Genomic DNA, 62,949 nt, shown 5'->3' on the forward strand with positions numbered 1-62,949 from the left:
GAGATTCGTAAAGGACAACTTGAGGATGAGAAGATTATGGAAATCATGCAGCGTATTAAGGAGTGTAAAGCCCTAGGTTTTACCGAGGATGAGAATGGAACGGTATGGTTTGAGAAACGAATATGTGTTCCGGATATCGAATCTATCAAGGAAACTATACTTTGAGAAGCGCATGAGTCTGCGTATTCTATTCATCCCAGGAGCACCAAGATGTATCAAGATCTGAAGGATCGATATTGGTGGTATGGAATGAAGAGAGAAATTGCACAATATGTAGCTAGATGTGATATATGCCAGAGAGTCAAAGCTGAACATCAGAGACCCGCATGATTGCTTCAACCCTTACTAGAGTGAAAATGGGAAGAAATCAGTATGGATTTTATTGTTGGATTGCCCCGAACTCAATCTGGATATGATTCTATTTGGGTGATAGTGGATCATTTGACAAAGGTTGCTCATTTCATCCCAGTCAAGACCACCTACACAGGACCTAGACTTGCTGAGCTGTATATTGCCAGAATTGTGTGTTTGCATGGAGTACCCAAGAGGATAGTGTCTGATAGAGGAAGCCAGTTCACCTCCAGGTTTTGGCAAAAACTACATGAGTCATTAGATACCCGGTTAAACTTCAGTTCAACATATCACCCACAGACCCATAGTCAAACTGAGAGAGTAAATCAAATTTTGGAAGATATGTTAAGAGCTTGTGCCTTGAAAAATAAGACTAGTTGGGACAAAAATCTTTCCTATGCATAGTTCTCCTACAACAATAGTTATCAGACTAGTTTGAAGATGTCACCGTTTGAAGCGTTGTACGAAAGAAAATGTAGGACACCATTACACTGGAATTAGACCGGCGAAAGTCAAATATTTGGCCCAGAAATTTTGAGAGAGGCAGAAAGGCAAGTTCAGTAGATCAGGGAATATTTTAGAACAGCCCAGACATGACAGAAAAGTTATGTTGATCATCGACGTCGTGAGTTGACTTTTGAAGTAGGTAATTTCGTATACCTTCGGGTTTCACCGATCAGAGGTTTTCACAGATTTAAAGTCAAAGGAAAACTTGCACCTAGATTTATCGGACCTTTTAAGGTGTTGGAAAGACGGGGAGAAGTAGTGTATCAATTGGAGCTACCACCTTAGTTGGCAGATGTTCACGATGTTTTTCACATATCTCAGCTAAAGAAATGCCTACGAGTGCCTGAAGAGCAAATGCCCCTACAGGAAGTAGAAGTTGGAGAAAATCTCACCTACATGGAGTATCCCAACAAGATTCTAGAGACGTCAAAGAGAATCACCAGGAATCGAAGGATCCGCATGTGCAAAGTGGAGTGGAGGCATCATTCCGAAGAAAAAGCAACCTGGGAAAGAGAATCAGATCTGGAAGTTGAGTTTCCACAGCTCTTCTCCGATCCTTCCGAATCTCAAGGGCGTGATTCATTTTAAGGGGGTAGGTTTGTAACACCCTGATTTTTAATTTATCAAAATTTTGCTATAATTTTTTTAGTAGGGTTTAAATCTTCAAATTAGGGTAAAACCTATCTTCTAAAAAAATTGAATTTTGTCGTAGGTTGTATTTTTGGTGTTGCATTCATGCTGGAGTAGATGCACTAAAGATTTATGTGTGGAAATGAATTTTTGAAAACCTCGAGACACGTCGTTAAATGTAGAAAAAAAGATTTGAAAAGGGATTCTTTAAAAGAAAATTCCATTTTCTTTCCTGGGCCGAATCTCTCCTCCTTTCTCTTTTTTTTCTCTCTTTTTTCGGCGGCCCAACCCTCCTTTCTCTCCTGGGTTGAGCCCGCTTCGTTTCCCCCTTCCGCCTCCCCCCCAAATGTGGGCCGCAGTCACGCTCGGCCTAGCGGCGCACCGCTTGCCGCTCGCCCTCCTTCCCCGCGCCTGTTGCCTGTCAGCGTCGCTGACGTGTGGAGCCCTCCAGTCAGTCGTCGTCTCCAGCCCGAGCTAAAATCATCCCCGACCCGAGCTCGGGCTTCGATCGAGTCCGCATCCCGCCCAATGCGCCGCCACCTCTCGACCGAATCCAAACAAACCCCAAGAATTTGTTCGCCCGCGTGTACCTCCGCCTATATAAGTACAAGCCCCCTCCTCTCTTTTCCAACTATTTTGCCCACGCCAATCCGCCGCCGCCGCCATTGTTGTCTCGGTCGAGCTCGCTGACCGCTGCGTCCGCCACCTCTCCGCCTCATCCGAGCGCAAATTCGGGACCACGTGCTCTCCAGGAGCCGACTCTGCCGCTCCTCGTCCCGTCCCGGCCACCAGAGCTCCGTCCCCGACGTGCAACCGTGCGCTGCCATCGCCCCTCTCGTCGTCGACCACTTTCCCGGACCGCGCCGCGCTCGGTAAGCCCTCAAAAGAGAAGCCCTCACTCTCCCTAGTATTTTGCGCCGCTCGCTGTCATCATCCATGCTCGTTGATGAGGTTTCCACCTCTCTCCGGCGAGCTCGCCGCCGCGGGTTCCCTCCCACCGCTGAGTTCGCTCCACCGCGGCCAGTTAAACTCTCCCCAGACTCTCAGCCATCAGATCCGAGCTAGATGGTCATGATTAGATCCAAAATACCCCTTCGCCCGAGCCAATCAAGTGTTGCCACATGGCCTCCTTAATCCAGTCAGCTGCCCAGATCCATGTCACTGTCCACATCAGCCGGCCACGTCATCCAAACCGCTGACGAGTCTGCCACGTCAGCAAGCCCTTTATCCAGTCATTATTCCTAATTGTTCTAATTTGAGGAAAAGGTCAATTTTGCAATAAAGCCCATGGACCTTTCTAAATTTACCAAAAGCCCTATATTTTTACAGTTTAGACCCTAAAATTCTCTATAATTACAAAAGAGCCCTATCTTCTTACACTTAGGTCCGTAAACTTTTATAAAATTACTTTTTAGGTCCCTCTATTTTTGCAAAAAGGCCCATAACCTTTTTGTTTTATCCAAAATAGGTCCTTTTCTTTTTCAGAATAACCCTAAAACTTGTTTTTAGCATATCTTTCTCGTTTTAGCTCCGATTTAGGCGATTTTCGCGCTCCCGCATTCGTAGCAGTGTGTACTATTGTTTAGTACCTTTTTCTCATATGTTAGCTACCGTTGGTGTACTGTTCTTAGTTAGTTTTGTTGTGTATTTTTCTGGTTTGTTTCGAGAGCAAACGAGGAGCAGTTCAAGAATCTCCAGGATTAAGTATTTGAAGAGTCTGAGTAGCAAGTTGGAAGAGGCAAGTATCCTTGAATATTTTTATCCCAGTTTTTAAATGTGTTCTTTACTTCAAATATGCATGCTATTAATTCTGAATCCTATATACTTATAGTATCCTGTTCCATATAATTCTTTGTCGCCTAGTTATTAGCAATGGATATGATGGGTAGTTATGCTTATCTTTGCACAAGGGGATGGAAGGGTTAATGGTTAAACATGACTAATGAACTATGCAACTATGAGTTGGAATACTAGTGATGGTATAGCAATATGGAACCTTAGGCCTTGAGTAAAGTAGTGTTGTTGATGTTGATGGTTATGTTGTTGGCTTAGTGTTTGCTCAAGCAACCTAAGTAAGGACCGGCTCGTGGAGTGACAACTCAAGAAATATCATACCAACCACGAGACCTGGTATGGGATAGTCATGGCCTATTAATTAGTGGATCCCAGTTTTGTGCGTGCCGAACAGAAGAGTGGATGTGTGGGGACGGCAAAGACCTGAACCATTTGGTTAGTGGTATGCGATGGGTAGTGGAAGGGAAGGGAAGGGTGAAAACTTCTTGGAGACTACAAGACGCAAAATGGGGCTTCTGGGTGGTGTGAATGCCACTTTGATGGCAGTGAAACCTAGCAAGCATGCACATACTGGATGAAACTTTGTAACAGCTTTGTAGTGACTTTCCGGACGACACACCACTAGCGTGTGTTAAGTGTTTCGTGGACACGGCAACAAGGAAATTTACGACTCGTGGGGAAAGCTAGGCAACCTCTGCAGAGTGTAAAATCTGATATATCAGACGTGCTCACGGATATGAGAGACTTGGATCCTCACATGATTAGTTGGATGGGTTTGGTTTGGTTCGATTGGTTTAGGAGCCTGATGTGGGATTCAGATTATTAGAAAACATGTGGAGATATTTCTAGGAATTGGAAGTCTACAGATGATTCACCTAGTCAAATAAGATGCTTTTATAATTCTTCATTAGCATAGTTGGCTTTTATGCAAATTTAAAACTGTTACAGCTTGTTCCTTTGTTTAAGCTTGTATGACATTTTATTTTCCCACACTTGCGGAGTACGATATGTACTCATACTTGTTGTTTCCTTCCAATGTCCTCCAAATGCTGCTCAGACATTGAAGCAGAACCAGACTTCTTCGTCGATGAAGATGAAGATTGCTAGGCTGGTGGTTTCCCTAGTCAATTGCTTGTGGAAGTTGGAGCTTCGCGGTGTTTAGTTTGTGTGCTTTTGTTTAAGACTTTGAGGTCTTTCTATTTCTATTCAAGTTAAACATTGTAATAATGACACTGTGTGTGATACACTGATAAAGTTATTGCATATATGAAACTTGATCTTGACATACATGTGGTTTACATCTAGTTTTGTCCCTTTCTAAAACCGTGTGTGACACAGACTGCTGGTCGAGTTGGGTAGCATCCATTAGCCAAACTATCAAGGCAGAGGGTTTGAGGAGTTTCTCAACGAAGATTCTTATCGGTACTAGAGCTTGGGAAGAAGTGAGTCTAGCAAGTTCATCTGCACCGAAGTTTTCACTCCTCTTGACGTGCGTTACTTCTAACCCTTCGAACTTGTGCTTGAGCTTTTGCACCTCGATCAGGTAAGATGCCATGTTGTTATCCAAGCACTAGTACTCCTTTTGTACTTGGTTTACGACTAGCTATTAGTCCCCTTTCATGAGAAGTCATCTGATTCCAAGTGATTTAGCTATGCGGAGCCTGTTTACCAGTCTCTCGTACTCTGCTACGTTGTTGAGAAGCCTTGAAGCATGAGCGATCTATCGAAGAAGAGCGTCCAGTGGTCTTCAACCATACTTGGCCTTGTTTCTTCAATGCTTGTCCATTCGATAATGAATTCCACTAGTACTCCTAACATCACACTTGTGTGTGGCACATATCTGATGTCAAACTTATTGAGCTCTATTTCCCATTGCACGATTCGTCTAGTAGCCTCCCTATTGCATATGACATCGTTTAGCGAATACATTATCACGATGATGATCTTGTGTGCTTGAAAATAGTGCCGTAGCTTCCGAGAAGACATCAAGATTGCATATAGCAACTTCTACACTTATGGGTATCGTAGCTCAGCATCGTGTAGGACTTCGCTCTTGTAGTAAACATATTTTTGGACCTTGGCCTTCCTCTCAGGCCTTTCTCATTCGACCACCAGGACCATGTTTATAACTTGTGAGGTAGCTGCAATGTACAAAAGGAGCTCTTCTTTTTTGTTATGCAGTGTAAAAATTAATAGAGACGATAAATACCTTTTAAAATCCTGGAATGTGCACTCTGCTTCTTCCGTCCACTGGTCATGTTTTTTCAGCTGCTTGAAGAAAGACATCCCTTGCTCGCCCATCTTAGAGATGAATCAACTAAGAGCTGTAATGTATCCTGTTAATTGTTGAACTTCTTTTAGTGTTCGAGACAACCGCGTCTGGTCAAGAGCTTTGATTTTGCCCGTATTGTCCTCAATCCTCGACTTGACACCAGGTAACCCGAGAAGCTTACCGGACGGAACGCCGAAAGTGTATTTTTCAGGATTAAGCATTATACGCCTGAGGCTGTCGAATGTTTCCTTGAGATCGACGATCAATCCATCTTCGGTTCTGGACTTGACTACAATATCATTAACATACGCTTGTAAATTGCACCCAATTTGGGGTTGTAAACAATTCTGAATGCACCATTGATAAGTAGCACCCACATTTCTTAAACCGAAAGTCACCTTTACATAGCAGAATACACTGAAAGGAGTGGTAAAAGTAGTTTTCTCCTCATCCTCTATTCCCATGCTAATTTTGTGACACCTCAAATAGGTATCTAGAAAACATAGTAATGCATAACCTGTCGTGGAGTCAACAATTTGGTCGATGCGAGGAAGAGGAAAAGGATCATTAGGACAAGCTTTGTTAAGGTCGGTGAAGTCGATGCACATTCTCCATCTGTCATTGGCTTTCTTTACAAGGACGAGATTCGCTAGCCATAGGGTGACAAACCTCTCGAATAAAGCCTACATTCAGAATTTTGCCGACCTTCTCCTAGATGTCTTGCTTCCTATACCTGCAAATCTTCACTGCTTCTGCACTACGGGTTTGGAGTCAGGCTTAACAGCTAGTCGATGCCCGATCACCTACCTAGGGACTCCGAGTATATCAGACGGTTGCCACGCAAACATGTCTTGATTTGCACAGAGAAAAGTGATGAGCTCAAGTTCCTATTTAAAGTTAAGGTTAGCCCCAACCTTAACCATTTTGGCTAGTTCAGACAGTCGAAGGGTATTGCCTTGATGCCACCATCAGTCCTTTTGTCGTCGATGTCATCACCGGTCTCACCCTTAGCGGCTTGGAAGTATCAGCAAGACTTACAAACTTAGAGTCCTTGATCTCAATGGTGGCTTGATGCTTCTGCTGCTTGGAATCCGTGCCCTTAGAAGTGGTTGCCACTCGAATAAGATGTTCAACCATATCTAGGCTCTGCTTGTCACATTTGACTATTGCACACTGATCTATCATGATAGTTGTGATCCCTTTGGGACCCGCGATCTTGAGAGTCTGGTATGCATAGTGCACAGTTGCTATAAACTTACCAAGCATTGGGCGGCCTAGGATCACGATGTACGCCATCTTGAAGTCAATGACATCGAAGGTAAGCTTATCTATACGGAAGTTGTCGGGCATGCCAAATGTAACCGACAACCTAATCTGGCCTAGGGGCATGGTTGATGAGTTGGGGGTTATACCATGGAAAGGCTCAACTCCTGCCTTAAGCTCCGGCCTCTGAACTCCCATCTTGTTTAGGGTCTTAGAGAAGATGAGGTTAAGCAAACTACCCCCGTCGACCAAGGTTTGGGAAACTCTGATGTTGAGGATAGTTAGTTGGACCATGACTCGGTATCAACCAAAGCGTGGAACTACAGCCAGATGATCAACTTGATTGAAGGTGATCGGAACCGCCAGAACCGCCGACCACTTTAGGTATCGAGTATGCCCAGTCAGAGCCAAATTGATCTCCTATTCGACCGTCTTGTACTGTCTATTAGATTCATACGCAACGGATCCTCCGAAGATGTGTGCTAGACTTTAGTTGGGATCGTGAAATTTAGGCTCTTCACCATTAACACTCAGCTTGGTCTGTTTTCTGTTATGCTCAGCAACAACAGCCTTGAGTTTTTCATCGACCTTCTTTTTTATGACATGGCATTCATCGAAGTCATGTTGGCTGGTCTGATGGACGGGACACCACTTCCCTCCACCTCGACTCAGGCATTTATTGTCCCCAGTGTTGCACGACTTGCTCCTATTGACCACAGCTATGCTCGTATCTTGATCCTTGCGCTTGTTGCCAGGTTTGTTCTTCTTCCCCCTGTTCTTCGAGGACTCGGGCTTCTCCCTACCAGGTTAAGGGTTCTTGGTGTGTACCTAGGCTTCCATGCGCTTTACACACTTGTCGGCCAACTCGAAGAGCTCTTTGACCGTGTGGATCTTCCGAGTAGCCATCTTCCTAAGCAGATTCGTGTCCCGAATGCCTCTCTTGAAGGCGATCATGACCGACTCAACGGAAATGCCCGTGATCATATTATGCCTGTCGTTGAACCGATGAATGAAACCTCAGAGTGATTCATCCTCACATTGGTTCAACTGATGGAGATCCTTCTCTGTTCCTCAGCACACGAATGTGCCTTGGAAGTTGGCTATAAACTGAGCCTTCAACTCGGCCCACGATCGGATCGAGTTAGGTGGCAGGTTCAATAACCAGGACCTAACATGTCTATCGAGTGGGATCAGCAGATAATTAGCCATTACCTTGTTGTCACTGCTCGCTACTTGAATAACCATGGTATAGATCTATAACCACTCGTTGGGGTTGATCTTCCCATCATACTTCTGGATCGGACCCGTCTTGAACTTCTTTGGCCATCGTATCGACCGAATCTCGTGTATGAAAGCTTCGTAGCCTCCATCAAATTATTTAGGAGGTGGCGGGGGGACTATCACGTATGTTCCTTCGAGTAGGGGAGTTACGTCAACCATCTCATCTTGGAGATCTGCAATCGTAATAATGGTGGTCGTTCTCGCGGTGTTTCTCACGACGGTTACCTATCACTGTATGTAGATCATGCGGATAGTGAGGAATACAATTTCTCAGGTCTTCCTGGTTGCTGCGTCTATAGGTAGGGCAATTAAAGTTTGGCCCGCAAAGCGGTGCTCGGGCTCGATCACCCGAGCTTCCCGCCTGGGATCCCTCGACTTGGGGATGCTTGTGTCTGTGGCTCCTCGAGCTGACGCCTTTTCGGCTAGGGTGCCTAGAGTTGGTAGGATTATTCGCTCGAGCACCTTGGATCTAGGTTGCATCGAGTAGGGTTCTGACCTGATTAACCATAGGAGTTAAGGGATTTGTTGGATCCAACTCCGAAAGAGATCTTAGAATTAGATGGGCTCCCTGGATATTAACTGTGGTCGAGATGATGCTGCTCCACGGCTGCTACTCTGAGGGAGCTCATTCCTTAATGCTTGAGCCGCTGGCAGTGGAGGTGTGCCCACCAAAAGTCATCTTAGAAGACCAGGAGGTACATGACCTCCCACAGTCCATCGATGGAGAGTTGTGTTAGGGACACATAAGGCTCCAGCTGCAGATGTCTCTAGTGGTATTTCACCGGCAACGTTGGTACCATGAGCGGCAGTTACTGCTGCTGAATCCTCAGGAATTTCTGTGACATTGTTTACCGCAATTGGGTCAGCAAGTGGGATATTGGCTCCTCTGGCGATGAACACAAATCGATCAGTCCGGCTGCTCTGGCTAGCGGTAGAATCGTCGTCACCACCCTTGTCGTTGTCGGTTCCCATGCACTGGAGAACATTACACTCCATGGGATCCTACTTGAGATGTCCCATCTCGTGGTTTGCGTCCAATGACCTGGACTCGATAATATCGGTACGGATCAGTTCACCTTGATGGTCCCAGCGGAAGATCATAGTTCCGAATGCGATCTTCGATCTGGCTAGAGGTGATTCAAGGGTGATCATTGTTGACCCAAAGTGGGCATAAAAGCCAACAACGGAGAATCCAGGGGCCGATGTGCACTCGAGACATAGTAGATACTGAAAAGCAGATCTCTATCTGGCTCGGCAACTGTCGAGGATTTATTCTTGACAATGTGTCCAAAAATAACGGGGTTATCTTCGTGGATCAAAGATCGAGCATGAAGCGAGGCACACATGATGTATACAGGTACGGTCCTTCAGTTGGAGTAATACCCTGCATCTTGTGTGGATGATTGTGTGCATGTATTCACTCGGGTGCTGGCAATGTGGCTAACCTATTACAAGGAGTAGATCAGATCTAGTCTAACCTAGGGCTAAAATCGCTGAGTTTCTCCTATGATGCCTGCCTCCATAGCTAAGAGAAAGAGAGAGTCTCCCCCGAGGGGTTTGGATCCCCATCTTACATAGGAGTGATGTACCGCCTCCTATCCAGTCATAATCAATATGGAGTCCTTTTGTTTATCGTCCAAATAGATAGATCTATCATGGATACTACTCTTCTTGAGTTAGGTAAGCAATCGAGGCTTTCCTTTATACACTTTCTGAATTCTAGGCATAATATCTGGAGTAGTTAAGTATACACACGACATACATATCCATATATGATATACTCTTTATGTGTATATGCTTCATAGTTAGATATTCGACACGAGACACTATACGTCGTGGAGCAGAAGGCGAGGGAGGCCAGATGCGCAACGTGGTGAGCAGAGAGCTCAAGGTGAAGGAGACAGAGCAGCAGGGGCGAGAGGTGCACGAGCTCGCGAAGAAGGTGCGCACAGAGATGACCTGATGCTGCCCCAACGTCGCCAGTGAACACGGATCACGCAAGAAACAGGTGACCCAGCAACAAGAGAGGATGGAGCGCGACATGATACGGAAGGAGAGAGAGGAGGGGAGGACGGGGGATGATGATTTATAGGTAGCAGAGACAGAGATGAGAAGAACAGAGGTTGCGTGCTGGATTTGGCTTACGCAGCAAGTTGATGAGGAGCATCGACGGCAAGGCCACATATTTTAATTTCTTTTTATATTTTTTTCACTAACGATTCATTAGTGAAGCCATGGTAGCTGCACTACTCGAATGCGAGCCGACTTGGATGACCCCATTCCAAGCCTATCTCGAAGGTCGAGAGGTCCCTGACGATGATGTGTCTACCGAGAAAATTGCTCGTAAGTCCAAGTTATACACTTTGGTAGACGACAAGCTCTACCCAAAGGGGAGTAAAAAGATCTTAATGAAGTGCATTACTAAGGAAGAGGGCAATAAAATATTGCTCGATATCCATGGAGGCATGTGTGTTAGTCATGCGTCTTACCGCACATTGGTCAAAAAAAGCTTTCCGCTAAGGGTTCTATTGGCCAACTGCCCTCCAAGATACTTTCAAGCTGGTTAAAAAGTGTGAAAGCTGTCATTTTTTTGGAAAGCAGACCACTCGACCAGCCCAAGCTCTGCAAACAATTCCTCTTTCTTGACCCTTCTCCGTCTGTGGCTTGAATATCATGGGATCGTTCCCCAAAGCCCAATGTGGTTATAAGTTCCTATTTGTGGCTATCGACACGTTCACTAAGTGGATCGAGGTCGAACATGTGGGAAGATAAGCGCATAAGTGGCTAAGAAGTTTGTGAGGAGCATAATTATTCGATTCAAAATTCCGCATTAGATAATTACAAATAATGGTAGCCAGTTCAAAAGTGGGACCTTTATTGCATTCTATGAAGAATTTGGCATGAAAACTCACTTTGTTTCAGTAGCTCACCCTCAAAGTAAAAGTTAGGTGGAACGCGCCAATGGTATAGTCTTGCAGGGTATTAAGACTCAGGTCTTTGACAGGTTTAAAGCCTACTCGAAACGCTGGGCAAAAGAACTTCTCTCGGTACTATGGGTCATTCACACCTCGACAAACAGGGCCACCGGTTAAACTCCTTTCTTCTTAGTCTACGGAGCAAAATCAATGCTCCCGACAGAGTTGAAGTATGGATCACCTCGAGTGGAAAGTTACTTGGAAGAAGGGCAAGAGCAATTATGGGCAGATGATATTAATTTACTTGAGGAATATTGTGATTGAACATCCATTCGAGCGACTAAGTATCAATAAGCATTGTGTAGATATCATATTGAGAAAGTCCAACCCAAAAAACTCACTGGTGAGGACCTTATTTTATGGAAAGTGCAGAAACAGGATTAGCAGCATAAGTTATCACCTAAGTGAGAAAGACCCTATATAGTAGTCGAAGTAACTCAACCTGGATCAGTACAGCTATCTACTCCAAATGGTGAGATACTCGAAAACTCATGGCACATCTACCAACTCTGGCAGTTCCATTCATAGATAAGGTAAGTCGATTACATTTTGATCAGACTAACTATCCTGTTACATATTGTTAATAGAAAGGATTTGTCTAGTTCTTGTAAATAGTGAAGATCCATCACCTCCAAGAGTTCAGAAGTATGTGGATACCCTACTTACCCTCAAACGATTCGAGGAATCTCTTCCGTTCCTCCGCAAAGTAGTAGTTGATCGCCCCGGGGACCGACCGTCAACCAACGTAAGGGTCAAGGAAGGTGGCCGAGGTGAAGACCCTACTGGAACTGTCAACCGGTGCTGACGATGTTGTGTGGCCCTCCACAGGATGCAAAGGTGATCTAGCGGTTGTCGATGGAGAAAACAACCGCACTTTCTTCAACACTGGAGGCTCTGGGGCTCCATCACTGAAGACCTTGTTGGCAATCTGGTCGATGATCTCATCAAGATCACTACCATCCTCATCACCCTCCTGCACCGCTCATGTCATTGACTCTTGTGCTGCTCATTCCGTGACATCAGTATCGAGGAAATGCTAGAGGTGGCGGGTGAAGAGTTGACGACCTCCGATGGATATTCTATTCCTTCTCTTGGGCCTCTCAATTGATTCCTCCTCATCGTAGGAAACAATGATGACACCGAGTGGAACCATGGTGAGAGGCCTTGGGGCTGGAGGTCCCACTCCTATTTCTAAACATTGCTTGGGAGACGATGATGGAGTGGAAGCCATAGCTTCAAGCTCTACGAGTTTCTATTGGGCAATGGGTAGGGAGAAAAGGAGGGATGCAGGATGAAAATATATAGCTCTAAATTTACTTATTTATAGCTGTGTAAAAGGGTCATACTGCCAAAATGGCACCGTAAAGATCTTATAGTACTGGGCGTGATGACTAGGCCACCTCGGTCATGTGGCACTTTGGGCAAAAGTCGAGGAATCGATGAGGCGTTATGATTTGTGTAATCTCTGCGACGAGGGGTGCACGATCATTATGACACGTCAAATCAAGTGTTGTGGTGAAAACGAGCACGAGCGAGAGTGTGAGTGGGGTTTTAATGCTCACCTGCCTGAATGTTCATTTTTTACTCAATGACCATAACATAATTGTGGTAAAAAAAAGAATGAGTCGATGCTTATGCTTTACTCTCTGCTCAATTCGGTCATCGAGTAGAGAGTTGGGGCTACATCATGTGTTTTTATCCTTATGCTTCAGTCTTTTTTAACTATCATGTTAAACCCAGAGAGCACGGAGTTACATTGTTTGATGACAGTGCTTACGCTTCACTTTCTGCTTGAACTTAGTTATTGAGCAAAGAGTCAGGGGTCACGTCAGGTATAAGATGCTACATCTCTATTCCATGTCTTGATTATCACATCAAACAGAGAGTCGGGAGCTACATCACATACTTTTGATGCTACAGTTTTACTCTCCTCTCGATCCAATCATCAACTAGAGAGTCGAAGGCTACACCATATACTTTAGGTGGTATAGGTTTGTTCTTTCTTACTCTCTGATCGAGTTTGTTTTCCTCCTTGGTCAGAGAGTCGAGGGGCTACATAGTAATACCATATTTATTCAATAACGACACATTTTTTTCCAAAAGTATATCAGGCTTTCTGTCGACTGCTTTGGATAGAACTAACAGAGGCATGTGTTGGGTTGATCATGGACAATTACACCTAATAAGACATAACGGCACAAGAGATTGTCAGACATCTCATGCCTTATTACTAATAGGGTTATGAAGTTCTAGTCGATTCTATATGTGTTCTCTATCGAGTTCATGTTTACGTGCTAGTCAAAGCGCAAGCCGTGAAAATTTGCAAAAGATTATCATGCTATTATTGTTTCTAGTTTTATACTGGTCTTTTCCTTATTGTTATGGTTGCTTCGAGTGGTTACTCGAAGGTCAAAGAATATAATTATTTATCTAATTGAGTTTTCAGGCATTGATGGACAACTAATCAAGTCTTGAGGATGGGCTTGACATGTGCTAATCATTATTTGCATCTGCTTGTGCTAACTCTATTTCATCGACAAAGGAATTGCAGGCAATAGCATTCTAGTCAAGCAAAATAATGGCAGTATTGTTACAAACATCCCCAGACCACGAATTAAGTTTCGATTATTCAGAGGTCAAACGGGCCATTAGCTCGAGGGACTACCCTCACTGTCATTATCAGGCAGGCTCAGGCCCAAGGACTCAAAAAAGTCAAGAACTAGAGGCCTAATGTTTTCAATAATGCTTGTTGCCTCCTCTGCTGACAATCAAACCCATGTGTCACTACTGATGTTTTCATGTTAGGGTTATAGCTTTTGAGGAGGCCGAGCATTGTCTCGGCGCTTACGGAGGCTGATTGGTTCATATAGTCGAGTGTTTGCTCCTTCAGCGTTTGGAGTGCTAAAACTGCAACATTTTGCTTGGCAATAACGTTGTCTCATTCAGAAACCATATTGTCCTGTTCTGTAGCCATGCCCTTTCATTCAGCTCTCATTGTCTTCACATCATTTCTGAGATTCTCTTGGTATTTGGAATTACCATCGGTGGCCTTCATCGCATCGTTGATCAGGGTCTCTTTTCTATTCAAGGAGGAATCTAGAACTGGAAAGGAAGACAGAAATTGATGATCGTTAGCTGCCTAATGATCGAATTACATACTTGTGATATGGGAGTGGACTTACACTCCATTTTTTCTTGGCTAGCATTAAGCTCCTTCTGGTAGTTAGAGTGGTTAATCTCCGATTATCAGGCCTTGGCAGTAGCTGCTTGAGCACATGTGGCTTTGAGGAGAACCTCTATCACCACCCAAGGATCATCGGTTGGAATCGATGTCAAGGTCTTGACTTTCTTAGGTAGCGGGTCTGCTCCATGTGCGTCTGAGGCAGGATCTTCCACTCGAGGAGCTAAAGATGACATAACAGGACAAGTCAGAGTCAATTGGATGACCAACCCGCTTGCGGCCTGTTCTTTTGCTTTCTTCAGAAGCGATGGCTTGAAATCGACAGGATGAGGAAGTCAAAGGAAAGTTGCTAGTCAAGGTAAAGATTTAAGTAATACCTTTTGGTAATTGGTAGACACGAAATGATGCTTGATTTCTGTTTCTTAATGGTTATTTTCCTCCAATTTACACCCTCAAATGGGGTTAGTTGAGTCAAAGGGATAGCCTGGGAATCAGAAGGAATTAGCTAATTGTGATTCGTCATCTTGAATCTATCAAGTGAATCCTTAAAAAGAGTGACCAAGGAAAGAATGATGACTCGATACGAGCTACCTCTTTGGCCGAATCATCAGGCGCGATGGTTGTTCGAGCAGGCGATTGAGAGGGTACACCAGCTGTTCCCAGGAAGAAGGTCACCCATACATACCATACGTTAATAGGCATATGCTCGATAATCAAGAAGGCAGATGAACAAGTAGTTATTGAAAAACTCGATGTTGGTATTAGTTGGCTTCTTTATAGTGAGTGTTTGGGGGCACCAGATCATATAGCAGAGATGATCTCTTGGATTGAAGAGATCCTTTGGCCTCTCAATCAACTGGCATTTTCCCCTTGTCGTTGGTGCTAAAAGAGGAAGTGTCATCAAGGTCAAGGACCTTAGTCGTGAGGATGTGCTCTTGATGAAAGACTGAGACCTGAAATCAAAAGGATGAATCTGGTTGAATAAGTAGTAATCAACATTGATCTCTTACTTGAGAAATCCCCACATCTGGAAGAGGATTCTTGAGAGAGTAAGGCTAAATAGTGCATTGTATCCCTTCTTTAGAAAACAATTTGCCCAGTTGAGCATTGGTTTCCGGTAGAGACAAGGCTAAAAAGAGGAAGAGTCACTCAAAAGAGTTCAAATGCAGTGACAGAGGCAATAAGATGCTAACTAAATCTTACACCTGGTCATATCCCAGGAGCTATTGTTATCTCCAGCATAATCCCAATCGAAGTGATCATGTGCTTTCAAGGAGCTTAGCCTTCGACTGATGAAGTCTTTCATCACATGCCACCTTGTTAAGGCGCTCTGTCTAAGTTCACCAATCTTCTTGATGAAGTAGGTAGTATGGATGAGCTCGCGGTGCTTCTTCGATCAGGACGGGTTTGATGGGGCACGAGGCCTCTAGAGACCAAGGGAGAGGTGACGTGGCTGGGGTTAGAGACATAAAACCAAAGTTTTTTTCCAATATTTCTACTAGGAAGAGGTTAACATGATCAAGATATAGGAATTCTTCATTCCAATACGTAGTTGAAAACCACAACCTACAACACACTTATTCTCTTTATTCCTCTTTAGATGATAAAAATACTAAAACAGATTCAGACTCAGCTCGATGTCGAGGAAAGCTTTGCACATGTGGAAAAAAACACTCAACATTGTGATTGAGTTTGGATTCAAATGATGGAGCTCAATTTGGTAGAAATCAAGTACAACAAGAAAGAACTTAGAAGGGGGAACATTAAATCCGCAGCGGAAGAACGATTCAAAAACCACAATCTCATGATCAAATTTGATGGAAGGGAACTCCTCACTTGACGCTAGCCTCCAATCCGCCAGTTCGTGAGGAGGAATGATGCCTTCATCTTTAAGTTCTTTGATCTCCATTTCTTGCATTGATGAAATCACCCAGGCTTCAATCAGGAGCCTAATCTCATCTGTCTGCACAAGTGAGGTGTCGACGGTCTTCGTGTCTGACTTCTTCTTCAGCGAGGAAGGAGTGGAGGTCTTCGTAGGGGAGCCTAAATCCATGGGTCCAAGTCTTCTGGCGGCGGTGCGTGTTTGAGTGGAGAAAGATGGAGGCTTGTGCACGAAGGTTGGTGGCGAGAGTGAGGAAGAATTGCTACAGTCCAAGTTTGTACAGATAAATAACCCCAAAATTTATGGCCTTTTTGGTAACTACTCTTGTCTCTATGGTGTCTCGATCAGTGTGAAATGTGAGATGATGGCATCATGCAAATATCTGCACACTTATTCGAGTGCATTAAATGTGCTTATACCCAACGTTTCAAATTTCAAAGGTTTTTTTTTAACTCTACTCGGAGTCAGGTGTTGATCACTCGAGTTTTTAGTCCTTTTCGAGTCTCAAGTACGGTTAAACAACAGGGCGCTTGACCCAATTGCATTTTCACTCGATACCCCGAACTTCATCCATTTCTGCTCGATTCTTTCGACTGCAAGCCTAATCCACCTTGCTCGACCAAACTTAAACTTGGCAGTACTCGAGTGGGCACTTGTGGAAATCTTTCCTTCTAAGCAGAGTTAAGGAGCTACTATCGAATATCTAACTATGGGGTATATACGCATAATGAGTACACCATATATGAATAGGGTATGTCGTACGCATGTTTAACAACTCTGCATACTATGGAACCAAATCTGCGATACCCGGTGCACCTGAAAATCTAGAAGGCGTATACTAGGAAGGTCTCGATTGGTTGCACAACTCGAGAATGACTAGTATTCAAGTCAGATTCATCTGCTTTGTCTTTGAAGATAAGATGAAGGACTCCCTATCGACTATGGCTAGATAGGAGGTATCATATTAGCCCTATATAAAGCAGGGACCTAGACCTCTGGAAGGAGGGAGAGAGAGAGAGAGAGAGAGAGAGAGAGAGAGAGAGAGAGAGAGAGAGAGAGAGGGAGAGAGAGAGAGAGAGAGAGAGAGAGAGAGAGAGGAAACTCACACATTTGCAACTCGATGCAAGCACCAAGATCATATAAGATACTTGGTGACATCATACTTAGTTTAGCTTAGATCTGAACTGCTCCCTGTAACAGGTCTAGACACATTGCTTGTACTCGAGAGAATACATATACATCACCATCCATACAGCATGCAGGGTATTACTCCAACTAGGGGCTCGAAGCTATCTACATCGTGTGTCTCGCTTCGTGTTCAATCCCTAATCTCAAAGGTACCTTGGTCAATTACAGACATATTACCAGGAACTAATCTTCGACATAGCTGGATACAAGTGTTGAGTAAAGATATGACAATGCTATTTTTTCATGAAATACCCATACAGATGCCGCATGCACTATCTATGCTCAGCTTTAGGAAACACAACTTCAACAACCTTTTCCTATCCTTTATAATCATTACTAGAAATAACTAAACTTGTAGGAGAACCTACAACTCTTGAAACTGCTACATGAACCAAGACCAGTTCTCATATGTCTATGAGTCAAGAATAGCATATGCAACATAGAACAACCAATTGTGTCAATATATAGATGTGGCTAATGCTAATTAGCCAGTATATTTACCATGAAATATTGTTGAATCTACTCCTATGTATGGTCTATAACCAGCTAAAAATCCATCTACACATGATTTAAGAGCAACAAATATCATCTTGAAACACATCTTCTTACCTAACTTCTGCAATTCAATCTCCACTATTGTACCAAAGGGACCTCTTTTCAATCTCATATTTCTAGTTCAACAACAATTGAAAGCTCTCTTCATACTTTCCATGAATCTAATCAAGTGTTAGGCTCATCCCTATGCATGCCTTATAATACTTCAACTTGATGTCATATTGTTCTTCCTATTTCTCCTTTGCTTCCTTTGCGCCTTTAATTGGGTTCTTCTTTATCCAGACTCCAAACCTATCTACAACACACCCTTAAGTAGCCACCTTCCCCCCTTCAACTTGGTAGTAGGACAATCGTGTTCAAAGAGAAGAACTTTTATCTGCACATGAAAACAATTGAAGATTACATCACATCTATAAATGAGCATTCAAAGGTTATCAAATAATCTATAATTACCTTTATTGTGCGCTCATCCGGAATCCTAGAATAATGAATGTGACATGTGCAACCATTATGTGCACATCTGGCAATGAATCTTGTGGGATCTGTCTTCAAATTAGCAAACTCAACTTCTTCTAATGGCATAGTGTCTTATTGCTTTTCTGAATATTAAGATGTCAGGAAACAAAGCATATTTTTCCATGATTGGGTTCTCTGGATCATGCAAGATATTTATTTTCGCTGGATCTACATCATTTATCTCTGCCTCAGGTGGTTGTGCACTACCAGTTGGTTCATCAGACTATACATGTTCATCAGGTTGAACTGGTTCAGATGGTTCTACAGTTGGTTCAGAAATATATAAGTGCTCATCATTCACACCTGCATACTTATCAACAATGTCAAATATATAAAGCTTTGGAACATCTGCTTCTATGGCTGCAAGTTCTTCAAAATCTGCTGCTTTGGATGCAGATGCTCCATGACATGTCTGAGGTTGTGAACTACCATACTGAGAAGGTTGATCCATAGGTGTAAAAGAAGGAGCATGCTGGCTAGGTGTTGGAGGGCATGCCTCACTGAAGAGTTTTTCAGGCGGTAGGACTTGCTAACTAGGTGTTGGTGGCATAACAGGCAAAGGTACTAAGGAATTAAACTCACATTCAATAGACTTATCAGTACTAAACAAGCCTACAACAAGCTCCACACACATCTAAACCATGTACATTTCAAACAATTGTACTAGCCTCACATCCTCACCCAATTTATTGTTAAAGAACCAAACTACTGCAGTCTTGTCCTTGCCCCATTTCAACTCAGTTTGTAAGCTTTCCATGAGTAAATCCTATTATATCTCCATGATCAACACAAATGATTCAACCTTAAGGACTACCGTGAAGAATGGCCTACCAACAAATCAAAAAATTAAACCAATTCACTCCTAGGACAACTACAAGTGTATTCCATCCTTATCTACTGAGATGTGAAAGGATATGCAACCACCACGAGTAGCTCCGTGCGGGCCTCAGGCTCCCATCACCAATTGCGTCGATGCTGAGCGGTCACCTCCCTTGCTGGTGCCAAGTGGTCGCCTCTGCAGCCAACCTAAGCTAGGGTTAGGGTTCGTCAGCTATGAGCAAAGAGCTATGGTGAGCAACACTTGATCGAGTCAGACTCGAAGCTAACAAAACACTTCAGGCTAGGGGCATTTTGGACCATACAAAAATACGTGGGTGTTGGAACGTGTCCCAGCCGTACAAAATAGCATTGGTGTGGTATAACCAAATTTGTAATGACATGGTTACAAATAGTCAATTTGTAATAACATTTTTAAATTCCTGCAACTTTGTAATGGCACAAATCTAATTAACCCCATATTTTTATAGGGAGAGGGAAATGCAACGATGAAGGGGTTGGTAACGCCGAATCCACAAAAGGGTAAAAGCGGAGAGACAACGTGTGAGGAACCATCCAAATTATATTCGATTTCATCATTAAGACAATCATTAAATAAGATGAGAGCTAACACACACCCATATTTTGACATGCCACGTGCTAACCCGCATCTCACCACAACAATCGCAACCCACAATGATTAATCCGAATCTAATTCCAGTAGTCACAGCATGTGTTTTATGCTCAAGATCGGAACATACGTCTTTATAATAAGCTTCCTCACATCAATGCATAATAAAGAGCAAGTAATGTAAATATATTACAAATCCTTAAGTTATTATAGTTTCAACAATTTTCAGAACAACGAACGCTAGGAGAACAAAATACACAGTTCATCTCCTATCCGATTAGAATTACTATGAAACAGAATTAATATTCATAACAACAAAAGATAGGTGGCGCCATTTGCCTTGAGGCACCATCCCAAAATAACACAAGTAGCTTGCACTACTCTTGTCCGTTGCCAACATTGGTGGGCATGAAGTAATTGTACTCAACAAAAGCAAAGTGAATACGAATGTACTCGCAAGATTTAATCTATATTGGGTACATATAATAATACAACTCTAAGGATTATGCATTCGAGGATGCGTAGCAAGGAATCAACCACAAGGTTAAATGAATTTATATACAAAAGCATATTATCGACTCAAGTGTGATAGCATCTACAACTTAGCAACTTGTACCTTCAACATGAGACAATAACCATAAACATATCCGTCACTTGATCATATTCTCTCCAACATAACCAACACTAGCTACTTCCCAACATCCCAACATCAGAACTGTATGATTGATGTGGATGGATATAAACATACTCATAACTGAGAGCGCGATAACTTGAATTGATCTTACACCCTGCAGGGGTACATCTTTACCCACACAACTCAGGTCCATCCACTTGGCCCCAAGATAACTTTTCTTATACCCAGAACTACCCACTTGCACATATCCCTATAGCACCAAGGTTACCACAAGTGTGTCTCAGACATCTCCAGTACCCCGCCACCTTGCTTCTCCTCATCCTTTTTCTCTTACATGTCATAGGGTCGCAAGTCAATCGTTAGCACGGCGTATGATAATCGGCACATTCATACATTTATTGAATATGTGAAAGTACAAAAAGTGCTTAAGCCAATGGCAAACAACAGTCGGTGCTTAATCGATGCAAACAATCTATGGTATTCGAGTTCCCCTCCTGAACTACCACTGACACTGCTCACATCTTGTCTCATTCTCACAACTTATATATATCCCAATATCATTTTCATTGTGAAGCAATAATTAAGCCCTATAGCTCATGAACGATGATCAAACTACCGCTCAACTTCTACCGATGACCAATACATTGCGAAGCATCTTGGATAACTTTTAAGTTAGACAATAATATTGTTATACCCAGGTTACAAGGATAGGTATCATCAATAGTTCAAGGTGGAAACGATGCATCAACATAGGTTCCACCCATAAATCCCGACAACGACTCACTAACATGCATAAAATACATAAAGTGATAATTTATCAAGTTAGACACCAAAACATCCAAAGTAAAATGTGAAATATGATTAGATTCTTGTCTTGTTGCTTTGGTGCTTCGCTCACATATAGTTATGGTTCAGTGTCGGCCTCAACCGCTTGAACCATCAACGCGTCACTCTCTAAACAATAAGAGCACATCGAATAAACAAACAAATGAACGGAAATGTATGTTTATGATGCACGATCGTGAACGAGATGAAATGTGCCATGTTTCAAAAGCATTTGCAAAAGGACGCCTAAGCGATTGGGTTAAAATAGGTTTGAACCTCGTATAAGACAACCTAAGGTTATAGTGTACTAAGTAGCTGACAGTCAAACCGGCCTAGACAACAGTCAGACCGTAGGGGTCAAATAGAGAAGAAAATAGTACTGAATAGACCTGGCGGTCAGACCGGCTCTAGTCGTGGTCTAACTCTTAACTATGGAGTTTGACTGGAAATTTGACCGATGGTCAAACCGCTGGGTCTGGTCGATGACAATTCGGCAAGGTCGCCAACTAAGGCTCTAGCAATGCCTTCAATCGTGAATGATACGAAAACACTATGCAAGGCTAGGGAAGTATTTCTTGGGTGATTTGGGCAACATGCACGGGGCCAAACTCGAGGACCCTATAGATAAAATATATGGCTAGGGTGCAGCTTGGGTCTAAACGAAATAGGGACCGGTTAGAGCTTGGGAACGATAGAAAAATAGTAAGGGAAGTCTCACCTCGGTGTGGGAAAGCTTTCTAGGCGGTTGGCCAACTCTGGGGAAGTTCTCAATTTGAAGATCGGGCTTCGGGGTGGGGTTTCGCCTTGAAGTGGAAGAAGTCACGTGGAAGCATCTCTGGTGAAGAAGACAGTGGGAAGGAGCTCGGGGAAACCTTCGGGGAGCTTAGGGGAAGTCCTCTCGGTCGACCTTCGGTCGTCGAGGTAGTCGAGGTGATCCTCTCTCTCTTTTCTCAGTTTGGTGAAGGAGAGTGAGGGAATGAATGATCGAGAGAGAGAGATCGAGTGAGAGTTGGTTGATAGCTTTAAGTGGATCCTCTACGCTCTAGGGGTCAAATAGTAGGAAGGCCCAGTCAGACCGCGGGCAAGACCCATCTGCTGAAAGCCTTCATTCTTTTCCTAGTTTCTTTCTTTTCTTTTTCTTCTCTTTAAATAACTTTGGAGTCTTCCTAACTATCTCTAAACATTTTCAACTCATAACATATATTTATGCATAGTGAAAACACGAATTGATCAGTAATGTAACATTTTCAAAATGTATTTGATTACTTAAATTAAAACCAAGTACATGAAGCATGATGTCACGATGATTATGCATGCTTAATGACTATATTAGGGTTTTGAGATGTGATACAGGGTTGGGCATATATTCTCTCCAGTCATTAATACATATCGTTTTGAAAAAAGGGTTTTAAATTTTTTAAAACTCTGGCTAACAATAGTTTTTAAAATATTTATTTTTAAACTTTAAAATCATATTGTGTGGATTTGTCTTGAAAAATATTTTAATAATATCACAAATTTATTGAATTTTATAAATATATTTTAATAAAAATAGTAATCAAAACTATATATTGAAAACTATACATTATTCAAAACAGTATATATGTACGATTCGAGAGTACAACCATTTGGAGCTAAGAATTTCCTTATGTCTTCTCCCTCCACCCCTCCAAAGCCAACAATCTCTTTTCCTTTTCTGAATGGAGTCCAACAAGTTCTTCCACCCAGATGTCAAACGGATGAGCCGATTAAAACAATCAGGCCAACCTACCGATCAGGGCCATTTTATCAGAATAAATTAATTATTTACTATTGAAAAAATTAATTATTTTTACAATGTCACTTATATCAATAAAATATGAAATTATCTGAATTAATAAGTATGACTCAGAATGACAAATTTACGAAGCACCTGTTGGGGGTGGAAAATAAAATCATTTGCCTCCATTTTTATCGCGGCGCTGCAACTGCAACGGGCAAGTGCGATCCCGCGCCAGCTCGATTCGGCTTCCAACGGAAGGTGGGGTTCCAAAGCGGACGGAGCTCGTCTGGACCGGACTGCGACTTTCCTACAAGAGAGAAGAAACTGAAACGGTTTGACCCCACACGAACTGCGACGCGCAACCCATTTCCTCTCCTCCTTTTCCTCGGGCCCCACCGCACCACCAGATGCAGCAGTCGCCCGTCGAGATGCATCCGACCGTCGACGCCCCCGCCCCCGCCTCAGCCGCCGAGCAGGCCGCCCCCGCCCCCTCTCCCGACCCCTCCCCGCCCCCGCCACCCGCCGCGGCGCCGACGCCGGCTCCCGAGGCGGCCGATCCGCTGCCTGCGCCGGCGCAGAAGACCGTCAAGTGGAGCGAGAAGCTGACGTCGGACTCGCCGACCCACGTGCAGGCCGCCGCCGCCGCGGAGTCCAGCCAGTATGTGTCCCGCGGGCCCGCCTCCTCCTCGTCCAAGGGTAACCCCCCGCCCCTGATTCGACGCGCAGGGCTTCGTTGGTGCCGTGTTGGGAGCATTTTTTTTTTCTGATTTTGTTCTGGCGTTGGGAGAGCCGCAGGCGCGGTGGAGGCGATGAAGGAGACGCTGTCGAGGTGGGGGAAGTCGATGGGGGAAACGACCAAGATGGTCGAAAGCCTCAGCCGCGACACGTGGCAGCACTGTGAGATCTCAGCATCCACTTAAAACATCCCAATCTCCTTTCTATGTTTGTGTGATTCATTTCTTGAAGCGCGCGGACTGGTATAATGGATTAGCTTTCTAAGGACCAAAGAAAAGCATCAGCAGTACGCCAGTACTGAATAAAGTTGCAAAGTAAAAGCTTTGGTAGACCCCTCCAAGAATTATGGTTGGGATTGGAGGGCTTGGGCAGCAGGATCAGTGTCTTTTGCCTGAGACAAGAAGTAAAGTTGAATATTTAGTGTACCTTTCCATGCTTGATGCCTTATACATTATAGGATGGCTATCATTATAAGTTTACTAGTGTTTTCAAACTTTTACCTGGTTCCTAGTTACACAAGAACTTGCAAGTCTACTGATGATCTTCTTGATCTTTCTTTGACATTCATTATTCATAGTATATAACGTGGTATGTAGTATGCTTAATCATTAATGGAGAAGGGGCTATTTCTCCATATCTTTAGCTCATCTAATTCACACGATTGTCTTCTAACTTAATTGGATGATGTTTATGATCCAATTCTCCTATACAAATGCAGGTGTAAACTGAAGTTTACTTGCAGTTTGAACAAATTCCTTAGGAATAATTGGAAGTATCTTGGGGGAGATCTTACGACATTAAATTCGCTATTATCTTTTAGGTACAAGTTGATTAGGGAGTTAGGCTAAGCACCTAGTTTGATGGAAGCAATTTTGTCACAGAACTAGCAGACCTTTTAAGAACCAACTATACTTCTAACAGAGGAGGGTTCAAAGTCAGTAAGTCATAGAGTTTGGTACACATTGTCACATGACCAATAAATCTTCTAAACAATTGATTATTCGTCCAAGAGAAGATCCTGATCGGTGGCATGTGAATAACCTTCCACCGTAGTTACCCATAGGTCAGTAAGATTGATCTTTTGAAATGATGAGGCGAGGAACTCTGCATGTAATTGTTTTTTGTTACAATTCAAAATGGCAGACCAGAACAAATGAATATGTGGGAAATAATCTTATATCTTCTACTCGCCGTTACTATTATTTCCTCTGAGCCTGACAATACGCCATTTTTCATTAACAGTCAAGACAGGACCTAGTTTTACCGAAGCTGCTATGGGACGACTTGCTCAAGGAACCAAAGTTCTAGCAGAAGGTGGATATGAAAAAATATTTAGGCAGACCTTCGAAGTTCTTCCAGATGAGCAGCTGAAAATATGCTATGCATGCTATCTATCAACATCAGCTGGTCCTGTCATGGGAGTCCTGTACATTTCTACAGATAAGATTGCATTTTGCAGTGACAATCCTCTCTCTTACAAAGCTGGGAACAAAACTGAATGGAGCTACTACAAGGTAAGGGTTATTCCCTATTCCATTTCCCTTGTAGCATCTAGTTACTGCTGTGAAATCAAATCTTCTTTTTGCGCTTCACTTTATCATCTTTGACTTGTTTGAGCACTATAAGCGAAGTATCATCACTGTCTTATTGTATTTTATGGGTGTAACTTACTACAAGATTTGGCTCTTTTATTAGTCAGTGGTGAAAATGACATTGGTTTTCAGGATGAGAATAGTGTGACTTTGATTTTATATTAAATAAAGATAAAGCAAAAGGAGAGAATTGAAATCTGATTAGTTTACGAGCCTGGCTCATTTGAGAATTTTTTCTGAATCATGTAAGATTGCACAGATAAAACAAAAGGAGAATTGAAATCTGATTAGTTTACAAGCCTGGCTTATTTGAGATTTTTTGTCTGAATCATAAAAGATTGCACAGATAACTACAGGTTGAAACTTAAATGTTTGAATGCTCATGTTACCATCCCTATATTTAGGACATGTTTTTAATATTTGAACAAGGGTGTATTTTCCCTCATTGCCCGACCCAGGTTGAATCTGGGTGAACATTCCGGTGCTCTGTTTGGTAGAACTTTAATGAGTACATGTGTTCACCAAAAAGAAAAGAAAAAAGAAGTTGTTTCCAGAGAACTTCTGTCACGTTAATATGCTTTGTATACTTGCCAAAAACAGGTGGTCATTCCTCTTCATCAGCTAAGAACGGCTAATCCTTCAGTGAGCAAAGTGAATCCCGCTGAAAAATACATTCAAGTTGTTTCAGTTGAAGGTCACGAGTTCTGGTTCATGGGTTTTCTTATGTATGACAAAGCTGTAACCAGTCTTCAAGAAGCATTGGCTAGTGCTCGTGAGTTGCAACCGTAGATATCAAATGGAGGCTTCAGTTACTTCAGTCTCGGTAGAATCATTGGAGTTCTGAACCTGATTCCTTAGCTTCTGAGTGTCTCCTGTTTCAAATCCTTCGCGCTGAAGCTTTGATACGGTACACTCACTAGCTCGCATACGTGTCAGAAGTGTTTGTGTTTCCTGCTTGTGTTGTAATGATGAGATATATGGGAAGATTTATACTGCAGCTGCCCATTTTGAATGCCTTAATTGCCAACATTGAAATGTGACAGTTATTACCCGAGGCCTTGCAAACTTTGGATTGAACCTGTGGTGAAAGGTAATCATTAATACATCTGCGACTATTAGCATGTTTCAGAATGTGTTTACCGTACCTTGAAGTATAACATGAATTGTGGAAATCCATACGGCAACCAGTTCAAATTACTGAACCATGCATCTCACGCTAATTTGGTCAAGCCACGAGTACTATCGGTTTCCCAGATTTGCTTCCGAGTCGCAGGCACTCGATCTGGGCTCCATTGTGGGCGTGCGGATTGAAGAGCGCCGGCACACGAGCAACGGATTCCATGCATCGCGACTGGCTCTCGGTCTCGCCCCGCTGCCTACGGGTGGATCCGCCGAGTTTCTGAGGCGCACCGTTGCACCACCCGGTGGACGAGTGCGGGGTACGGCCCTGGCGAATTGCCAACGCACCGCCGCGGATCAAGCGAGAACGTGGTTATAGCATGTACAACGGTGCTTAGATAGAGGATAAGATACTTACTTAAATACAACTATTTGTATTAGTGTTAATAAGATAATTAACTATATTTAAACATATGTAGTTTTTATTTATATTAAAAATTATAATTTTTTATAAGTGCTTAACACTTTTTTTAGCACCTAGCTATAAAGACCTTTGTGCCCTTAGCCACGTGGGTGGCCACTCGTCACGTCGAAAACAGCAAGTTGCACGAGTGAGCGCGGCGCGTGCAACCGTGCGGGCGTCAGCGGGCTCGGCAGGTTGGCGGTGGGCGATGGCCAGCGGGTGGCCTGGCGCGGTGGGGACAGCGGGGAAGCGACTATCGACTGATCGAGGGCTCGGCCGGCAAGCCTGGTGCAGGTTGGGTTCCTGCGCAACGATGGGATGGGAGCGGAGAGGTTGGGCCGCTGGGAAAAGTGGGTGCCGGTTCACGAGTTTTTTTATTTTTATATTTTTTTAGTTTAAATTTAAATAAATAGATCCCCAACGAAAATATTTGCAAAATTAGGCGCCCATCGCCCTGGGCGGGTACGGGTGCTAACCGCCCCCTGAGAGGGCGGTAGGCCTTCCCGCCCGGGCCCCACAGGCTACCCACCCCCAGCTCCTTACCGCCCTCTCAGGGGGCGGTAAGGGCTCCTCCCGCCCGCTGCCCCGCGCCCTGGAGTCTATAAAAACCCCGAAAAATAGAGAGAGAACCATAAAATTCGGAAAAAAAAGAAAAGTTGAGAAGAGAGAGAAGAGAGGAGAGGGGAGGGGAGGAAGAGAGATCGGCGAAGCCCTGCTGTATTTGGGCTGCGGATTTGGAAAAAAAATTCAGGTAAATCTTTTTATCCTTTTTATTGTTGTTAATTAGTGCAGTAGTAGTATATGACATAGATTTTAGATATTTATGATCTAGGGTTTAGAAAATTGTCAAATTTAGTTAGAAAATTGTACGATAATAGTTGAATATAGAATATTATTTTTAGTATATTATTTTCAATTTGTTACCTGTAGTATATTATTTTTAGTATATTATTTTCAGTATGTTATTTGTAGTATATAGTTTATAGTATATTACTTGTACATGCGGACGTATGAGTCAACAGTAGATGATAATTTACGAACCTAGGGTAGCATTTAAAAACTATTTTATCCGATAATCAGAAATATAGTTTGTTGTCTTAACATGTGTTATGTTTGCGGGTGTTTCCAGGAATAGCAGATAAATTAATTTTTCAGATATATTATGGTGAGGGTGAAATTATGTATGGTCCCAACGGTGTAGATCTCTCTGGATTTCGCCATGTTATGAAGGGGCTTAGTAAGGCTAATGAGAGGACTATCGTGGGGGTGTGCAAATGGCTCATGCAGTTTTTCCAACTGGATCCGCAGCAATATGAGCTGAAGTTGAAAGGTATTCTGAGACGTGCTAGTCATGGATACTTTGGTAAGCTTGTTCCCATCGAAGCCACATCAACTTGGAGGCAGTATGTAGATATATGCTGTGAACGTGGCATGCCGCTTGTTTTATTAGCTGAGGCGTACCTGAAAGATCAAAATGAGGTGAACTCTGCAGAAGCAGTAGCAGGACCAAGTGAGGCAGTAGAAGATGAGTCAGAGGCGGCTAATGTAGGATCCAGAGAGGAGGTTGGTGATGTTCCAGAGCTACAGCCGATGGGTGTAGCTGATGAAGGGGAGCACATCCCTAGCATCATTGAAGATATGGATTTGAAGGATGAAGAGTTGGAGGAAGGCCTTGCCGATGGGGATTCTTCTGATGAGGAGGGTAATACTGCAGTTCATGCAGAGTGGCGTGATCAAGAATTTTCGAAGTTGGTGGTTAGCGAGGCTGACCAGACACCGTGGCAATACCATGAGAATGAGGTGTCACAGGGTGCTATGTACCCTACAAAAGAGGCAGTTATTGATGCAGTGAAATTCTGGTCGTTGTCTCTTCGTAGGCAATTCAAGGTTGTTAAATCAAGTAAAAGAGAGTACGATGTGAAGTGCTTGGTTCCTTAGTGCCCTTGGCGGGTGCACGCATTCAGAGGGAAATGGGAAGACTACTGGCAATGCTCAATAGTTAAGGAACATAATTGTCATATTGAGGAAATAGAGTTCGTCCACCGGAACCTGTCTTCTGCTTTCATTGCAAATGTTATGTACGGAGATATTGTGGACAACATAAGGTATGAGCTACGATCAATAATCCATGCTATTGAGCAAAGGTTCCAGTACACAATAAATTATGCGAAGGTATGGAGGGCGAAACAAAAGGCTATTGAGATGAGGTTTGGTACATATGAAGATTCGTATCACAATCTACCTCGTCAATTAGCCACAATTTGTGCAAGAAATCCAGGCAGATACTATGATATCAAGCATTACCCCTCTACTGATGTGGAGTACAGCGGAAAAAGAGTGTTGCAGCGTGCTTTCTTTGCATTCGGTGCAACTATCAAAGCATTTAGATATTGCCGACCCATCATATGCCTAGATGGAACATTCCTAACTGGGAAGTACAAAGGGCAGATATTGTCTGCAATAGGGGTCGACGGTAACAACCAAGTCCTGCCACTAGGGTTTGCATTCGTGGAGAGTGAGAATGGGGACAGCTGGTATTGGTTCCTAGAGCGGGTGAAGCATGCAATTGTTCTTGACCGACCAGATGTGTGTCTCATTCATGATAGACATGCAGGATTGTTGCAGGCTTTGCTGGATATGCAACACGGTAGCGTGCGACGGGGTGTACCAGTACAGTGGCCAGATCTCAAAAGCAGGTGGTGCATGCGCCATATGGGTGTGAACTTCTACAGACAGTTTAAAAACAAAGAGTTAATGAAGCTCTTCAAGAAGTTGTGCAGTCAGAACCAGCAACGTAAGTTCAATGCATTATGGGCAAGACTTGATGAACTGACTCTTAAACAAACTGCGGAGGCCGCACCTAATCGTGAGGAACCAATAGCTCTCGGTCGGCTCCCAACCGATACTCCGCAGATTGTAAAGAGATCGGGCTCATCTATTAGGAGCTTTTCACAGTGGATACGCAATGAGCCGAATGAAAAATAGGCTCTTCTTTACGACAGTGGTGGTGCCAGGTATGGAGTAATGACTACAAACCTTGCAGAGGTTTATAACTGGGTCATGCGAGGAATGAGGTCCCTACCACTAGTTGGAATTGTAGAAGGCATTTTGCATGGCACCTGCAAGTACTTCATTGATCGGTATGCAGCTGCTAAGGTTATAATGGAGGACAATCGTATGCTTTATGGCCGGATGCTATGTGAGTACATGGAGAAGGCAAATAGGAAGGCCCACATGCATCGCGCAAATCAAGAGGGCACAGCAGAGCACAGGTTCAGTGTCCTGTGTCGTGATAAGGGTCGGAGGGGGGTAGACGTGAGCGGCATGTTCAAGAGTGTGTGCTAAGGAGTGGGACATGCATATGTAGTTGTCAGAAGCCACAATTACTCTACAAACCTTGTACACATGTCATAGCTGCGTGCGCGGAGCACCATATGCTTCCAAGGCAATGTGTCACAATATTTCATGAAAGATCAAGTACTGAACACCTGGAACCAGGAGCTGTATGGTTACGGCATTGTTGACACTTTTACAAGTAACCCAGGGCCTTCAAGAATATATGTGCCTGATTTGGGAAAGATGAAGAACGCACCGGGCCGAAAACAATCTCGGCGGATTCGTAACGATATGGATGAATTCAAGGCTGGCCCTAGGATTAAGCGATGCAGTAAGTGCAATGAAGTAGGTCACACTTACAAATATTGTCCCAAAAGTGCAGGCGGTGATACACCTGTTGTCTAGGTCAGCTAGTTTTGTACCATTTTAATATGTGTTAATTTCGCATATGGTTAATTTGCATTCGAAGTATATTGTTCTTGTATTTATTTATCAATGTATTAATGTACATGTCTTTCAAATGCAGAGATGGCTCAACCTTCGACCCCGGAGCTTTTGGACCCTGCCGTGAACAAGAAGCATCGCAGCTTCTTATCCGCCGAGCACCAGACGGAGCTAGGAGTGTTTCGCCCACGAGGCCCCGGAGACCTGCTGACGGTAGACGAGCGCTGGACCCACAGGTACTTAGAAAAGCTGATGGTGTTACATATCATTTCGCTGCTATTGTTACATATTATTGATGTACTGCAATACTTATAGGTTGGGAGTGGCCGGACTCCTACCGCTTTGCCGGTTGGTCGAGGCCCGAGCGACGAAGAACCCCGAGGTTGCGGCCCGTCGTTTCTACTTCGATCGGTCGCTGATAGCAGCACTGGTCGACCGTTGGAGGCCGGAGACACATACGTTCCACCTACCGTGCGGAGAGATGACCCCGACCCTGCAGGACGTCTCCTACCTCTTAGGCCTTCCTTGCGCGGGAGCTGCGGTTGGGGTGATCGATATGCAGGCTGACTGGATGAACGACATGCATCAGCGATTTGGGCCGGTGGAGCGAAAGACGGATGCACCCCTCTACGTGCCTGAGTTCTAAGCCGATGCACGAGGGCCAACGAAGAAGTGGATCCTACAGTTCCAGGTACGGTAACATGCAACCTATCGATTACTAACAAATTATGTCATAATGATTCTTTCTGACACCAGTCATATATGCAGCCGGCGTACATCCACCCACAAGCCAACGCATACGCAGTCTCGAGACATTTGGAGGCCTACCTCCTTTGGTTGTTTGGGTGGGTGATGTTCACTAGTGGCCAAGGCCACCTGGTTACGAGGACCCTTGTGCCGTACCCCCGGTCGATAGCGAACGCTCATACAGAGGACGTACCGTAGTTCAGCTGGGCATCAGCTGTTCTTGCTGCGACGTATCGGGCACTCTGCGACGCATGCACGAAGAAGGAGGCGCTAGCCACTTTTACCGGGTGTCCACTTCTTCTTCAGCTATGGTCTTACGAGCATTTCGCCATAGGTAGGCCGGTGGTGGATCGCTCCCCGTACCCAGAGGAGTGGTACGGCGAGATGGACGAGGACGCGCCGACAATGGTCTCGCTGTGGTGTCGTCGACGAGTACGTAATTTACATTAACAGTTTCGTTCGTACTATGTTAGTCTCTAAATATCTGTATTGATGTTTGTCACTCAGCCACAGTGGGCCCACGAGCAGCCTCGCAGCGCGTACGAGCATTTTCGTACCCAGTTTGACAGGCTACGTCCTAACGATGTGGTATGGGAGCCATACAATGCTCGGTCCGTTCATACACGTGTAGGGTTGGGATTGTCACCCTTGTGCACCCGCGACGAGGAGTACTGGCTCACCAAGGCGCCCCTTGTCTTCGACATCTACGTCGAAGAGTACTCACCGCAGCGCGTCATGCGGCAGTTTGGCTGTCACCAGGCATTCCCGCTCGTCCCCATCCGTACAGTCCCTTTGCACGTCCACAGGTACATTTGAAAAATTTTAGTTTGAGCAACCTTCGTTTCAGTTTGACTTACATTTACCGTGGTTTGAATGCAGGTACACGCGGAAAGGCCAGCCAGCTGGCCACCTCTGGGCGGACCGCTTGGCCCCTTACGTGGCAACATGGGCCCAAGCGCTACAGGACGTCGTTGATGAGGCGCGTCCCCACACTGAGGGAAACTTCAGGGAGTACCTACAGTGGTACGTACCTCGTACGTGGACTCGTGTCACCTACACCCCTGATGATGTCCGGGGCCACGTCGCATCGACAACGGAGACATACCTGGTGCATTGGGACGAGGACGCCGCTTTAGCAGTAAGTCATTTTTTGAAGTCCGTACTCCATATTGAATGAACATAACCGTATACTTTAATTGTTCACTTTTGTTCGTATCCGCAGATAGATATCATTTATGATGTAAATAGGGATGCAGCTGCTGCTATGGACCGCGTCCGGCAAGGGCATCACCTAAGTGCGTCGGATGTTGCGAGCTTCATTAGACGGGTTTTTGACAAGACGACGCGCGCCCTGAAGCTCACCTCCTGCCGATCTACCACAGATGTAGCAGGGCCACCTCCCAGGACGAGTGGTGTACACGCCGAGTCGTCTCGGTCGTCAAACGTGCACCGACATTCTTCAGTGTCAGCACCCACACGACCCCTTCTATCACGTCTTGGAGGGTCCGAGCAACATGGTACGAATTATACTTTTGAATAATATTGATCAATATCCTTTACTTATTGTTATTAAACATTCATTAGGTCCGTCTGCGCAAGTCTCGACGCAGCCTCGCAGATTGAGCCATGTACGTCCACAGTCAGGTACTCCGGGAACCCTTCTTCCTAATTTCTAGTACTTTCAGCAAAATAAGTTACAACTGTGCTCATGTTACTTCGGTGACGAGGTCGGTCCGTCTTCGGCGGCCCCACACCCTCCCCCCCCCCCCCCCCCGCAACGTACTACGGCACGTCAGCGTGGCCTTCTTCTGCTGCACCGTCGTACCACGCAGGTACAATTATACATTTCTTACTACTACTTTCAATACCATATTGTTCGTATCTAACGTGATTATTTGTTCACAGGCCCCTCCAGCCAGTACACATGGACGCCTGCCGAGCCTTCACAGTCCTCCTACCCTAGTCAGGAGGATGAGGCTAGCCCCGACACCGCATACAACATCGTCCGTGACTTCTTCGAGGGCACACCTGACTACGACGTCCTTCAGCGGTCCCAGATTTTCAGTGCACCGCTTCGGACCCAGCCCACGCACGACGAACCCTCGACACCGGTGGTCCCTACTAGGCCTACCAGACATGTCGGCCCACCTGACCCCCTCACCTACTCCAGGGGTCACGTGAGGGTTAACCAGCGGCATCGGGACCACGATGGGGCGTACGGACGACGGCAACGAGGGAGGCATGAGTAGCATTTTACATTTTTTGTAACTAACATATGCATATTCGCTTTGTGATGTGCTCATATGTATTAAGACACGTTCACTTTGTATGGTCGACTTAGCATTTCGTAAATGCATTTCATATTCAGACACGTTCAATGAACAAGTGGCCACAGCACTAAACTTTAACCATGACTTGACAACACATGCCTCATCTCTTCCGATTACGCACCCTCTTTTACTAACTGCTCATCTTGTTCCATTTGTTCAGTCCCCTCCACCGCTCTGTGATTTTATTTAATGGCTCGACAATAAGCAAAATGACTCACAGAAGCTGTGGGTCGACATGAACATGAGGTGGAGAAGGGAAGCGTACGCACGTCGGGAGTACGAGCAACAACAAGAGGAACTTCGTCTTAAACGGGAGGAAGAAGAGCGCATGAGGAAGGCGGCGCACGACCGTACCGTGGCTCAGGCTCGAGAGGGAAAGGAAGCGGGAGAGAGTCCGCCGTGCTAAGGCGGCAGGTCCTTCCCTAAGGCATGTTATGATTAAGATCGACGCACTAATAAGGTCTTAGTGCGAACCGTACATGCCACTTTTGTTTCCTCATCGTGTCGTCGCGGTTACAGTGTATTGTAATGTTTTCATCATGTGTTCAATACTATGTTTGTCCTCGTTCGCACCCCATACCCACGTAAAATGCTGCAACTACTAATTACTGATTTTTTCCTCCCGTTATTACATAACCTACTCCAAATTTAATTTCTTAATTTCCTTATACCCCTTTTTTTTCTTCAATTACAAAAATAATACATTTTTATAGGATAAAATGAAAAAAAAATTAATTTTACATAAAAAAGCCCCTAACCGCCCTCTGAGAGGGCGGCTAGGGCTAACCGCCCCCCCCCCCCCCCCCCGCCCCCCCCAGGGCCTAACCGCCCCCTGAGAGGGCGGTTAGCCCCTCTTGTCGCCCTCTGAGGGGGCGGTTAGCACCCGTACCCGCCCTCCCAGAGGGCTACAGCCCTCTGAGAGGGCGGTGGGCACCTACTTTTGCAAATCTTTTCGCCGAGAATCTATTTATTTAAATTTAAACTCGAAAAAATATAAAAATAAAAAAAACTCGTGGGTTCACCATTTGGCGGGCTTCCGCAATGTACGCACACAGCTGAGGCTCACCTCGGCATTGGGTCACCTGCAAAACCAAAAGCTTTTGACTTATAGATTATAGATTTAGCTCTAAAAGCAAGAACAAAAACAAACATTATAATATAAAAGCTGATTCTCATAATTCACATTCTACATTCCACAAACCAAATTGTACTATAAAATCCCACAATCTACAATATGATGAAAAAAAAATTCCATAAATTCTACAAATTAAACTAGATTTTCACAATATTAAGCTAAAACAATCGGACCCTTATAATTCAGAAAAGGTGAAAACTCTGACTTTCAATTCCTATATTCAAACAGATAAAAAGAACCTCAAGTATAAACATTGGGATAAGTACCTTTGAACATGAAATTTTCACTTTTCAACATACAAACATTAGGCTACCCACCTTTTTAACATAAAAACCGAATTTCGATTTGGGAAATTACACCATTCAACATTAACATTCAACCGTCAACTCAAAAACCTTAACTTTCAAATTCAAAATTCCAAATTCTGAACAAGGCACGAGAAACCAAAAAATTCAACCAACATGTTTAAAACCAGAATACAACTTTACACCAGTGAGGAACTTGTAAACGAGCAGCTGCAGCAGCGCCTTGCCCACTCTGGCTGGCGGACTAAGGACGGCAGACAATAGGGACGAGGTGTACTGGAAAAAGTAATAGGACGAGATTTACAAGGAAATTTCCACTCAATTTCACCCAGCATGGTTGCAAGCATTGAACTATTACCATTGTCAAGCATCCATGTTACTTTCCTCAGAAAAAAACATCCATGTTACACTGGTGAAGAGAAGCCACCGCAATAGTATTTAGGCAACACGTTGAATTATCGAAAACAAAACTTCAGACGGCTCCTAACTATGTAATGAGATCCAAATATTATTCGGTATGACTATCTTTCCCATAGAAACCAGCGACCTCTAGTCCACGCCTTCTTCAACATTGTGATTTCTCATGGGTGAAAAAATCTTTAAAGAATCGTGACCCTTAGTATTTTTGTGTTAAGCTCAATCTCCATAGAGTTTTTAGTGCTTGATATCGCCCCACAGCCCCAACATAGTGCAGCTTCAAAGCCTTAGCTCACAGCCTTGTTCAGTATCAGGTGAATCAGGAGGAGGATGCCAACTCCGATCATGAGATTTTGAGCCGTTATATTTTCTGCAACTAGCTCCCACCTGTAAGTATTAGCCAGTAGAGAGCTGCTGATAAAGTCTGTTTAAATTTCATCTTTATTACTTCCAGAAGATACAGGCTATATAATACAAAATAACAAAGATCACATTTATTACTATCTACTACCAGATGATAAAGCTATAATAAAGAATATCAAACATCAACAAAGCTGCAGGACGAAAGAAATGTTTGCATGCATATCAAGTGCCAGAATAAGATAAAGCCATAAATTCATCATAAACAGTAAATAGTTGACAAAGCATGCAGCTTTTGATTATCCATCTTGTGGTTCCTATGATGGTCAAGGATACATAGTCAAATAATTGCAGGTTTATTTGGTTGTTGATGACATTTAACCACATTAATGCCGAAAAATTTGAAATCAATTTTGACTTTCTCGAAATGAAATGGAAAACCAAACAGTAATTGATGGCCATGGGACTCCAACCCACACCCTCCACAACACAAGTCTCACACCTTACAACTGCCGGCAGGAACTAATTCTGTTTTGCTGAAGGTTATGACCCCTTTTATTCTGAAATTCAAACCGAAGTTCACACAACTCTCAGATGCCACGGAGAAAACTGGTTCTCGCTAGAGATTCTGTTCCCTGCTGCAGGTATCATGCAGAAACCTAACCAGACAATTCATATAAGCCAGCCACGCCACACTCAAGAAGGTATAATCCAAATAATAACAGAAAATTTTGGTTCCAGTGGGTATTTTAAAAGCCAACCAGTTAGCTAACACCAGTGATCTTTGATCTATCTTTAAAACAATTAAATGTAGGTATGCACTTTACATTTGATCAAAAAGGAAAATAAATAATAAATGGCAATGTAAAAAAAATGATAAGGTACAGAAAAGTTCTTCCTTGGGGGCATGTGGTACTTCTAGAAGTCCATTTGAATAATAACTTAAATGGGCTAAAGAAGTTTGTTGGAATAAAACAGAATTAAAAAAAGAAATACGATGTCTAATGATAAACCCTGTTCTATGGTTCACTGAATTGTGTAATTTGGAAGGACACAATTCCCTTTTTCCATTTGCATGTTGGGGTGGGTGGGGTTGGGTTGTTGATATCTTGCTGTGGGTGGGTGAATCGTGAACTTACCAGTTTCCTGCTACAGAAGTATTTTGTTCTTTTGTAGCTTCCTCTACTGCAAATTCTTCCAACAGTGCACGCTGACGTTCAGTAACCACCCTGCAGAATAAAATTGTACGTCATAAATCAAATTGAAGAGCAAGTACCGATGAATTATGATTTACCACAAACCAAACATAACAGCAACACACAAGTTTAAGGCCCATGAATCAACCGAATTGATTTTTTATTTAGCATGAACTAAGAAAAAGCACAAGTTTAAGGCCCATGAATCAACCGAATTGATTTTTTGTTTAGCATGAACTAAGAAAAAGCAAAGGAACAATACACAAGTTTAAGGCCCATGAATCAACGGAATTGATTTTTTGTTTAGCATGAACTAAGAAAAAGCAAAGGAGTGATACCTAAGGCCATTGAGTGATTAAAAGTTGGTTAGCATCACCCAAGCTGAAGACCGAAGTACTGATGAAGAAATTGCCAAGAAAACATATGATATTTGTAGTATTAAGTGATACAAGTGTGTTGACGACCGAAATTGGCATATTGTGAAGAATTTCGGTTCTGAAAGTTTCCTAGTTGATCGGTGAACAGTACTCCGACCAGTGAATAGTGCTCTGATCATGATGAACATTGTTCCGGACACAGTGAACAGTACTCGGCCAGATTGACAATAACTCCGACCAACGAACAGTACTTCATGACCATGAACAGTGATTACGATAAGTGAGGCGATCAGTGACCACAGTTTGTTTCAGCAGTTGGTCTCCGGACAGATGGAAGAGCTCGTCGGATTCAAGTACATGGATATGTCAAGCATGTAGTCGAATCCAAGAAGGCCGAGCTGCAATAAAAGATACTCGGGTAGATATATGTGGGTGTTTATATGGTCGACTAGAAAAGGTATGTTAGTTATAGAAAGTTTGGAGATCAAAAGTCATAGCTGAATCTATATGTAGTCTTGTTCGGTTTAAATTATGAGTCGTGATTTTTTCCGGCTAAGACATGCCACCTTTTAAATATGAGAGGATCATGGCCGATTGAAATAATCAATCGATCGATCAAAACACAGTCTATCTTTCGTTTTTATCTATTTTGCCTAGCTTTTGTAGTCATGTTCTCTCTTCCAATCTACATTGTTATATGTTCTTGATCTCGACGACCAAGGACAAGTCATCGGCCATCCGCACTCCGACGAGTTTCCTCCCGAGCATGGGTGACGACCAAGGTCTGACAAGGCGACAACGCAGCGCCACAACTGGGGTATCCTGGGTGCTGCTCGTCGGATTGTGTACACGAGGTGCTCAGTGTCTGACGTGACATCTTTTTGCATCAACAAAGCTAAATTCTATTAGTAGGCCCAATAGGGCAATGTGCACACAGAGTGCAAGAGGAAAGATGCAATAAGCACCCTACTGTCTAATACAATGCTGAGTCTGATGCAGCAGTATGCCAAGTGCCAACTGGCACTCAGGGACTCAAGCTATTAGAGAAAGGTGGCTAATCCACTCATACTTTCAACGCCATTTATTGATGTATATATATAATAATGTATTAGGATTAACTCATACTCTTCATTTCCTATCCTATCATTTTCTATGTACATATAGAACCGTTAATGTACAGGAAAGTATCATAATTCCCAAAACCTAACACCATTAACAATTTGGTCATGTAAGAGGTGATCAAGGGTCAATCTCAATAGTAGCAAGCCCAATTATTCTTAAGACTGGTCTCACTTCAGGCTGTCCAATCAGTTCAGCATATCCCCTGCACCGGTAACATTTTCAACTCCTTTCCGCTTCATCGATATTGCACACAATAACCATTACCTTTTGTGGTGAAAAGTATAGCAAGATCTTTTCAATGAAATGTGAGCTGACAGGCAATCAGTCAGCATCTCATCATATTTTTTACTTCAAGGACAAGCACATGATCAAAGGAATTGGAACACCGCAACATTTTGATTTATAGAGACAAAAGATGTAGTATGCTGGAAAAAAGTTGTTAACAAAAGGATAAGCAGCTTACGAGGGGAAATGGATTCGGAATCGGACATATTGGTCCCCGGAGTATCCTGCCAGATTTGGCAATCCTGATAAAATTATGATCATTAGCACTTTATTAGGAAAAGTCTGGTGTGAAATTTATTTAATTGCACAAGTTACCTTTCCCCCTTAAAACTAGAACTTGTCCTGATTGGACTCCTTTGGGTATCTGGATAAATTACACCAGAGGTCAATTAGGTAAAGAAAATATGAAGGGGGAGTCGATATTATCTAACACCAGATTGTTGTCAACGCTTTTGTTAGGCAAACCTACAGGCGCCATAGGAAGGAGTCCTTGGTGTGCCAAAGTGGCTAGGATCGACCAAGAAGAAAAGGAGCAGGAGGAGATGTCATTTGTTAGGAAATAGATTAGTTAGTTTCCTTTCGGTTAAAGATTTGTTAACTCTTTCCTTATCTCGTGTGAAGCCTGATCTATAAAGGCGGTATATTGTCATTAGGTTGGACAAAGCAAAAAATAAACTCATCCTCAAGTTGGTTGCGCCAGAGTCTCCTGCCGTGGCTACGGAAGAGCTGCCGCCCGGCGATGAGAGCGGCAGGCCGTGTTTACCTCTGCGCTACCCCCTCCGCTCCCATCCATTAGCACACACTACCCTGGTCTCGCCCTTGAAGTCTCTAATACGGCCGCGCCGTAACAAGATAGCCTAACCATTCAATAAGTGCAAGCAAATGTGCTTCCGTAAAATAGATTAAGTTATTACCAGGCATTTTAAATTAGAAATAGGCTCCAGGCGTTAGTATGCATTAATACACAAAGGTTGACCACCTAACTATAACAAAATAAATAGATAATATAATGCAGAACTGCCTAGTATTTGTTGTTAGTGGCAGCACGCGCATGTCCTTTCCCACCAAGAATTGTTACCTTCACTTCTGTTTTCCCGTTTAGAGTAGGCACTTCAACTTTTCCACCAAGGATTGCCTGCAGGATTCAGAAAACGAAATATTAGCAACAAATCCATCACAAGCAACAGTTAAAAGCGTAAGTTCAAATCTTTCACAGAAATGTCAATAAATACAAATTGCTACAAAACTAACAGCTTTAAAATTGTGACAGACTAGAATAAATGATAATAATGTTTCCTAAATTTTAACATCCTATCACTTCTAAATCTGCTGCCTCTCTAGGTTGATTCATGCCAGCATCCATTAAAGGTTGCCACTCTTTTGTAAGGGTTCCACACTCCAGAGTGAAGCATTATAGAAGAACCAAAAACAAAATCAAGAAATATTTTAATGAATAAACTAGATTTGTCTTGACATAGAAATGAGAATGATGATAAATGAATTATATAAAGAGAAAAAGGGAAAGGATGTTACATAATTTAACATTGGGAAACAGTTCCTGAGACTGGCAGTGAGAAATAGCATCTTTTTTTGGTTTATTCACTGATCTAAAAAGTTTTTCAAAGGGGCAAAATAGAAGGAGAGCAGAAGCTATTACCTGTGTGAAGCTTATCCTTTTCTCGACATGGATGTCAGCACCATCTCGAACAAACACCGGATCAATTGCTACCTACAATATACACGATTGGCGGGAGAATCAGAAGATGAATTGTTTGATATAAGAAAGCAGTAATACTATATAATATATAACAATACATAACACAGCACCACAGAATACTACGAATTCATCAGCAGTCAGTAGATAAACCAAAGAAAACTACTTGCTGGGTCGTCTCAATCTTACATGGTTGTGAGAATCAAACACGCATTACATAGAGACATATTGAGCCTGGTGACAAACTGGTAAAGGGTGTGCATAACAATGAGGAATCCTATACCGAAAGGAATCCGTTATATTTTGGTCGCAAATCCTTCAAGAACAATGTTTGGACCAAACAAAGATAAACTTATGATCCTAGTGGTACTGACTGAAGACCTTTCGAGGAGGTATATCTAACCATTGACATTGAATAAAAGTCAATGTGCTGGAGGCATGACACTACACACATCTTACAATGTTGGCACTGAAGGCATGCTTTCCAGTAGAATGTGAACTTCCTAGTCTTCGTGGATCCATAATTTCTGTAACATTGGTCATAGAGAAAGGCAAAACTTCCTTCTCCTATGGATTGACTTAGCTCCTACATGATTTTCTGATTGTTACTGGCACATCAATTGGAAAGTAGAGAGTTACTTCCATCCCTATAATAGTAAATGGTGTTCACAAGCACAATCAATCAAACTTGTTGATATGCTTTGTTCTGACACACCCTAGTAAGTCAAAGAGCAAGATGAAAAATCATCTGAAAAAGCTTTATTTTTCTATCATTCCTGATTGGCACTAGAAAACTATTAACATCAACAAGTCAAATATGATAGATATATATTTGACAATAGTTAACTAAATTTTGGGCATACGTGAATATATTAATTCACTGAACTTATAGGTTGATGTATAAGAATAAAAAGAACCACGCATGAGTATGCATGCTCACTTGAAGTTTTATGTATAGACTTCCAGGTTGGGCACCAAGTCCACCACTATTTCCAGCCTCCGGTACATGAATTGTATCACCAGAATCGACTCCTATGTTGCAGAAAGCAAGAATTATCTTCAATGAGTTACAATATTACAATGTAAACTGCACAGTCATACATTCAGTTAATAGTAAAACATCAGTCACGGTGTCGCTAGTAAGTTGTTCAGGCAACATGCTGTAGCTGCAAAGAGGAGGGTAAAAATGGCCTCAGAGGATTATGAAGCAACCCCATCCTTGTAATAAAATAAAAAAGAGCTACGATGGCTACCACAGGTACCATGTGTCTCTTGAATAAGCCTGTTAGTGAAAAGAGATACGTGCACCGTGCATGGGTATAGTATGTTAATGCACCTAGATTTTGGCAGGTAAGCCTATAAATGATACAATGGATGAGAGTTTCAAGTAGCAGCAGTACAAATATGACTCTTTCAGCAATTGTATTAGAATATTATGATCAAACTGTATGAGAATGCAAGATAACTGCAATGAAACTCCAAAAGAGTCTCAAATTAATGAATTATGAGCAGGTACACATTTCTGGAAAAGAAGTAAACTGACAAGATAATTGTAGCTTAGTGAGCAGCACCTGCTGGAATAGTCACATTTACATATTTCATACCATCTACCACCCCTGAACCTTTGCATGCCAAGCAGTAATCCTGTGAAAATCATCATACCTGAGATGAGAACTTAATAAATCTTAATTTACTTGCAGGACCATTACCTTAATTACTTTCCCGACACCTCTGCAAGAACTACAAATGGATGTGAATGGGTACATAGTGACCTGCATAAGCCACAGGTGAAGTTTCCAAAGCATATGCAATGTACCATAAGTATCTGCAAGGAACCTTTGAAAATAACAGCAAATACTTACTCTTCCTAAACCTTTACATGAGGGACAAACATATCTCTTTGCATTCGCCAAGTAACCTCTCCCATCTAACAGCACAAGATAATCAGGGGTTTTCTCAGAAAAGAATGAGGGCATGGGTTAAATCAGGATGATCATCATATGCTCAAGCAAAAATGACAGCTTTATGTAGAAAATTTATAGTTATAGCCTTCTTAGCAGTAATTGATTTAGTTTAATGTTACAGACTTCAGCAAGTGATCATTCACCGGCATAAGCATATGAAGTCCCATCTCCTATAGCAATAAATCTACCTTTACTTGATGGTTAACAGGATGAGGTTTACCGCTTACATAACAAAGAATCCTAAAATTGCCAAGCTTACTTTCTCACAAGGGTATGGTTTATAATTGGTTACTGCTGGTATATTTAAGTACCAGTTTACACAATCCCATGGCAGTGTTCAAAAGCACATAAAAGACCTGACTATCTTCCTGCTGATTTTAGCCGACCATTATTTCTCTAGAGTGCTTCATTGAAGATTTGGCATCCAGAACTTTCTTTTGAAAGATTATGAAGGGGAAAATAGACACGAATAGTATTAAAATAGCATCTTTATGATATCACACGTCAAAAATAAAATAAAATGATCACCAGGACAATCTTATGGAATATGATCTCCCCATTTTATTGAGTTCAAGCTGCTGGGAACAGCTAACTGAACTAATGGTGTCTCTGAAACAGGTGGCAATTCGACAGATTACTATCCAAATAGATAGAACAAAAATGTTCAGGAAAATGTCAAAACATCATGTACCAGGCAGTTGGAAATCCACATTTATTAACAGAAATACTCTCTCTATTAACCGCATGAGTGCAAAGATTTCAAACTTGATTCAACAGATTCACATATGAAAAACAAGTGCAATAAATAAATGTACCTGGGCAAAAAGGTTCAAGCATATGCGTACTCACCACATGAATCACAAACATTTTTTGCGCTGAAGGACACTTGCTTTATGCATCCATTAGCAGCTTCGCTAAAAGATAGATTCATCTCTACCTACTTAAGTCAAGAGATATAATTAGTCAACAAGACAACGACTAAAGAAGAATACTGCTCCAAAATGAAAGAGGAACAGGCCTAGGAATGAACCTCAACATCATGTGCATGTATATTTACGTCATGCTGGAAAACCTGAAAACAAATAGAATCGGTGTCACTCCATAGTATGTAGTGAAATGACAATGGAAGGAAATGCATGGGGAGAAACAGGGAATTACCTCAGAGAATATTTTATAGAATTTACTAGAGAAAGGACCATCATTCTGTCTGTAGAATTCTGTGAAAGGGTCACTGTTCTGATGAGAGGACCCATCAAACTCCCCCCTTGACCCTCTTGAAAATAGCTGCAATATTACAACATAATGTAAACTTCTACCAGATTACAAAACAAAACACTACATATAAATGGCTTGAATGAAACCAAACATTTCCATAAAAAGGGGTAGAAAAGGAAACCAAGCAACAAAAAATTACCATGTCATATTGCTCTCTCTTTGAGGGATCCCGTAACGTCTGGAGTCCAAAATTAGCATAACATAACAGTGTTAATTTTGTCATAATAATTAAAACATCAACAAGCAAAATACAAATTGTGGTAACTTACTTGCCTCGTATGCATCTCTTATTTCTTGAAACATCCTTTTTGCAGCAGTATTGCCTCTATTTGTGTCTGGATGGTACTTTTTTGCAAGCTACATACATTTTTTTTGGTTTAAAAGAAAAAAATGTAAATGATTCAATTAAGAAACAAAGCCATTTGAAATCATATCATTTGCATTTTTTTAAGAAACAAGGAAGAATATTGCTAACACGCATTTTTGAAGATCTTTCATTCCCATAACATAGCACCTAGGTTACAAGTAAATCTGACTTTCACGTTCGTTGTTCAATATATCTGCATAATCTCATCCTAATTCCACTTTGTTCCAAATTTTTAGAACATATACCTTTGAAGGTCATACTACATCAATACTGTCTGTACAACAACAAAAATAGGTCCAGTTGCTGGATGGATTATTGGTGTGATTAGCAACATCACACATGGAAACATTTCACATGAAGCCACACACCAAGTAGTTGAGAATCACACGTGAAGTGTCTTCTTCAAAAGTTAACAGCATCACACATGATGCTATGAAAAGATAGAAAATAGGTGAGACTGTCACTTGATCGATGGATGTTAGATTTATGGCATGGTCATCTTAAACAAATAGTAAAATCGCAAGCAAGCTTCAGAATGTCTCAAAATTAGCAGAACTGTAATGATACTCACAGAATGAAAAGCCTTCTTGATGTCATCCTGCGATGCATCTTTAGGAACACCAAGAATCTTGTAATAGTCTTTGTGTATCGAACAACAGTGACCTGGCAGAAACACCCAGAAATGTTTAATTGCCTTTGTGATTGCAAAAGTAATGATGACAAGAAAGTTAATGTAAAACTAGCATAATAACCTGTAGCATGAAAGAACCTGCTCAACACAAATGATGTCAACATGAATCGTCCATAGCACCTATCACCAATATAGATGCCAGTAGAGCTGCAAGCTGTGTTCTCCAGATGAAAACAAAAACAAGTAAAGATAAGGAACAGAGAAAAAAATGAAAAATAATATTGCCAAACTTTAAAAATGATAGTAGCCAGTAAATGGATATGTTCGATCTAAATTTATGTCTAACCACTCCTCTGCAGACACCAACAATTATTTTGGTATCTGTAGCATATAATATTCTTCTCCAATGATATCATAAACACAGAAACACATCCAGTATAGCCTGAGCAGTTCTGCACATCCACATCCATTTTCCAGAAATGTATGTGCGTCTGAATCAGCTATGCTCATGAAGAATTTGTACAATCAACAATCGTCCGTCATATTCTATTCAAATCCGAAATGGAATTTTTAAGTGTTGTTTCTGCAAGTCTAGTTTGAATAGAGATCTAAATTGATTCATATGATAAAAAGCATGTCCCGATACCAACAAAAAGAAACAAGAAAATAGCATTGTGAAACGAAATTAGCAAGTCTATACAACAAAGCCTTTTAGTCCCAAGCAAGTTGGGGTAGGTAAGTCTTCCTATAAAATGAACGATTTCTATGCGCTAGTAGCCTCTATTCACCCTCAAGTCCACCAAATTATCTACATTATTAACAGTACACGTCCATCAGGAACAGCAAAACATTCATTATTAACAGTACACGTCCATCAGGAACAGCAAAACATTCGTAAAACTGCTACACGAGGTCAAGAAAAACGCATCAAATGGAAGGGAAATTACGTGTATTCGGTCGAATCCATGTGCTCCTCTGCGCAGCCACCTGCAAGTAAAACCCCAAACAGCGTAAGCAACCAGCAGTCCGCAAAACCCCAGACCAAAAAGGGGAAATGGGCAAGGCAACAAATGGCCACGAGCTCGCCTCACCTCGCTGGAGCGGAGCGCGAGGGATCTCGACGCGAGCCGGAGCCACCCGAACCGGCCCATGGACGGCAGGCGGACTACGCGGCGCGGCGGCGCGCAATGGAGGGAGGCCGGGTCGGGCTGTGGAGACTCAAGCCTTCTATCACGTACGGGTGAGAGATCCGCGTGGAGGAGGTTCTAGAAGATTCCAGAAGCGTCTCGGGTTGAGAAGCCCCGGAGGGGATCGTGGATTGGAGGAGAAGAAAGAAGGAAACGATTCTGGGGTTTAGTTGCAAGTGGGCTGCCGGCGTGGCAAGGCAAGAATTTATATTTTTATATTTTTAAAATAAAAAAAATCTCTATCTCTACTATAATGCTTCCTTTTCGTGTTCTACCCTCTGTAGATCCCACGGCCTTCCACACCACGCTCTCACACATACGTGCTTCCGCGACGTGCAAAACATGTGCATTCAACTAGTTATAAAAATAAGGATGTGTTTTAAAAAATGGCATAGACTTCTGCCGCCACGTGGAAGGCATTTTTTGTAATTTTTATTTAAGAAATATGAAAATTATAAAAAATGGGCAAGGCAACGCCAGTGCGATGGGCCCTATACTCCGCTTAATACAATGTTGTGGGCTCGATGGGCCATTTTTATGAGCTCGGTAGAATGTCTTTCACCGCGTAGGATTTCATAGAAACAGTTTAAGGCCCTCAAAAAAATGTAGGAATAGAAAGAAAAAAAGTAGGATTGGAGTGCCTGCTTTCTCTAATTTTATGGAATGAGAAAACACGGAAATTGTTTCCACTATGTGTTTGGTTACTTCACGGGAAAAACATAGGAATTTTAGATCTAGACGTTCATTATCAAGAGAGAAAAGAGGGAGAAAGAGAGAAGATGCATTAGGACTGAAAAATTGGAAACATAAGACTCTAGACCTCATGTTAGAGTTCCTCCAAAATATGGAGGAAAACTTACTGTCCTATGAAATTCCTATGCATCAATCCTACAATCCGAAGGGTACTAATAGGCATTTTTTCTTTGGATTCAATTCCTACATTTTTCAATTCTCACATGATTTCCTAAATCCCTGTGTTCCAAATATTCAGTTAATTTGGTTTGGTTTGGCTCTGTTTTTTCCGTTTCGGTACAAATTTTCCCACTCCCACTAGTCCGGAATCGGCCGGGCAGACTTGTGGCACATAATGTACGTCCAATACATTCTCTCTACAGATAAACGACCGATATGTGCTTCTGCTTTGGCAGTTAAGCTGTCCAAAATTTGTTGCAACGTAGTGTTCCAAAAGGATGCTATCGGTGTTAGGAAATCTAAAAGTTTTACCATAGAATTTAGGTCGTCTTATCTCTAAAGATTTATTTTTTTTAAATAGATCTCTATCTCTTGATATTGATTCTATCTTTTAGGGGTTTTTAACACTATATATAAGTATCTCTTATTATAAATACAGATGAATAAAGAATATGAAATCTTTCTCCTACTCATGTGTCTTCTTTTGCAATTGTTCTCTCGAGGGATCTTTGGACTACATCTGGTAGCAACGGTTTGTCAACACGTTATCAGCACGAAACTCTGCTAGAGACCAAACTAGCGGAACAGATCTACAATGCATCGACATCGTCGTTAAGTGGGTAGGTCATGGCTTAGCCTATATGTCCTAAGCGGTATTAATTTATCACAACATGAACAGGCTACGATATGTGTATAATAAACAAATAGATCATTTTAAGAAGAGAAAAATGTAACCCCCAAAAGTCACTTAGATTTTGACTTTCCTCCCAAAAGTTATTTTGTTAAAAAAAACCCCCAAAGATTTGGTTTTGTTGCAAAAAAACCTCGAATTTTTTTTAAAAAAAATCACAAAAAAATAGAGACAATTTTAAGAACTTCTGTGAATGTTTTTTCAAAAATAATATACTTTGCATCATATTTCATGGGGAGTAAGTTTGAAAAAAAAAAGAAAAACGTGCAGCTCATTTGTTAATTCTAGTTAAATGCATAGTTAATTATTTACTAATCCAAAAATTATGAAACTAATTTTTTTAGTCTTCTTACATGATCCTCTATCTTCTAAAAATATATTAAATCTTGAAATAGTTATTGTAACGTACAGGATTGAGTAAATGTGTTGCAGATAGATTAATTCATAACTAATCCATAACACCCCCAAAATTAGTGAAACCACTTTTATTAGTTTACTTAAACAATGATTTGTGTAGGAAAAATAATGGTAGACATGACAAAGTTAAAATAACATGAGTTAATAAATGAGCTACACGTTTTTTCTTTTTTTTCCAAACTTCCTCTCCATGAAATATGATGCAAAGGATATTATTTTTGAAAAAAAAAATCACAAAAGGTCTTAGAATTGTCTCTAGTTTTTTTTAGAAATTTTTTGTGATTGTTTTTATTTTTTTTAAAATTTTGGAGGGTTTTTTGCAACAAAACAACTTTTGGGGAAAGTCAAAATTCAAGTGACTTTTGGGGGGAGGATTTGCATTTTTCCCTTTTAAGAAATAGATATATTTGCTAGAACATGACTTGTATGTAATTGATGCCCACAAAGAAGGGATTGAGCCTCTGCGTCGACTCTGCCGAGTCGATTCTACAGTTTGGCTGCCACCCGTACATGAATGTCCTGAGGAAGAGAAAGAATACTAGTCGGAGGCCTTGCTGCCGCTGCCATGGTGCTAAACAGAGATTGGCAAGACCCTATCGGCCATACATGCACTGAATGCATGCAAGCACAAGCACAAGAAGGTGCGCACCATGCCAAAACGCATCGATCACGGAGCCATGCTGACATGCTCCCGGGCTCCCGGCCACATGCCGCACTATTCCTGCACACACCCATCTTGCTGGCTTGCATGCCATGCAATGGCTGAAGCCCTGCCGCCCAGTCGCACCAGTCCCTACCGCTGTCATGCAAACTGCAAAGTACCGAGCCCCCTTCCGTCCCACCTTGCCTAGCTGTGCATGCCACCGAATCAGCCATAGGCCCTACAGTAGTGATTCTACTGTTTATGGAGCTACTGTAGCAGACAATCTGGTATGTCTGTTCCAAACCTAACGGTTTAAAAGGGCTAATGTTATGGCACTGTTCATCCTCTGATATTGCTTCAGCAAAGTCAGAAGATACGAATCCCTACTGCACACCAGGTCCCTGCTGCCATCACAGAACGCAGCAGATGCATCCCTATTGTTGTGCCCCGCTATGGCCATGTGCTGCGCTAGCAGGGAATCGACCGGTCGAAAGCCCCTGTTGACGTGATGTGCCGTCGTCCTCGCTACGCGTCCTGCTGCCATGCAGTGTTGCCGTCCTTGCTGCGTGTGCGCCCCTGCAGCGGCCCTACAAGCCGCCAAGGGATGGTGCCCCTGCGCATGACAATAGCCTAAAGGCCACCTCGACCAGCTGTCGTGCTATGCCCTGTTGCTGCGGGCGTCGTGCCACCCGCAAGCGGTCGGGCCACCACCCGCCACGCGCCTTATTGGCAACCACGCCCGCACGCGAGCGTCGACTTCGCCTCTCAGTCGACAAAGGCAGGCAGGATTAGAAGCCCTAGCCGAGGGCACGAGATGATGATGGATCGGGGCGATCCAAATCATCCCAACTAGGAGCTTTAGGCTGGGCTGGCCGACCAGAATAAGAAAAGGGAGAAGAAAGATAGGCCAGCTAGAAAGAATATGAAAGGATCGAAATAGAAAAGAAAAAGGGCATGCAGAAATTTCGCAAATTTAGACCATGTGGTTTCAGAAAATTATGCAAATCCTAGAATTTTGCGTATAAACTCTCGGACTTTATGGAGAATCCTGAAAATATTTTTCCTGCATGAAAGTATCTCTAGAATTTGACTGTTTTGCAATTATGCAGTATTTATTTCTATGTTATTGTTATTATTTAAATTGCAAGTTATGTGTTTAAATTCAGTAATATTCATATAATAGCATATAAAATATTAGAAAATTTGCAGCAATTCTATTTAGCAACACGATGCAATTTTACTAGTAGTAATACTTACGTCATTTAAATTTGTAAATCGCTGGCATCACAAACAAGAAGTTCGCTGAGCTGAGTGCAAATGACTGTAACTATCTCACTTGGGCACCGGATGTCTGGATTGTACTTGGAGCAGATAGGCTCCGCGCTGCCATTGGTTAGGAATAAGTAGTGCAATGGTTTCTACAGAGAATGAGAATAATCAGGCACTTCATTTTCTTCGCCACCATCTCTTTCCTACTTTGAAGGATGAATACATGGCAAAATCCAGTGTTAAGACACTATGGGACGTACTGCATGAGCGTCTTAAGTACACCATCAAGCCTCTTGCAGAGCAAAAATGAGTTGGACTCTGTTTTCTGTGACTACAAGTATGTTAGAGACTACAACTCCCCACTACACCGCATTTGCACACTCCTATGTCTCTGTGAGAAAGAGATCACAGAAGAGAAGAAATTTGAGAAGACTCTCTCCACATTCCACTCGAATGCGGTAGAATCCACACGTAATCACCTTCAATCGAATTACAAAAAGTATTATAAACTGATTGACGTGTTGCGACTCCATGAAGTTCATGACGAAGTCGTAAACAAGAACTTTTTATCCTAACCACAAGTGAAGAGAAGTAGCCTAGAAATCAATCACAACTCTTTCAAAGTGCGCAAGAACCACAATAAGAAACAGGGGAAGAGAGGAAAGAAAGGAGTGGCAGACAAAGTCAAGCCTGGTGATGATAATGGCAAGACAAAGAAAGAAGTCAAGCCATATGGTGAGCAGAACCAGGCATGCTATAAGTGCGGTGTTTGGGGTCATTGGTCCTGAATCTGCAAAGCACCAAAGCATATTGTGGAAGCATATCGGAAAAGAAAAAAGGAGCAATTAAAAGCACACCTCACCATTGCAGTAGTTGAAAGGGAAGCGTCTCACATGGAAGTTGATGACGCTCCCACACTGGCAGTGAAAGACCTCCCAATGAAGAATGCGGAGGCCTCTACTTTGCCCTCCCCCACTGCTATAGAAGATGCTATGAAGAATGAAGCGGAAAAGAAAGCCATTGAATATGAAGTGGCCAGATATTTCGCAGACTCTATCTAGAATTAGAGTAATTAGCCATTTACTTAGTTGCTAAATTTAGAAGGATTGAATGAATAAATGTAAGCTCTAGAAGAGCAAACCTAGCTTCAAACAATTTTTTTCGATAGTTAATGAGGCGTTTAGTCTTGTTGATATTTCCTTGCATATGAATGATTGAATTCTTTTGTTTATAGAATATGTGTGGTGCCACATGAAGGAACTGTGTATTATGGATAGTGGAACCACAAACACTATCGTAAGAGAAAAGATGTATTTTTAATCTATTGAAATAGCTCTAAAAAATGATGATTGTTACTGGTAGTGATAAATTCATAGTAGGTTCTGAAAGAGCCACAAACATACTACCTATGGGAACTACTTTGCACATTGAAGAAGTATCGTTGTACATTAAATCTATAAGAAATCTCTTAAGTTTTAAATCTATATAGAAACTGGTGAAGAAGATGGTAGGGAGTACCTACACATCACTAAGCGTGATAGCAAAGTGAGAATACTAGAAAAACTTCTCTATATGAGAATGATGGGGAACATAATTACTAACTCATAAGGTTCCCTATTTTGAAGATTGGGTTTCGTATTGCAGAATTATTATCCCTATAACATGATAGATTATGTCACCATAGTCTTAGAATGACGGGGAACATAATTACTAACTCACAAGGTCATGTCATAAATGTGAAGAATTTCTTAAATCATGAAGATTTTGTATGTTCTGCATGTGCTATCGAAAAATTAATTATAAGACCATCTACCTTGAAGGTACAAGATGAAATCTCTGCATTCCTAGACCGAACCCAGGAAGATATTTGTGGTCCTATTCAGCCGCTTTCTGACCTGTTTTGGTACTTTATGTTATTAATAGACGTATCATCGAAGTGGTCGTATGTATGTCTATTATCTACCCGTAACCACGCCTTTGCAAAGTTGATCTCGCAGATCATACAAATCAAGAATAATTTTTCAAATCATCAAATGAAATCCATTAGAATCGACAATGCTGGTGAGTTTACTTCTAAAACATTCGATGATTATTGCACTTGTATAAGAATTAAAGTTGAACATTATGTACCGTATGTCCACACCTAGAATGGAATAGAAGCACTGATAAAAAGAATAAAGTTTATTGCTAGACCTTTGTTGCAGCACTGTAATTTGCCTACTATATTGGGGATATGCAGTCTTACATGCAAAAGTTCTCATTAATTATAGATCATCTTTCTATAACATTTATTCACCTATGCAACTAGTGCAATGGGTAATTATAAAGATTTCCCATTTACACAAATTTGGATGTTTGATTTATGTGTCAATACTGTCGCCACAATGAACCGCTATTGGACCTTTGCAAAAAGTTGGAATATATGCCGGATATGAGATTGCATCCATAATCCGATATTTAGAACCAACAACTGAAAATCTACATACGGTTCGCTTTACTGACTATATTTTTTATGAAAATATTTTTTTCATCATTAGGGGGGGGAAGTATACCCTTAGATGAAAAATGTCGGGAAGTTATATGGAAGACTGAAGAAATTGCGGCATATGATCCTCGCACTATTGAAGCAAATGGTGAAGTACAGAAAATTATCGATTTGTAGAAATTAGCAAGATCATTTTTGTGGTTTGAAAAGCATGACTAAGTCGCATGTGCCTACACGCAATGCACCGGAGAGGGAGAAAGTACCAAAAGAAGGTACCTCTCATCTTGTCCAAGGAGCTCAAAAAAATAATAAAAGGACAAGAAATTCGGTTTCTCAAGTCCCAAATAGCCAAAGATGTCTGCCAAAGGTGGGAAATAAGAGCTTACCATAGCTGATCACAAAAGTACCCTAAAGGAAAAAGAAGAGGAGCCAGTTGAGACCTGACGATGGTATGGAACCTCATGAAGTAGGCATACAAGATTTGAATCTTCTCACGCAGGAAGAAACCAGCGAAAATGCGCGCGCTAAAATCGACGCTCATAAACTAAAGGACCTTACTCCAACAGTAAGAAATTATGAAGAGCAAGATGAAGAAGCACTTGAAAGTGCAACTCATGATAAAATAACAATAAACTATGTAAATTCAGGGGAATCTTAAATAGAGCAACCACAATATTTGACACATAGTTCACAAATAAAATTGTCACAGTTATAGATCGTGACCCTGAGCCTACATTGTCACGCCCCGACATAGGGTCCAGCAGTAACAGTTGCCACATGTTTATACGGACTTTGATAAACATGTAAGGCTGAAATGGAAATTCAAACTTCATTATATCAATAACTCCTCTGAAACTACTCTATTTATTACATCTGATATTGCGGAAGCTAAAATAATCAAGTGGAAAATATATCAACTACTAGATGGATTTATTTTTCCCTCCCGTTGGCTACGTCTATGGCTCGTCTTCATGCCCCGACATTGGTTCGGTGGCATGACCATTACTGCTTTCAGCTGCAAAAAAAATTAGATTAAAGCAAGGGTGAGTACGATAAATCACACTCAGCCAACAGACACACAAAATAGTAGATTACTTCACAAGGGTTATTTATTTTTCTTTGGTAAAACTCTGGTGTTACACATGACCGCAAGCTTCCCAACCCGGGAGTCACAGGGGTGAAATTTCACACTTTTTAATCTCTTAAGAGAGGTACTCCAACATCAGCAGTCCCTACTAGAACCTAAGTCCCAGCAGAGCTAAGCCCTTAATCCCACGAGCAATGACAACCTTGACTTACTAGTATCGGTCGCTCCTACGGATCCATCACCGATTACTCTGTTCTGTACAAGAGTCATTCTCTGTGGAGAACTCAGACAGTCCCACACCTGAACTGTGATCGGTACACAATATGTTTGCTATCGTAACACCAGCATTTTACAACATAAAATCAAAATAAACTACACAATATACATATTGTAAAAAGGTACGCATGTATATATTAATGTAAGAACACGAAGAGAGAGCATAAGCTACTAGGGTGGTCCGCTTGCCTGCTCTGCACCGCAGTTGGCCAACACTGAGCTACCTCTTACTCTCACAATCCTTGCTTTCTACCCAGAACAAGTTGTTTGATTTTCAGTGTGGCGTGTCCTCTCAAGCATGGCCACCACTGCTATTTATAGGAAGCAAGGACCTGTCCAGTTAGCTCGTGCTTATCCAGTTGCCTTTTGAGAAAATGAAAGGATGGCCTTTCGGTACATATAGGTGATCCTAGGAGCTAGTAGGTTTGTAGGTCTTGAGGTCAGTCTGCTGGCTCTCTTTAAGCCAAGCAATAGCTAGAAAGCTTTATTTAATTGGTTTAGGAGAAGCCAAATTTTTGTGCATGTGTGACCAGGTGCAATGCAACGCCATATGCTCATGATGGCTAGTGTACTTCCCAGTTCAGTTAATCTTTATCCTAGTGTCTTTTTCCTTTGTCTCTAAGGTACGAGAAACACCTGATGAGTTTGTCTTCTTCCCAGCTTCAGTTTTTTTTTTGGGCATTACATACATCGCTCACTGAATGTAGAATGAGGTCAGATTGGAAAGACTGGCCGAAAACAAAAACCGTTGAACTATTATACCTGAACAAAAGAGAGGTTTTTAGACCAGTATGCCGCACACATTTTCATATTAAACCAGTTGGATACAAGTAGGTTTTTGTTCATAAGAGGAATGAAAGGAATAAAATTGTGAGGTACAAAGCACGACTAGTGGTACAAGGTTCCACTCAACGACCAGATGTTGACTATGAAGAAACCTATTTTCCGGTGATGGGTGGCATTACCTTTAGATATTTAATCTCAATGGCAATCAACCTGGAGTTAAAAATGAAATTGATGGATATTGTGATCGCATATCTTTATAGGAGCTTGAATTAGGATATTTACATGAAGGTACCTGAAGTAATACCATTGCCGAATTAGGATGGAGGAAATAGACACCTTTATAGCATACAATTGAAGAAGTCACTATATGGGTTGAAATAGTCAGGTAGAATGTGGTACCATCATTTGAGTGAATTTCTTGGAAAACGAGGCTACACGAATTGCACAGATTGTCCCTATGTATTCATAAGAATGTCTCAGAATAGATTCTAAATAATATCTATATACGTAGATGATCTGAATATCATCGGTATAGAAGAAGAAATAGAGGAAGCAAGTTCATACTTGAAGTCTAAATTTGAAATAAAAGATTTGGGTAAAATCAAGTTTTGCTTGGGCCTACAGCTAGAGCATGTGGCAGATGAAATCTTTGTACATTAGTCAAACTACACGCAGAAGGTATTAGAGCGGTTTGGTTTTGAAAAATCATTTTCCGCTAAAACCTCTATGGTCGGAAGATCATTGCAAGTAGGTCAAGATCACTATAGACCTAAAGAAGAGGGGGAGAAAGTCTTGGGACCAGAATTCCTATACTTAAGTGCAATGAGTACGCTGATGTATTTGGCTAATTGCACTAGGTCAGACATAGCGTTACAATAAACCTACTTATATGATACAGTGCAGAGCCCACTAAAAGACATTGGAAGGGCTTGAAGGATATTCCATACCACTTGCAAGGTAGCAAAGATCTAAGTCTGTTCTATAGAATGAATTAGGACCTAAGTTTGGTTGGATAAGTAGATGATGGGTACCTGTTGGATCCATATACAGCGAAATCACAGACAGGTTATGTTTTGTATGTGATGAAACTGTAATTTCCTAGAAATCATCAGAGCAAAGTTTTGTATCTACTTCAACGAACCACTCAGAAATAATAGCTCTATATAAAGCCTCACAGGAATACGCGTGGATTAAAAGAGTGATTAATAATATCAATCAGTTATGTGGTTTGAACACTACTAACACCCTCAACCATTATCCATAAAGATAATATTGCATGTGTTGCATAAGTGCAATCAAGATACGTGAAAAGTAACTTAACGAAGCATATAAACCCCAAGTTCTTTTATGCTCATGAATTGCATAAACTGAATGAAATACAGGTAATACATACCAAGTCATGTGAAAATCTTGCAGATTTATTCACTAAGTCTCTCATGCATCTACTTTTGAAAGATGTATTCGTGGCATTGGGATGACGAAGCTTAGAGAGTTGCACATTTTAAAAGGAGAATTTTCACATAATACCGTTATGAAGAATTAAATCTTAGTCGAGAAGATTAAATACCCAAAACTAATCATGAAGATTATATCAAGCATGTTGAATGAATTTTACTCTTTTTCGCTTAGATGAGTTTTTTGAAGTTTCTCATGTTAAGGTTTTTAATGAGGCAATTCGTGTGACCATGTCGCGATCTATGTACTCTTTCTCTCAATTTTTTTCACTATGTTTTTGGAGAGTTTTGATGAGACATATGCATTTCGCGAGAAGTGCCTAAGGGAGAGTATTAGGAAATTTAGAGTTTTACAACAGAGTTTGGACCATCTCAATCTCTAAAGATTTAATTTTCTTGTAATATGTCTCCATCTCTTAGGGTTTTTTTGACACTATATATATAGAGCAATATCCCTCATTATAAATACAGATAAATAAAGAATAGATAGTCTTTCCCTTACTCGTGTATTTTTTTTGTAATTGTTGTCTCGAAGGATCATTGGACTACACCCAATAATAATGGTTTCTCAACAATGGATAGTGATCTACTCTGATGTTCTTCACTATGAAACACATGCAAGGTAGGTGCTAGTTGTCCATCCACATTTAGCAGAGAGGCAATGTCAATCAAGATGTGATTGATAGTTTATATGGATTTTGCTCTCATGAATTATATATATAGACTGAACTAAATCGTATTTGTTGAAAAGAAAAATATTTGATTAGTTGTATCTATCTGAATAGACTCAGTTGAGTTTCTGTTTTGTTGACTGAATATGAGACTATATGAGTGAATGTAAGAGTTGAGACTATGATTGGTGTTCGTATGAAAATATTTTTGTAACACTAATAAGTAGTCTTATCTGCATTAGTAGATACAAAAGCCTTATATTCGTCGAGCCAGATTACAAACATATATTTATATTCGTTAAACTAAACTGAAATAGTACGTGTGGATAGTCAAACACCCATCTGTCAAAGATTATCAGCATCTGTCTTGACTAGAGAAGCACGTGCTCAGATTGCTGTTGTCATAGATTGGACACTTCAAATTTCTCTACAGGGTCTATTGATCTAAGGTTCTCTGATGTTTCCATGAGATGTGATTCTTTGATATGCTATCCGGAGGCTGCAGGGTCCCTCTCGCTGTACTTGCTGATTGGGTTACAAGCATTGGCATCTGACGAGCCTTCATCGGTGAGTTAAGAGCACGACTGGTATCAGGATGTGTTTGGTACTCGGATAAATAGCTCAGAAGTATAGGCTTGCTCGATGAATATATGATATGTATCTACTTATATAACGGACTCACTTGTTAATATTATAAAATCATTTTTATGCGAATAACCGATCATAATCTCGACTCTTGCATATATACGATCTCAGATACAATCAATTAAATAAAAACTCAACCTAACCTATTTACACAAATACAACTAAATAAATATTTTTTAACAAATATGACCTACCCCACATGCCCCGTAGACCAGATCAGGCACTACTGCTGCACCGTGGACATAGGCATTGATTTAGAAGCTGTGCAGTTGTGCAACTACCGTTTCAGCATGAAGTACTACTAACTCATTTTGTTATTCGTGACATGTTTCTGATTGAAGAGCATATACAACGAGTTTCATTCGAATTAGTTCATTTCCGACAGCAATCGGGAACGGGGCCTGAGATGGTTATGGAGTCATGAAATCATTGACCTGTTCATATCCTTCAGTTCACAACTGATTAATTTCTTGCACAACCTCACTACCTCCCCAATGACGCAAACAGTGAAAGGACAGACACAAGAATCACTCAACACTTCGTGATTTCTAATCCTCTTTAAATATTTTCTCTATAACACTATTACAACAACTCTTAATCTTTTATTTTTTTATCTCTAACAATACTTATTTCTTATCTTTCATTAATCTCCTCTCCTCCCAAACTCATAAGCATACTCAGTGAAATTTGAGACACTCATGTGCTACAGTGTAGCCGGACGTTGGCAAATGGTGTCAACACAGTGTTTTGCGGCCTGAAACTCGGCTCCGCTGGAGTTGGTCTCGGCTTACCCAGCTGCCAGAGAGAGCGCTTACCCAACTGCAGCTCCTATACAAAGTACAACGACTTCGCTCCAATTTTTTCAACAACGGAGAAAAAGTGAATCTTGAACGTTTCTACACCGACCAACAAAATCAAACTCTCTCTTTTAATCCTCTTCATTCAAAGGAGTAGCTACAAAGAGAAAGACGAGACAAAAAGAAACTAACCATCCTTATCTGAATGGAATCATGGTTTTAGCAGCAAATAGCATACGCGTCAGCTGGCTTATCTCACCACTTATTTTGCACTGACATTTTTATACAATACACATGCCCTATATGCACTGCACATGTCTCGAGACAAAATTAAATGGCGTGGATAAAGCACCTCACCCCCACTGCGTCATTTTAGCAGTGCATTTTCGTTTCAGCGGTGCCTTGCCAGTTGCTTCGTCTAGCATCGCAAAGCGATGGACCGAGAAGCAATAACGCATCTCGATCTCGATCTCAATCTCAATCAATCTCAATCCCAATCCCCTCGCCACGCGTTGATTTCTGAGTCTCTACGAAATGATCCGCGAACACGTAAGTGCGTTGCCGTTTGAACGCGTGGAGCAAGTGGACGACAGCACATGCGCGGCGCGGATCCCACTTTCCGCGCTCAAACTTGCCGGGCGATCGCCTTCTCCTCATCCTCCGTCTCGCTGTCGCCCGCCGCGGCGCCAACTCTCGCACCTGAGACGGCGGCGCCGCCGCTGCCGACGCCAAGGCAGTCGAAGCGCACGCTCCCTTTGGCTGAGATCACGGAGCCGTCCGCCGCGACGGCCGTCTTTTCACGCTTGGTTCTCGCGGCCGCCGCGCGCGGCGCCGACCCGTCGACGGCCTCCGCGTCCAGCGCCCTCCTCGACGCAGCCGCCCAGAACGGGACCCTCGAGGAGAAAGTCCGCGCGATGAACGACGGCCACCGGTCCGACCGCCCCAGCCGCGCGCTCCTGGCGCCGCCGCCGCCGCGGCCTTCCCGTGGCCCCGTGCGGCGCAGGCTCCCCTCGCCCGCTGCGGCGACCATCCCCCTGCGCACGTGCTCCGGCAGCCGCAGCGTGAACCGCTCGAGGTCGCCGTCCAGCCGCGTGGCGAGGGAGTGGCCCGTCGAGTGCGACCGCGGGAGCGGCCGCCCCGACCTGGACCGCACCGCGCGGCGCTGGCTCCCAATCCGCTCCAGCTCCATCGCCTCCCTCCTTCTCTCCTCCTCCTCATCGGCGCCCTCGCGGCTCACGTCGATGGCCACCTGATCTTGCTGCTGCTCCGCATCCCCCTCGGCGCCGGAGCTGTTCGTTTCAGCCGCGGCGAGCTCCTCGGGGTCAAGGTTGCACCGGCAGACGGGGCAGGTCACGTGGCCGGCGAGCCACTCCCCGATGCAGTCCGGGTGGAAGGCGTGGGTGCACCTGGGCAGGAACCGGAGCTCCTCGTCGTCCTCGAACTCGCTGAGGCAAACCGCGCACTCGAGCGCGGCGTCCTTGCCGCCGACCCGGAGCTCCCTTGCCTCGGCGTACCTCATAGTGGGGAACGACGCAACCGCGGCGGGGTCGAGCCCGCGCTGCTGCTGGTTCCGATGCTCCTGCCGCGACAGCGCGAGCAGCGCGGCGGCCGGGATGGCGGGGCCTGTGGAGGAGCCGCCCCTGCCGCACCGGCGCATGTACACGGAGAAGAAGCCGATGAAGGAGAAGGCAACGATGAGCGCCACGAGGAGCACGACCATGGGCGCGCTGAAGCCGGGAGGCTGGGTCGGCACGCCCCCGCCCCCGCCGTTAACCTTGTCCCGCGACGCGTCCGGCTGCGCAGCAGCGGCCGGGAGGAGGAGGTGCAGCAGCAGCGGGAGCGCGGCGAGCAGCGAGGGCCGCGCATGATCGCTAGGCGTCGGCATCTGGTGGTGGTTGGTGGGTGGGCTGCGTTTCTTGGACGAAATCGCGCGCGGGCGCAGAGGCGTATATAAATGGGTGGAGAGCGAGGGGAGGAGACGGTGACGTTGTTGCGTCTGGTGGGCGGCGGGCAGGGTCAGACTTGTTCGGCCGTTCGGCTACCGGCATTTCGGTGTCCGCGGCAGGTCGCACACCCGTGCCGGTGCATGGGTTGGACATTGGACTCGGGGTAGTGCTGCCTTGCCCGGCTAGAGAACGCATGGAAAGCGTAGGAATCTTACCATACGAGATGTTCATGATGTGTGGTTGTGCAGTAATGTACTGCGATGCTGCCATTGCCAGGGGCGAAGCTCCGCGCATACGCTGGCACCAGGAAATAAAATAAAATCTCGGATCTTAACAATCTAATTTCACCAGCACCTAATCTAAACATGTACACTAAATTTAGATATATTGAAATATACACTCGGGGTTTTTTTATCTAAAGCTTCGCCCCTGCCGATTGCGTTGTTGCTTTGGGACTTTGGTTGGGCGTTACGTACGTACCAGTACAATTGATGGACGGCAAGTACAAGCTAATAATACGATAAATGACGAGCAGTATGGTTGTCAGGCTTGACGAATTCAACCATTTGGGCTTTGTTGGGTGTACGACGAGACGGATTTTCTGTGTCGCAGATGAGAAAACTGCGTGATTCGGGACTTCGAAGGAAGGCTGAGCTGCCAATCACTGGGAAACGCTTTTCCAAACCAAAGCGGTTATCAGCTGCCATTTGCAGTCGCGGCAGCGTGCCGAGACCGCACCAAGGCAGGCGCCGGGCAGCGTGTTCTGACCTATGATACCCGGTCCAGCCGTCCGCCTCACGCGCACGGAACGGAAGGCAGCAGGGTCACCCACCCAGCGGCGATCGGGAGGTCCACCTCCACCCCACGTGGGCCTGGCCGGTGCGTCGCGGCTCACTGCCAAACTCGAATTTTTTATATATATTTTTATTAAAATTTTAAATAAATAGATTCATCGTGTCAAGAATTATAAAATAAACGACTACCGCCTGCTGATAGTGTTGCAGTCCTCTCAGAGAGCGGTAAAGATTCCTAACCGTCCCTTGAGAGGACGGGTGGCCTAACCGTCTATTAAAAGAGTGGCAAGTGACCTAACCGCCCTTTCAAAAAGCCTTCGCGCTCCTCTTACCGCCTCTGAGAGGGCGGTTAGGTCTCTTGTCGCTTTCTCAGGAGGCGGTAAAGACGTAGCCCCGTGCACCCCCTCTCTTCCCTTCTCTATAAAAGGGTGAAAAATGAGGATAAATCCTCATTTTTAATCGAAAAAACAGAAAACTCTGAAGAAGAGAGGACAAGAGAAGAGACGAGAGGAGAGGAGAGGAGAGGAAGAGAGCGCGGCGAAACCCTGTTGTTTTTTATCGGCGGATTTGAAGAGGATTTTCCAGTAATTTCTTTTGTACTTATATTGTTGTCAATAAGTAAAGTGGCACTGTATGATATATGGTTTAGACATGTATGATCTAGGGTTTAGGATTTAGAAAATGCTGTATTTAGTAGAATATTGTCAATATTAATTACGACATGGTAGGATAGTAATTAAATACATAGTAGTATTTGTAGTATGATAGTTTTGAATATGTAGATTGTATAGAGTAATAATTGTAGGTTAGTTTGATTAGGGGTATTATTGAAGAACCTATTGTTAGGTAGTAGTCGTTATCGGTAATTTTTTTAGTTTCAATAATCAGAAATATAGTTTGCCGGTCTTAACATTGGTTATATTTACGGATGTTTCTAGTTATGGCAGATAAATTATTTTTTCAGATATATTATGGTGAGGGTGAAATTAGTTATGGTCCTAATGGTGTAGATCTATTTGGGTTTCGTCATGTCATCGAGGGTCTTAGTAAAGTCAATGAGAGGACCATTGTGGGTGTGTGCAAGTGGCTGATGCGGTATTTTCAACTGGATCCGCAGCAACATGATCTTAAGCTGAAAGCTGTCCTCAGCCGTGCTAGTTAGGGATACTTTGGTGAGCTCGTCCCAATCGAAGCCACATCTATTTGGAGGCAGTATGTAGATATATCATGTAAACATGGGCTCCCTTTGATTTTGTTAGCTGAGACGTACCAGAAGGATCAAACAGAGATAAACTCTACGGAAGCAGTAGCGGGATCAAGTGAGGCAGTGGTAGATGAATCGGACCCGGTAAATGTCGAGGCCAAGCCAGATATTGGGGATATTCCTGAGATGCAATCGATGGGTGTAGCCAATGAGGGGGAGCACATCCCATAGTATAATTGAAGAGATGGAGTTAGAGGATCAAGAGCTGAAGGAAGTCGTTGTGGATGAGGATTCATCTGACGAGGAGGGTAATGCTCCAATTCCTGCAGAGTGGAGAGATCAGGAATTTTCAAAGCTGGTGGTTCTTACATATTCGGACGCGTGTATTCGATACATATGCATATTTGATTCGCGATCTATTCTTACATATTCGGACGCGTGTAATCTTTATGGTCCACTTACCATATCGTAACTGTATTTCTTATTCTAATGTAATCGCACGTTAGTTACATTTCTTAATCCAACGTGACCACACGCTATTTTCTATCATCTTTGGCCATGTATGAACCGTTCATGATAGATCTAAAAAAAATTCTTACAAAGCTACTTATACATGAAGTGACGCTCGAAAACTCTGTCGGGAGTCTAACTTTAGTCACAAAGTGACCACACAATTGAACTTTAACCATTAAACAACATCACATCTAT

General features: G+C 42.8%; 3 protein-coding genes across 4 annotated transcripts; 1 reads left to right on the forward strand and 2 right to left on the reverse strand.

Annotated features, from left to right (window-relative positions):
* The first annotated feature begins 23,401 nt into the window (after positions 1-23,401).
* LOC133926500 (GLABRA2 expression modulator-like) lies at positions 23,402-26,467 on the forward strand. The gene is made up of 4 exons (XM_062372474.1): positions 23,402-23,759; positions 23,859-23,960; positions 25,041-25,312; positions 25,991-26,467. The coding sequence occupies exons 1-4, from the start codon at positions 23,471-23,473 to the stop codon at positions 26,177-26,179; spliced, it is 852 nt and encodes a 283-aa protein (XP_062228458.1). The 5' UTR covers positions 23,402-23,470; the 3' UTR covers positions 26,180-26,467.
* Positions 26,468-35,568: 9,101 nt separating this feature from the next.
* LOC133926501 (chaperone protein dnaJ 1, mitochondrial-like) lies at positions 35,569-46,348 on the reverse strand. 2 transcript variants are annotated; one of them, XR_009911113.1, is made up of 20 exons: positions 46,069-46,348; positions 45,925-45,964; positions 45,099-45,191; positions 44,918-45,009; positions 44,253-44,336; positions 44,119-44,157; positions 43,863-43,988; positions 43,735-43,776; positions 43,554-43,641; positions 42,603-42,667; positions 42,450-42,512; positions 42,312-42,384; positions 41,681-41,772; positions 40,684-40,755; positions 40,105-40,161; positions 39,342-39,390; positions 39,205-39,268; positions 37,186-37,275; positions 36,549-36,705; positions 35,569-36,073 (listed from the first exon to the last, which is right to left on the reverse strand). XR_009911113.1 is itself a non-coding variant. In XM_062372475.1 (19 exons), exons 1-19 carry the CDS (start codon positions 46,126-46,128, stop codon positions 35,974-35,976), a joined length of 1,389 nt encoding a protein of 462 aa, XP_062228459.1. In that variant the 5' UTR covers positions 46,129-46,348; the 3' UTR covers positions 35,569-35,973. The 2 variants fall into 2 exon arrangements, 1 of the variants encoding a protein (XP_062228459.1); XM_062372475.1 differs by lacking the exon at positions 36,549-36,705.
* Positions 46,349-58,476: 12,128 nt separating this feature from the next.
* Positions 58,477-60,412, reverse strand: LOC133926503 (RING-H2 finger protein ATL32-like). The gene has a single exon (XM_062372476.1). The coding sequence runs from the start codon at positions 60,180-60,182 to the stop codon at positions 58,923-58,925; it is 1,260 nt and encodes a 419-aa protein (XP_062228460.1). The 5' UTR covers positions 60,183-60,412; the 3' UTR covers positions 58,477-58,922.
* Positions 60,413-62,949: the final 2,537 nt, after the last annotated feature.

Source organism: Phragmites australis, chromosome 8 (genome assembly GCF_958298935.1).
Source record: "Phragmites australis chromosome 8, lpPhrAust1.1, whole genome shotgun sequence".
NCBI classification, from domain to species: Eukaryota; Viridiplantae; Streptophyta; class Magnoliopsida; order Poales; family Poaceae; genus Phragmites; species Phragmites australis.

Bases quoted from the DNA above. Each gene is read 5' to 3' on its own strand.
- LOC133926500 (XM_062372474.1), top strand. From the start codon at position 23,471: ATGCAGCAGTCGCCCGTCGAGATGCATCCGACCGTCGACGCCCCCGCC. The intron at 23,961-25,040 runs GTGAGATCTCAG...TTTCATTAACAG, and splicing joins CCGCGACACGTGGCAGCACT to TCAAGACAGGACCTAGTTTT. The intron at 25,313-25,990 runs GTAAGGGTTATT...TGCCAAAAACAG, and splicing joins CTGAATGGAGCTACTACAAG to GTGGTCATTCCTCTTCATCA.
- LOC133926501 (XM_062372475.1), bottom strand. From the start codon at position 46,128: ATGGGCCGGTTCGGGTGGCTCCGGCTCGCGTCGAGATCCCTCGCGCTC. The intron at 43,777-43,862 runs GTAATTCCCTGT...ATTTGTTTTCAG, and splicing joins TCTATAAAATATTCTCTGAG to GTTTTCCAGCATGACGTAAA. The intron at 42,513-42,602 runs GTAAGTATTTGC...TGGCTTATGCAG, and splicing joins CATGTAAAGGTTTAGGAAGA to GTCACTATGTACCCATTCAC.
- LOC133926503 (XM_062372476.1), bottom strand. From the start codon at position 60,182: ATGCCGACGCCTAGCGATCATGCGCGGCCCTCGCTGCTCGCCGCGCTC.